We start from the raw sequence: 57,711 nt of genomic DNA, 5'->3' as shown, positions 1-57,711 counted from the left end.
AGGGCACAAGGAGTGCAGTCCCAGCAGGTTAAATTTAATGTCAGTCTGCATGAAAGTGTCAGAAAAAGGCCACATGAATTAGGATAAATTACAAAATCATGGTTTAAACCAGGATACGGGTGTTGGCATAGATGGGAGTTAAACTGACCTTGGAAAGGTCATTAGCATGTTTTTCAAGGACCAGAGTAACACAGAGCAGGGTTTGTCTACCTTATGGACAGGGATAGAACTGAACAGAAAAATAAAAACCCACCATCAGTGTATATAGTTTGACCTGGAGTTTCCTTTCTGTAAAAGAACCTTGAGGAAAACAGATGAAACTCCAAAGAGGTTAATAAATGAAAGAAACCTGAGGCAAAGATGGTATGTCTGAGACATATTAATCCTCCAGAGGAGTGTTGAGGGAAGAGGCAAGCTCGGAGCTGATCTGGTGAATCTGTTGGAAGATAAATTGCTCTTTTCTTAGTCACTGAGCTACATGGGTAGGTGTATTTGTCATCCCTGTCTGATGCTCCTATATTTAGCTTTCACTCAAGCTCTGGGAGTGTCTGTCTAATCTGCCAGATCTATGACTTAAATCCCTTGGGGTAACAGAGGTGGTTGCTCCTGCTGAGAGCGCTCTTCCGTCCTGGGCAAGGACAGGACCTTCCTAGACATCCCCCTTTCAAGGGAGGGACTCAGCCCCTTCACATCCCCATGAGTGATGGGGAAGTCCTGGCAGATGTTTCTTGGCACAGGGATGAGTTAGTGGATGTTTCTCGATCCCAGGGCAAGGGGGCAGAGAGCTGAGCTTGGGTGCTGGTGCTCAGTGAGGGATGCTGCTGCTCACTGCTGGTTTTGCCATTGGAGTGGTGAGAGGGCAGTGGGTTAAGGTGAGCTGGGCAGGAATGAGCTGCACACACCATGAGCCTTCCTGAGGGGTCATGGCCTTCACTCCTTCACCCCAGCAATTTTCTCCCTCACAGTGAGCCACCCTGGGGAAAGAGAGCAGTGGGGTGCCACTTGGTTCAGGGGAAGGAGGGAGGTGAAATGTGTGGTTGAAATGCTGGCATTCATTTCCTCCTGTGCTGCAAAAAGCGCAGAGGCTGCTTTTTGCTCTGGAAAACTGCAGTCAAAACTTCATCACTCATGGTTAGATGAGTTCACAACTTCTTCATGTCATGCTTATGAAACTTGTCTTCTCTCTGTGCCAGTCAGAGTGATAAGCCCCAGGTGCTCCACAAACACACCACTGTGATGATCACTTTTCCCCTCCTGTATTGGTTTTTCATGCCCTGTGGAGAACTGTGGAGGGGTTTTAAATATTTCACTTCTCTCATTTTGTTTTCTTCCTAAACAGAGCATAAAACACCCAGAGGTACCTTTCTCCCTGGATATGTGTACTTGAAAAAGGAAGGGTACAGCTCTTGGCAGTATTTCAACATTTACAAAGCTCTTTGTTCTCTTTTTGGTCTGTTAGTAGCAAAAATACGGAGTGTATAATCAGGAAATGAACAGCACAGAGGATGCATGTGTATCTCTGGGGTTTTATTGGTCTGTCTTTAATAAGGGCAGAAAGGCCACTATTAAAGGACAGGAAAGTAGATAAGATTTTGTTAAAATTCTTGATACAGACTGTATCTTCCACAGCACGTATTTCAAGAGGTCACAGAACACAGCTGCAGGTGTTAAATGACAGAATAATAAGATCACAGCAAGGGCTCTGGTCTTTTATGTATGCAATTCTGAATTGGGTCAGTGGCTAGTAAAATAGCAATAAATAAAAATAAAATTTGAATTCCAACTAGACACACCCAATATTAAGGGCTGTAGCAAGCACCTTACAGTTGCACTTAAGCATAATTTCTAAAAGCTCAAGGCAGTCTAGAACCCAGCTAGTTTTCAAAGTACAATACTTGAAGGGCTCCTGTGAAAAGCAGGATGGTTCTTTCTAACCCTCAGCAAAATAAGCAATTGTGAACTTCTGCAGAACTCCTGGTTGCACATTTAAGGCTGTACATGATGCTGTGTAAGGCTCTGATGCTGTTGGGATACTGTGAGCAGCTCAGAATCCAGGTTGTGTTAATTGGCACTTGCATGATTTGTGTCTCCCTCACTGAACATTTCAGTAGGTCTCACTCCTCAGAAAGGTAGGAGAGAACCTGGATTTAGCAATTCTGCTTTTATTGCATTTCGTAGGAAGGCTCTTAATCCCCTGGATATAGCAAAGAAGCCACATTTGACAATGCACCCCTTCTGTTTCAGAGAATTTCTGATATACAAGGTTGAAAAATTACGTTGTAAACAAGAAAAGAGATCTTCGAGCAACAAAGCAACTTTGTCTCCCTGCCGACTCCCAGTTTCTAATGACTTCTTGTGATGGCTGTCATATTGTTCTAATAATTGTTATTGTAACTTAAGCTCAGCCAGTACATTGAGTTCTTTAGGCTGGCATTTTGACTGAGTTCGAACAGAATGCAGAATTGGTGAGCTGAGAAACTCGTGAACCAGCATAATGAACACCGCACAGGGAAAAATAAAAACTGTGATTAAGACAGCTATGAATAGAAGAAAAGAAACACTGCCTCCCAGTCTGTTCCTTGGAAGTGATTTCCTCATAGCAGGAAGGAACATCAGCAAAGTGAGATCACTGTGCCCAAGGGCACAGCAGCCAGGCGTTTTTGGGGTTGATGAGTGAAGTATGAGCTAAGCAGGCTGCAGAACCAAGGAAGCAAGTCAGAGGCTACAGCATTTTTATTTTTTTTGGGGGGGGGGGGGGGGGGGGGGGGGGTGGTGGCTAAAACAACCCCAAAAATCATCCAGGCAGGGTCAGCAGAATCGGACCAGCGACGTAGATCTCAGTGGATGAAAACACTCCTGTGGAGAGCAGGATCTTCTCCAAACCACCTCAGTGCAGGTAGGTTTGCCAGTGCAGCTTGGCCAACAGACTGCTATGAAAAATCTAAGAAAGGTATTTCTGACCTGCTATTCCAAATCTATGACAGGTTTCACACATCCAGACCTTCCTCTTGTGCCACAAGTACTCCAGGTGGACTGTTCTACCTCATCAGTCTGCAGGTTTCTGTCCTTCACCTCCTGCTGATAAGCAGGGTCACAGCAATCTCGTATCCTCCATGAGGCTGATCACAGAACGTGCTTTATTAACTCAAACTCCTGGCACTTGTTCCCTTTTCCTACTTGTATGTCAGGATTAGTTTTATAAATTCAGTTTCGTTTCCTAAAGCCTTAAAAAGCATTCGAAGCTTATCTTCCCTGCAGTCTCTGTGAGGCCTGAGGCTCGTGCTGCACTTCAGTGCTCATGTACCTGGCCTGCCTTCTTCCAGTGGTATTTTCCTTCTTGGTGCCAGATCACTTCTCTTACTTTGCCTAAGGCCATTTTCAGCCTGCCCTTGCCAGTGCCTACAGCCTGGTGCCAGACTGCGCTCCTGAGCACCAGGTGCAAGATCTGTTGCCAGCTCTCGCCCCAGAGGTGAAGGAGAGGTAACTGAGGAAATTTCTCCTTACTGAGAAGGAGAAAGCCTCACTTCCCTGCTGCTCTTGGTTTGCCAGGTCTGTGGAGTGGGTGGTTTTTCTGGAGCTACGATTGCAAGGCTGAGACGGGATCATTTCTTGGTCGAATGGTCACCGATCTTCCCAGTGGCTCCCCAGCCAACATAGCCAGCTTTGAGATGCGATTTCCATTGTTCCCAGAATGGTCATCAGTGCTGCACAGAGCCGAACCCTCAGCTTTCTGGCAGAACTAAAAAAAGGCAAGGATTAGCAGTCTAAAGCCTGAAGAAAACCAGGGGTGGCCAGCCTCTCTTGCAAAGTGGTCCACCTCCTAATTCTGCTACCGTCATATCAGGATTTGTCTCAGCATTTGCACTGGTGTTCTAGCAACTGAGTGTTTCTATGAGACTTGACACCTCTGACAGACATACAATTACAGTGGTTTCACCACCCTTTAACATGGAAATAGCTCCATGCCACTGTCAGCTCAGTGAGCCCTCCGCTGGACAGAGAAGTTTTGGTCCCATCCACCCCTCAAAGAAAGGGGAGTTAAACTTGTACAGCCCAGTGTAAAAGTTTAACAGTATCTGCTTCCCATCCTCGTGTCCCTTGTTGCTGTAATCTGTGACTCATGGGGCTGCAGGCTGAGAACTGATGGCACAGCATGAACTCTGACCTGGGTATTCTCTGTCAGCAGATCAAACACAGAAGAACTGAAAAAAACCCCCAAAATTGAAAAAAACCTAAGTACTTTTTTAGCTCACGGTCAACTATTGTGAATGCTGGATGTGCACCATGCCTCTCAGGAAACTCCAATTGTTATTATATTATTGTTAACCACTAATTACTAAACTAATTCATTGAGACTAGATACCTGTCTTCTAGATAACTGAATCTGGTAAGAAGATTAATCTTACCTCTGAGGTATATTAATCGACATGTAACTGCCAAAAAAAAAAAATTACAAATTAGTAATTTAGTTGAGTATTTCAAGTAGAATGTTGCTTGGGTATTTTGCCAGTCCAAAGACCCAATATCTTGATTAGATATTAACACTGCTCTCTCCTCACCACTGAGCCAGTTGCATAGTCAGAGAGGGCTGTCAGGTTGATCAAGTGTGATAAATATGTGGTGACTACTCCTAACTGTCTGTTTGACCTTCATATGTCTGGAAGTAACTTCCAGATCTATTTGCTCCACCACTTTTCCAGGGATTGAGGTGAGGTTGACCAGTCTCTAGTTTCCCATCTCCTCTTCCTTCTCACCATTCTTGAAGTTAGAAGTGACATTTGCTTTCTTCCACTCCCTGAGAACCTTCCCCTGCTTGCCATGACCTTTTAAAGGTTATGGAGTGTCTTCAAATGGCATCAACCACTTCCCTCAGCTCTTGTGAGTGCAGCCCATCAGGTTCCAGGGACTTGTCAGGGTCTGGTTTATTTAAATTTTCCCTAAATTGATCCTTCTCTAGTGGCAGGAAGTCTTCCTTGTCCTGCATCATACAATGGCCTCAAGTGCCTGGGATTCCTAAAGGCAGATACAACCAGTGAAGACTGAGAAAAAGGTGGCATTGTCAGCTTTCCCATGTCCTTTGTCACCAAGTGCCCTGCCAGTCACCAGTGGGCCCACCTTTTCCCTAGTCACCTTTTGGCTGCTTATTTACCATAGAAACCTTCCTTGTTGAACCCTCATATCCCTCTGTAAATTCAATTTCAGGTGGGCCTTGCCTTTCCTAACAACATACCTGCATATTCCGGCAGTATCTCTACATTCCTCCTGGGACACCTTGTCCCTTCTCCCACCTCTTGAACACTTTTTATGCTTAATTCTTACCTGGAATTCCTTGTTCATTCATGCAGGCCTGCTTCTACCTCTGCTTGGTGTCTTCCTTGTTGGAATGGACAGTTCTTGAGATCAGAGAAGGTGATCCTCAAGAATGGGTCAAAAATGTATGGAGATTTCTTAAGAGTGTCATTATTTTTGATGGATGATCTAGCTAGGCAATCACCTCAACTGTTGTGAATTGATATAAATAAAGGTTCATCAGAGGTCCCAGAATGCCTGCAGGAAGACTATTTGCTGGACTTGATTTTGAGACAGCAGTTAGCTGGTGCATACTGAGATCTCAGTATTGGTCACACACAACAGTGTTTTCCTTTCTCAAGATCAAACAAACTCCACAAATCTTGGTTTTAGAGAAGAGGGTTTCACCTTTGGTTAGCAAGCTGCAGCTTTTCTGTAGTCTCTCCAAGACAATTCTGTTTACTTGGCCATCGTCTGTGTGACTCTTAAACAGCCCTTTGTCTCACCCAGTTCTCACTGTGGGCACATCAGAGTTCTGCAGCAGGAGGTGGTCACTGTAATTAAACCTGAGACACCTGACCATGGGTCAAGCAAGGCAGAGCCTGTTGGGACTGCACTTGTCATGACCTGTAAAGTCACCATCCCTTTATTACTCAAATTCCATCCCTGGCATTCCTTTTCCTGGTAACTCAATTTTCTCTTTGCACTGTAAACAAAAGCTCTTGTAAAATCCATGGGCAAGCTTCCAGAATAGGTAGCTCAGGTGCCAAGAGCAGCACAACTGTGCTAGGAAAGGTCAAAGCAATGGACAGGACATACATGCACTCACCTGTACCTCCTAAAAATGCCATCCAGCTAAAAGAGGACAGTCCTGTTTTCTCTGGAAATGGATCATTTCACATTGACATCCACTCTCATCTTGATTTCCCCACTCGCACTCCCTGCAGAGAGCACAGCTGCCATGGTGCAGGTGGCCACAGGCTCAGCAGGACTCAGTTGGGTTCATTCAAACCACCCTAATCCCTACACACAGACTTTGTGGGGAAGGAATGGTGAAATTTCCAACTGTGTTACACACCCTTTTCCATTTTGCTATTCATTGTAACAATGTGATTCTCCTGAAAGAACAGAGCAAGTGCTGTGCAGCACTGTTGCTGTAAAGTAGTTGAGCCTTGTTCCCAGCCAAACCATTTTTAGCTATTTTTACCAGAGCCCTCAGAGTAGGACCAGGCTGGAATTACCCTCACTGGCTTCACCTGGCCGTTCCACCTTCGGCTGCAGCACATCAGCTCCAAGAGGGTTTTTAAGCTCCAGTCTGAAGGTTTGAGAGGAGAGGTGGGATAGGTTTATATTTGTTCTTTGTCTTTTGTTGTCCTGTTGTTTGGATTTTCTGGGCTAACTTGGCTGCTGATCACTGGATGGGTTTTGTTGCTGTCATCATTTTGATGCTGCTTGCCTGGATCTGAAGCCCCACCTATTAGAGCCCTTAGGAACTCATCAAGGACTGAAAGGTAAACTGTGCTAAATTGGAAAAGAATTGGGAAAGAAGAAGCTGAAAAACTAAATACCAAGATAGCAAGGAATAGATAAAAAAGGACTGTGCTGCACTAGACTAAAACCAATCATATTATCAGAAAAGTGTGTGTGGAGCTCATGGACAAAACAGAGAGACCAATCAAGCAATGTGTGATCTCATGCACAGCAGTTGCAAAATGTATATGTACTGTGTTATGGATAAGCTGTAAAATGTGTAAGTAGAGTAGTATGTAAAAGTAGGTAAAATGTATAAGTAGTGTATTAGGTAAAAGGTGGAAGTAAGATGTATAAGTAGTGTGATATGTGGAAGTTAAAAGTTATAAAATGTATAAGTGAACTGTGTAAGTATGTATAAGTAAGCAAAGTATATAAGTAAGGTATTATGTCAAAGTTGTGAGATGAGTGAGTGGAGTGTATTTTAAACAATAAGAAGCTTCTATGTAATCATTGATTCGTTGATCAAAAGGCACGAGTTCCCACATACTGTCAAGAATCAGTCAAGGAACCAGGGGTGACTTTCCCCTCATCTTTTGGCAACCTCTGTGCCCTGGGGGTATCAGCTGGCCCAGCTCACAGACGAAGGGTGTAGGTCACTGGCACTTTGAAAAGAAGGAAAGACGGAGGCTGAATTTTGGAAGGAGTCTGGGCACTCCAGGCACCAGCTGCCTTGGAACAGTCTTTCTCTCCTGAGACCCACAGCACATTCATTTCTGTTCCCCAGCTCCTCTTTCAGCCTCATCCCACGTGCTTCATGGGTGGCCCTTAAAGATGCAGAAGGCCCTAAGAAGAACCTTGAAGCTTTGCTACGTGGTCAGTCTCTGCCCAATCCTGATCTTCCTCTGCCCTTCACCTGTTTCAAGTACTAGCTCAGGAACAAAGTGGTACTTTTGTGCTGCTTGCTTTATTTTTCATCATTTTCTGTGTCTTCAACACTCCTCTGTGTTCAGACGTTACCTTCTGCCACCATCTATCTACTGCACAACCAAAACCATTCCAGCTCCCAAAACCCCTCCCAGGCAGATGAGATTCTCTCCCATCTTGATATGCATGCATGATTTATCTTGCTTAAAGCAGAATTATTCTACCTGCAGTAGGCAGAGGAAAAGAGGGAACATGTTTTCTTCTGGCTTGCTGCTTTCTTCTTCTGCTGTTCTAGACAATGACACTCTGAATTGTTTAAAGTAGGCCTAAGCTCAACCAGCAGATTTGGAGAGTCCATTGCCTTCATGAATATCAGTTAAATACATCAGAATTTTAAGAGCAGAAAAGGTTTTTCTGATAGTATTGGGTGAACTGGAATACCTTAAATAAGAGAATGCATTGACAGTCTGAAACACACATCACAGGTGTGGGACCAGAGTTCCCTTCTGCATTATGGACAAACCCCCACAAATTTACATGAAATAAATTCAGAAGCATGGCTTGAGATCTGTTGGACCACTAAGTCACGCCAGTGCTTGACATGCTCTTAGCTTCTGGAGACATCAGCCCTTCTCATTTTTAAAATCCAATTTCCCTCATTAAAGGCACACATCACTCAGGTAAGAGGTGGCTTAATCCTTGTCTGTACATGCTTTTGGACAAGCCTCTCTGTTCCAGCTAATTGGTAAAGTCTTCCCCCCCCCCCCTTTTTTTTTTTATAACAGCATTCTGCATTGTTCAGATGTTGGGACACAGAACTCTGAATGACATCCCTGGATTAGAGAAATGATCTCAAGTAAGTTGCACAGATATCTAGGAGGGATTCATTGCTCAAACAGAAGTGTGGAGGGTAGAGAATAAAGTGGTACAATTTCCAGAGAAGCCATCAACAGAATTCACAAGAAATAAGAGATGTCTTAAAAGAGATTTTCTAGACATGGCTGAGAAGCAAAGTGGCATTCAATAGCAGAAAGTGGTTATTTAATGTTCTGTATCTAATAGCATCCCATATGTTAGAAGGAATACAATGGCACTCACTAGTTGCAAGCAGTTTCTGCCATCACAGCAATTACTTCTTAATCTGTCCATCAATACCTATGAAATCATACTTTTAAGTGTTGTGAAGAGTAACTATGTCTCTTTGATAATGTTTGACTGACACCACCCATTTAATTTATCTAAGCCTGTGAGCAGCCAAGATATATTAATTACTTTTAGTTACCGTTTCGAAGCTGACAAAGTAGAAAGGTCTGTCTTCATATTATCCTTATCCTGACCTATTCTGACTCCTAAGACCTTAGCTGGTGTTCTGGTCCTGCTTTTCCTTAATTGATAAAGTGTGTTATAGGTGGGAAAGCTGAAATGTCAAGACTAAGATGATAGAACTCATTACATTTTGTAAAGGACATTTAAAGCTAGTCAAGTATGGAGCAACAGCTCAGGCCAAAGGCAGATGTGGTGCTACCCCACTGTGGAATGCAATCCAGCTAACTTCTAAAAAAGAAAAATGTAGGGTCGTTTTGTTTATTTTTCCTTTTACAAGATGCATTAAATCTTTTACACACATTAGATCTTGGGAGTTTGCATAAATAAATTTTGAGTGTAAACCAGAAAAAAAAGCACCTTGTAAGGTGCATAGAACAAGGAAAATAACCTTACAATTTTTTTTTTTTTTTTTTTTTTTTTGCCAGAAACATTTTCAAAAGGTGATTATTCTGTGAAAGAAAGTGTTGGATTTCTGACCAACTCTAGTAATCCTGCTCAAATGGAACTTCTGTTTTGTTCTTTCTGGAGAGAGTCCCACAGAATCTAAAATGACCTTTCTATAGAGTTTGAAACTCTTCATCACATTCTTTTCATGTGATCTTGATTACATTTTTTTACTCTTGAGTAGCACAGGGAAAAGAGTACACGATTAAAGATGCTTCGAGATCTGTGCTAGAAATATATGAAGGAAGTGGAATTGTTTTTTTGATACATAACAAGAATTAGATGCAATTTTTTCTTTCTTTTGAAAAAAGTGTTTCCCTGCAGCAGACACAAAATATTTGTTTATTTAAAAAATTTTGTTGTGGACCTGTCAATACACACAGTGTACTCCAGCAGCTGGAGTTACTACACAGTTTTTTTCTGCCTTCTGACACTGCTGGGTTTTGTTCAATAGCCTACAGTATAGATAAAAAAAATCTAAGTAGCAGCTGTGCAAAAAGGGCTTGGGGGTCCTACGGACAAGTCATGTATGAGGCAGCAAAGGGCCCTTGCAGCGATGAAAGCGAAGGCTAGGCTGCACTAGCAGGACAGCTACAGCCAGCAGACACAGGGGAATGATTACTGCCCTCTACTTAGCACTTGTGAGACCACATCTGGAATTCTGTGCCACGTTTTGGGCCACTAAGAGAGAGATTGACAACTTAGGGGGAGAATATAAAATTTATTTGTTAGAGTACTAAGTCGTAGAAATTGGAAGTAAAAGAAATTGCTTGGACTATCCCACAACCCCTATTTGTACTTTGAAATTGAGTTACAGTTCATTTAGAAGGTGCAGTGCAGGGTACAAATTCAGTTCATATGACTGGGAGCCAAAAAAATCCCTACCACTTTCCTACAGGAAGCATGTTCTTCCTTTGACGTACTGAGTAAATCAGGCACTTAAGTGACACTTAAGTTTAGCCTCAAGGTATTTGTGCAGCAGCTACTTCTCAGCTCATGTGGATTGTGCTTCTCAGCAGTTACTGTTCCCAGTAACTGCTCATTGGGTTTTAGCCAGTTGCTTTGCTGATTTTGCTTTATAGTTGGCCAGTAGTAACAAATCTCATGACAACAGACCTAAAGATTTATCAGATTTCCTTGAAAACAACTTCAGCCTCCTCACACTGGATCTCCCGCCCAATCCTCAACAGAAACTACCATATACTTTTCAAACACAATACTTAGAAGTAAAACCAGTAGCTGAACTCGACAATACAGGGTTTAATACAGTTTGTTTTATATGAGAGCTTAATCTTCCCCCCTTCCCACAATCTCTTCAAGTACACATTTCTATCTTTTTCTGTAAAATACCTGTAACGTTACTTTTTTTTATTGTGCCTCCTCACTTCCTTTACCTGCAAAACTGCTAACCCAGATGTATCTGCTGTTCCTACCTAAATGTGAAACCCTAAATTTGTGTTTAGTTCTGAAGTTTAATGTTTCTATTTTGAAGTATTTGAGTTGAAGACAGCCTTGTACATCTCAAAGCTTAGGATGACTGTTACAGGGAGACAGAGGAAGATCTGAGAAATACCTGGCACATTGTTGGTAACAGACAGGTGAATGTATGAACTGGAGCTCAGTTACACCTATAGTCAATTTCAGTATCATGATATTCAGCTCCTGGTGATAGCCAGCTTTTTGCAGATAAGGCAAATGACAGCAGAGATGATCATCAGGATAAAACAGACAAATATTCAGAGCTTCTGAGGTTGGTGTAGTAAGCTTCCCCCTCCTCTTTTCTCTTATTTCGTTTTCAGAGGTCTCAGCAATATGGATAGAGATGGTATCATCCCACACACACCTGTGCATCTCTGCCTGTTTCACCCTGAGCACTTTTGGCAAGACTGTTGAGAAACAGGAGTTACCTTTCACAATGCCATGTTAGATCTGGCATCTATCTTTGAGGGTGAATGTCCTTCAAGGGATGGAAGAGCTCAAACAATGGAGTTTGTGAGCTGACCAACATGATCTGATGGTCATCTCTGCCCAGGGCAGAGCCATTGAAGCCATAGGTGATCTTTAAGGTCCCTTCCACCCCAGTCATTCTATCATCCTATGGTAATATTGCCAAACTACAGGAGAGGACTGATTAAGTAAGAGATCAGTCTGAATAGATTGTGGGTTTGCAGGCTGCAAAAAACCCCAACCCTCATCTTTGCTCAGGAGATCTTTCCTGCCCAACCCTTGTGTTCCGTGTTACAGCTGTACACACATCAGGCACTGTGGTACCTGGCTTGTCCTCCTTTGGCACAGGGCTGGATGTGCAGCCTGAGGTTGAAGATTTCCCTTCTTGTGAGAGAATCTAGATGGAAGTCGAGGGTGCAGATTAGGAAGCTGGAATGGAGGGGCAGGGGTGCTGCCCATGCCACGCCTCCTGTTTTGGGAGACGCTGGATATACAGGAGTCACCTCTGAGGCCAGGTAAGCAGGGGCAGTTCCCACCTTCTTCCTCATGAAGGAAAACGAGGACGAAGCAGGTGCTGTCGCCGGGCTGACCCTGAGCCCTGTGTCTCCCCTCTCCTCCCCGGGTCCACAACGCGCCGCTGCACTTGGCTTCTCCTTCAAGCATGAAGGGCTTTGACGTCTCCCCGCGCTGGCGCTGCCCCGCGGAGCAAAGTGCAGGGGGCGGTGCCGGGGCTGCCCCGCCGCGGCCCCGCTGCCCCTCACGGCCGCTCCCCGCGGGCGGGCACGGCGGCTCTCCCCGCCCCCGGGGCAGCGGGAAGGGGCGGCCCCAACACCTCCCTCCCGCCCCTAGAGCGCCCGTTCTCCGCACGGCCGGGAGGTAGCGGGTCGTGCGGCGCGGGATGGAGGCGGCGGCGGCGGCGGGACAGCCGCGCTCTCTGCTCAGAGCCCTGGGCAGGGCCCGGCCCCAGGAGCGCCCCAGCTGCTCCCCGGCCCCCTCCGCTAAAGCCGAGGCGCGGGTGCTGGTCATCAACACGGGCGGCACAATCGGCATGGTGCAGGACGTCAAGGGTGAGGGGCCGGCGGCGGGGGGGTGCCGGGGTGGCTGCGGGGAGCGGGGCTGGCCGTGACCATGGGGCCGGGGCTGCCTTGGCACGGCGCGACCGCGGGGACCCGGCGCGGTCTGCGGTGCGGCATCGCTGGTGTGAGAGGCTCCCTCTAATCCCCGGTTCCCGTCAGCTGGGTCACTCGGTAGCTCAGCTGATGGGCATCCTTGTGAGCGTCACAGCGAGCAGCAGCGGCTTTTGGCAGAGGACAACGTGTTTCCTGCAGCGTGAGTCCTTTCTGCCCTACCTCGCGCGCTGAAAATGAAACTAATGTAGTCGCACTAGTCATGCAGGCTCTTTTTAGCTCTAAATGAGCCACTGTCACCGGCCCCCCAGAGAGCGTGTGCCTGGCATTCCTGCCGGGAAGAGCGTGGGCCGCTGGAGCTGTTGGCCGTGACAAGGATTTTCCAGTGGTGACCTGGCAGGCGCAGCGGATGCAAGTGTGGCAGCTGCCAGGTGTCAGGGTGAGCGAGATCAGATGCAGTGACCGTGTTCACCTGCCTTGGGACAGGTTTCTGCTGCTCTCCCACTAGCCTGTGCCTTCCTTCATGAAATCACTGAAGAGTTCTGTCTTACCTAACCAAGAGAGGGGGAGACTTTGATGAAAAGGCTAGATATGCTGAGCTCTCTCCCAGCAGCTGGAAAATGTTTACATCCAAAACTGAACACTGGGATGTGGCGGTATAATGCCTGCATTTTATCTGAAGGCTTCTTAGGTACCTACAGGTATATGCTGTGTATTTTTAGATGCCCTTAAATGTCAGTAGAAGGGTGCCCAAACTCACCTGACGCCTCCACAGGCCCCCAGTCCAGCAGGTGGTTGGAGTGGCACCTAAGCACCCCTTGATCATCATTCAACAGGCACAGATCCAAAGAGATACCAGAAACATCAACCCATTAATGTGTCCAGGGAAAAGAACGGATTTCAGTCAGGTCTGACTTGCTGTAGGGCTGTGTTGGGTTAAAGGGAAACAGGGTAACATAAGAGTGGGAGTGAGAGGGAAACAGTCCAGTTTTGATCAGTATCCATTTAGTTTCTTTCCTCGTTTACTTGGACGGCAGTGGAGCATGCCAGGGCTTCCACAGCTTATGTCTGTCTTGATTCAGAAGCATGGGTACTTGTGATCCCTATTAGAGTTTCACGCCCCTGCTGGAAATACTGTCTCTGCTTTCATTTGTAGGATTAAAACACTTGGGGCTTCACCTTGGAGCTGCCTAGACTTGATTTTTTTAAAATACATGTCCTTTCGTCTCAGAAGATGGTGATTGGCTGATCCTTATTATTGTAGTAAAGATGCTGTAAGGTGTTTTTTGTTTTTTATGGCTGTCATCTTTGTTTTTAATCTGTCAAAGATGTAAAAAAAAAAAAAAGTCCATCTTTCAATGACATGTGGTGACTTGCCTTTCTCAGTTTGCATTGTTTATACTAAAACAATTTCCTACTTTTGTTGCCTCAGCTTTCTAAATACCTCTTTTAAGTAAATAAATTATAATGACGTATCTCATTCTTTTATGAATGAACTTTATAACCTCTTCTCATCTTGTATTTTTTTTTCTTTTGCTTAACACATGTCAATCATTAAAGCATGTGCAAACAATCTAACAGCTATGATCTAATGATGCTGACTTGCTGCATCCTGGTGAGGGTTTTGACCTGCTTTTCATACCCACATCTAGCTGCAGAGCAGCCAGAGTACCTCTTTCAGAATATTTGGCAGTCTTTAGTGTTCAGGCAGAAAGGGCATGGGAAAGGCAGCATGCTTCAAGGGAAGATACAATAGATGCTCATTTCTTCTATTAATCAGTGGATGGAAAGTGCCTGTTTTCAGCCCTTCCTAAAACTACAAGTGTTTTACTTCAAGCACAGTGAGCAGAAGTAGCTCATCTGGCACCTCCAGCACGTCTTGGACCTGTTGGAATTTCTGCACACCTACATGTTATCTGTGCAGGAGTCATTTTCAGAGGCTGAATAGTCTATTTCAATTTGTGTGAGTTGGATGACAACCAGATTCAGGTGCAGACTCAGTATACATGTTTTTGTTGTCAAGCCACTTCAGTGCGTTTTTAAAGTTTCTTACTCCTACTTATTTCCTCCTACATCAGTTTATTTTGGCTTAGCAGTAGCTCATTTCAGAAAGAGAACCTTACTGCACTCCAAAGTGAGGTTACTGTGATAGTGATCTTTCCATCAAGTTTGTGCTGGTGCCTTCAGGAAGATCTTTTCCTTGGGCATGTGGGCTAGGTCTCTTTCCTAGCTTTTACCTGTAAAAAGGAAAAAAATCCTCAACAAATCCAAGTAGAGCTAAGCTAAATACCCCTAGAAATATTGCTTATCTTGGAATAGTCTGCTTAGGTGACTTAGTTATTTATGTGTCTTTTTTAGACATACTAGATTGTCAAAGGACTGGCTGCTGTGGTCCAAACCTTTTTCTTTTTGCAATCTATGTGCCTCACTTCTGAAAGCTCCAAGTACTGTAGCTGCTGAAATTGATATTTTTGTTCCCTGTTCTCTGCAGCAGCACAGGTTGTAGGATACCTTGTTTGGCAGGTAGCTATAACTGTATTATCTATAGCACCAGAGTGAAAAGCAGAGTCCCGGACTGTAGGTGAGACAGAACTATGATTGTTCTCCTCGGTCACAGGTGCCTGTTTGCTGTTCTGCCTTTGTCCACCCGCTCTGTGATGCCAGGGCTGGCCAGCTAACAAGGGTAAGGACAGAAGTTGATGAGAGCTATTTGGACAAGTCACACAGTCTGCCTCTTCTCTGCAGGGGTGAAGTTGCTTCAAATACTTGGTCAACAAGCTTGGCTCACAAAAGCTGTTTTCCATGCATAATAAAGCAGAAGTGTTCTTAAAACTGTTGCACTTGAGTTCCCCTGTGTTTGCTTCTTGAAGCTGTAAAGCAGAAATCACTGCTAGATGTGGATGTATGTGGGGGGCTGCATAGGTTGTAAGTGGGTCATCTTGGATACATCTGCAGAATGCCTTGAAAAAAAGGTTTACATTCACTGCAAGCAATTAGAGAAAAATCCTGACAGATTTGTGATTAAGAGATGAGGAACTGCCGTTTATAGAGAAGGGATTAAAGAATATTAACTTACATCAGCTCTCCAGTTCCTGTGGCAAATACAAAAAATAAACAGTCTAATCCATTGTCGATATTCAGAGCAAGATGAACACTGGGCAAACAGAAGAATAATCAGGAAACACCCAGGAAGCACTTGAAACTGGGCTGCATTTCTGAGCCAAAATGACTCAATGCCCGAGTGCAGCAGAAGTGGCCATTTGTGACTAAGCTAGGAACATCCTTAACAGGAAAAGCAGGGATTGTAGCTGAATGAATGAAACATCCAAGGCTTGAAAGTGTTTTAAGTATATTTTGTAAAACTAAGTATTCTGGCAGTAATCCAAACAAATCCACTAAAATGCTGTTGCTGTCCTGTGAGGAAGTTGGCTATGAAGAGGCCTTCTTCTTCATTTAAGGCAAGCCAGGAGGGAGATTAAGGAGTTCTTAAGGATTTTTCCGTCAGCTCGGAAAGTAAATGGAAAAAGATAGAAGTACTATTGAAAATATTCTCTGTGTTTTGAGTATTTTTAAAAAAACCTTGCTGTTTGAAGGTGAACCAAAAATAATTAGATGCTAACTTGGATGAGAATAATGTTTAAATAAACAGAACTAGGAAGTAGGAGAGAATTCCCTGGCCTCAAATTAGAAATAACTTGAACTAACAGAAGTAAAATAATGAGGTTTAATAGTTTATTTTCCTTGTGAACAGATGATATGAAACAGTGATATTAAACTGAACTTGACAGTAGAATCTTGAAGTCCAGAAGGAAGTACCTTGGAAGGTCCTTGAAAGAAAATTATCTCAAGAAGTCAGACTTCAGAAAAACAGGGTAGTTTCTGATTCTGGATGGCAGAGCTGTCGCTGTCGTTCCTGAAACAGGGAATTGGGAGATGAGTTGCAGCTTAGGTTCACAGGTGAACTCAGTTCTGTGATGCTGAGGACTGTAACATCAAAATATTAGGTGCCTTTCTGGCTAACAGAGAATGGCATGCAGATTCTGTATGGAATACCTGGTTGCAACCAGGACACCTGCAGGTCCACCAAACAGTAAATGTGTTCTTAGGGTAGTTTAAACCTCCAAACAGGTTTGGACCTGTTTTAGGGTCCCTGCCACAGACAGACCCCATCACGGGCAGGGAGAGGGAGAGCAGAGTTTGAGAAGCATCCACGCTTTTAACTTTTTCTGTTCAGTGGTTTATGCACCTTTTTAGCTTTTGTCAGTTCAGATGTTCAGTCCTAAACCTGCTAGTGGAAAGTACCTAGTATACATCACAACTTGATAGTACAGAATGATGCTGAGTGATTTTGAAGTCTTCTGCTGCTCAGTAGTAGTAGTATCTATGGCAAATGTGAAAGAGAATGGTAGGTTTCTGCTACAGTTGCAAAACTTGGCTCCCTGTCCCTGCTTCTGATCAGTATTTGCAGGCAAGCAACAATGAAAAATGGGTAAAGGCATAAATGTTCGATGTGGAGATTTGAAACATTATTTCTCTTAAATAAAGGATTTATTTATATCAAGTCAAAAGAATAACTGCATGAATATTTTCATGGTTTTAAACTGGCAATAGACTGTTTAATTCGGAAGGATGGGCAAACTGCTGTGTAGCTTGACTACTTCCCTCCTTACTGTGCCACTCGCTCCCTTTCCATCCCTGCTCCTTTATTTACTTCCTTTATTCTTTGTTTTTAAGGGCTTGCCCCTGAGGCCAATAAATTAGTAAACAGCTTGAAAACCATGCCGATGCTGCACGATGGGGCGTATGCCAGGGAAACAAAACTGAACAACTCCCATGAATTCCCAGAGAACACATTGGTGCTCCCGTAAGTACAACTTCCTTGGGGCGAGGAAGAGTTAGCAAGTGTCTTATTGTTTTTCAGGTAATTACATCTCTAGACATTTGACGTGAAGAATCCATAATGAGGTTAGCAAAAATGCTTCTGTTAGTTCAAAAGAAAAAGGTGCACCATGTTTGATGTGATAGAAAATATGTGTTTGGATATATTTGCAATGAAGTGCCTTAGAACTGCCTGAGAAATAACTTTTAAGTTAGGCTACAAGTAACCATTCTGGGCAGTCCATTCATGGATTTTTTTTTTTTTTTTTTTAATATTAATTTGCTGCTGTGCAAACATACAAGTATTCTACAGAAACTAAGAAAACTGTATATACAGCTCCATGGGAATTATCTTCAGCATATATCTGAAAAAGTAGTGTGGAATTAATGCATCTGTGAATATGCCTCATGCTTTGATTCTGCAGGCCTTCTGGTTTTGAAAGCCCTAAAAGCTGATTGTTTTTCCCAAATTTATGCAACATTATGATAATAAGTGATGGGCTTATAATTAATCTGCATTGCTTCTTAACTGTTGGGCAATGATTAATAAGCTTATAGATTTTATTTAGAGGGCAGTATGCTAATTTGAAATATTCCCTAGCTGTGATGAATGACTGTACCCCTGTAAATGTGCTAACTTTGCACAAAGAATGATTTTACATAGTTGCTCAAAAATAAATGGGACCGTAGCTGGTGTGCTGTAAAAGTAAAAATGGATATTCAGTAATCTTTAAAGAGAAAACCAGGATATTCAAAGAAAATATAAGGTTTGTTAAGTTTTTCTACTTTGTATTGAAGTCTCTATATAAAGCTTTAAAAGGTAACCACTTAAAAAGCAGATAGCAGGAAAAGGAGTGAATGAAAAACTAATGGACTCCTGGTGCAGTAGTATTTATATGAATATACAGTTTGTGTTAAATATGATGCTTACACTAAGACAAATGGAGCTCTATTATGATGCTGTGCTTGAATAACTTTTGAATACTTAAGGGATTAGAAACAGAACTACACTATACACAAAACAAAACCCCTGTGAGTCCTCAATATGCTTCTCCTGGCACATCTTTTCTATGAAAACCAGAAAAGCTTAAAACAGTCATTCACTTCAAAAAACCTGAGGTTTAAAAACGAATCTTGTCTTGTTTTTCTGGCACTGCTGAGTGCTGTTTCTGGAGGTTACTTATGGCAATTTGCCATCTTGTCTTTTGTGCTAGCCAAATGATATTTTAACTAGGTGGTTGAGAAATATTGTGAGTTCCTGAGGGGAGAAGATTTTCTGAACTTTGTATATCTGCATGTAACATCAATATAAGAGGAATTACATGATCTCTTTTTAGAGAGAGGCATCAGAAGTTGAAGACAACTGGTTTCAGGTATCAGGATGTCATGTTTTATTTAAACAGCACATCCTCAGGAGAGCTTTCTTGTCACAGGTTTTCAGCTGACTTCCAAAGTTACTCTTAGCATGTGTAAATGTAATATCCAGCAAGGCAGTTTTTCATGTGAAGCCTGACTTCTTAGGTACAGTATGTGAGTTTAAACACATTGTTTAAATGCTCTCTCTGCAGTATGCAACAGTCTTAAGGCTTCATGAGGGGAGCAGGTCTGCAGATTTTATTAGAAGTCTCAGGTGTCTCGAAAATGGGAAATATTGTACCCAACTTTAAAAAGAATAGAAAGGAAGATAATGGGACCTGCTGACCTGTCAGCCTCCCCTCTGTGCATGGGAAGGTCATGAAACAGATCCTTCTAGAAGCTCTGCTAAGGCACATGGAGGACAGGAAGGTGATTTCAGCTAGCACAGCTTTACCTGGACTTCTGTAAAACTTTTGATGTGGTCCCCTACAACATCCTTCTCTCTCCATTGGAGAGAGATGGATTTGATGGATGGACTGTTAAGTGGATGAGGAAGTGGTTGGATGGTTACAGCCAGAGAGTAGTGGTCAATGGCTCAGAGTCATGATGGACATCAGTGACAAGTGGTATCTCTCAGGGGTCTATACTGGGACCAGTGTTATTTAATATCTTCATTAATGACATGGATGGAGGGATTGAGTGCAGCCTCAGCAAATTTGTAGATGACACCAAGCTGAATGGTGGTGTTGACACACTTGAAGGATGAGATGCCATCCAGAAGGACCTGGGTGAGCTGGATAAGTGGGACCATGGGAATCTCACGTGGTTTAACAAGACCAAGTGCTGGTTCTGCACCTGGGTCAGGACAATCCCTGGTATCCATCCAGGCTGGGGATGAACAGATCAGAGCAGCCCTGCCCAGAAGGACTTGGGGATGCTGGTAGATGAGAAGCTGGACAAGACCCAGCAATGTGCACTCACAGCCCAGAAACCACCGATGTCCCAAGTTGTATTTATTATTTAATTAAATTTAGGTATTTATGCTTTAAACCACATCAAGCCATGAACTTCTAAACTTGTAATTTAATTTCCAGATTCAAGGTATTTTTCACCTAGATTTGGGGGATGGAGAGGAAAAGTGTGAAAACTACTGATTTAAAGAGAAAATCAGAAGTGATGAGATGATATTAACACTACGAATTTTTTTTTACAATTCTCTTTCTTCATAGTATCTCCAAGCAAAACAAGAGAATTTTTTACACAATCCTTGAGCTCTCGCCACTGCTTGATTCCTCCAACATGACACCAGATGACTGGGCCAGAATTGCAAAGAAACTTGAGGTACAGTGATGTGGGATAAGAATTCATTTTTCACTTAAACAAAACCAGCAGTATATCTAGTACGCTCAGCAAGACAAAACAATTCAGTAGCCCTGTAGATATATATTTGTTTCTTTAAATGTAAAGTACCTTAATTAGTTACTTGCAAAGTAACAAATCCTGTGCTTGCAAAGTTTGCAGAATTTTTTTTTATTTGAAAATGTTGTAAACTCCTTAAAGTTACATCATTCTTCCAAGGATAAGCCATGCCATGATTCCATACAATAAAATAAATGGAAAAATTGCAGCTATGATTGAATAAGGTATGTAACATGGAGGTTGATGTGTCCTAAAATATTGGCTTGGATTCACTGTCCAAAAATGTTTAATAAAATCCTTAGGTGTGAGTAGCTTAACTGAAGGTTGCTTAGTTACACATCATTTGAGTGTTCAAATAGCTTAATAGTTGGCTATTGACATAGAAAATAATTTAATGTCTTTATGCCTTTCTTACTCTGGGCATACATGGACTGGACTAGCTTTGGCTTTGCAACCAGTAGAAAAAACTACTACTAGAGTTAGGTTTCCCGCAGTGGAAAATGTTTAAAGCCCTAGATATTTCTGCATATATAGATAAATTCATTACATCCTTCTCTAGAATAAAAAATATAGCATTTCTGTGCTCCTGTCCCTTGCCTGAACTTAGCTATGTGCTTTTAAAAAAAGCAAAACTGCAAAACACTTCAAATGCCTCACAGCAGGAATTCATACACAGCTGACAGAAATAAATAACTGTGGGGTTAGGAAGATAGTGCTCTTCCACTCCATGATAGTGGGCTTTATAGTGTAAATTCCCTCCTTCCACCTCGCTGTAGCAATTCATGAACAGTTCAATAATGCAGGGAATGATGCTGAAGATTCAGGTAACAGTCTTTCACCTTTAGGCTCTCTAATTCTGAAACCACCAAACTTGTGAGGTTGGTTCTCCTCTTAAATGCATGTTGCCCAGGCAAAGAAGAGATGGAGGTGCTGTGTACATGGAAAGTCTCTGGGATGGAGCAAGGGTGCAGTTGGGCAAAGCCCAGGGCCAAGAGAAGGCAGGAATCCCATGCTGAACAGGAGAGAATTTACCCTTTTCCTTATTGGCATATTAGTTTTTATTACAGAAAAAAGTGGTTTTTTCTTGTACACAGAATGCAGGTTCTCTGTGTGTCCAGTATTGTAATCCAAATGAAGTGTGCAGAGAGGCAAACAAAGGAACCTTTTCAACTCTCCAGCTTGTGTACAGACACTGCCACTTTGTGTTCATCTTGGACATGTGCCTGGCACTGCTGTAACATGCTGATGATTTTCCAGTCTAAAACTTCCAAGATGTTTCTGTGGGATATCTCCTTAACTTATCTCCTGATCTTTCACAGTATGAAGCTTAAACCAAAGTATGTTCTTTTGCATCTAATAAGGCTTATAAGGCTGAAAACACTTGTGAGTGTACTGATTCAGAGAGGACAGTTGGCTATTTCTGTGATCTTGGCCCTTCTTGAAACCTCCTTACCTCGTTGCTGCCTTGGTGAACGGCTCCAGCATGGTTTTTGCATCACATTATAGGTTGGCCTTCAGAAAGACCTTGCAACACTGGCAGATGTGTTGGCTCAGTTGTTAGATAAGCTATCCCCTGAAGCTTCCAGTAGGTAGGAACAGGTAGACAGACATGAGTATCAGTGAAGAAATGGCAAAAGGACAAGTAGGAACCTACAGATGAGTTTGGAGGTGACCTTAGTATCAGGAAGTGCCAAGCATGTGTGCTTAGCGTTCACGTAAGGAGTGTGATTAAAAAGAAATTTTGTTTAAACCTCCTTTTTCCTCCTCATGCTGACACTTCATATATCTGCTTAGAGTTCTATGTAATCCTTTCCATGTTACCAAGTTACATCAGAGACATCAGTGTCTCTCCCTACAGTGTTTGCTATGTCCATCATTCTTAAAGTAGCTGAACCAATTCCTTTTTCTTCCAAAAGCCAGAAGATAACTTTATTCTAACAGGATGAGCAGTGTGATTCATGACTTTGCATTAAAAAAAAACCCCACCTCTTGTGTGGAATTGTATGCAAATTAAAATTATAATAAAATTCATTTTGATATTGCATGTGCCTGATAGTGTAAGGGCCTTCTCAAAAACCATCAGGCGAATGCCCGTTAATGAACAAGAAGCCTCTTCCCGAGTTTCTGCTATGGAAAGAATGGCTTTCCATCAGAAGAGGGCACTCTGACACTGGTAGTTTGCTTGTCTGCCACACGGATTAAACGGACTGTTTTCCCCCCTATATTATGACAGCCCTGGTTTGCCTAATCTGTTCCTGTAAATGGTGTAATCCCTACAGTAAAAGCGGCAACAAGAAATCAGACTATACGACTAATTTGCATATGTTAACATTCATGTTTAAAGCCATTGCTAAGCTTTTCTTAATTAGCAGTCTTCTGGTTTAAAAATGCTGCATTAATATGTATACATAGAAGAATCTCTTTGACTGTTCTGTAATTAGAATTACTGGCTCTAGTGCTTAGTGTCCAATTAACCTTAATTGTATTTAAACTGGGAGCAGGATAACTTTAGGAGGAATTGTGTGTGCAGTACCCTATAAAGCATTGTGCTGTTGCCTGCATCAGTGGAAGTAATGCACTGTGTACCTCACCTGCTGGTGCCAGGGCATTGCTTTAACAGTGTGAAAACTGTCTCTTCCCCTCCAGGAGCACTACGAGAAGTACGATGGCTTTGTGATCCTGCACGGTACTGATACTATGGCATACACAGCTTCAGCCCTGTCCTTCATGTGTGAGAACCTGGGCAAAACTGTTGTTCTCACAGGATCTCAGGTAATAGAATTAATTTGAAGTTGAAGCAGGAATTCTCATTTTTGGTTTTTATATGCAGAACCTGGTTGTATCCTGATTATCACTGTACAGCTTAGCAGTGCTGGCCAGGCCCCTGGCCAGGGTGAATCGTCCCAGTGCTGACAGAAACGAGTGAGAAATGTCAGGCTCACCAGCTGAGGATCTGCCCCATAATTTTATCATTAATGACTTCACAACTCTGTACCAAATCAGACAAGGAGTTCATTATGGCTGGGGCCAGATGCTTCAGAGAAAGACATAAGATCCTGTCATTGGCCATTGTGTATTAATTGGTTTATATGAGAAGCATTTTTCCAGCCTCAGGTGGCCACTGGTTGTCAGCTGTCTTTTTTTCTTTAAAAGCCCTGAAGCTTAGTATTTTTTACTTCATCAGTTGTTATCTCAACTTATGTTAGTCGTTGTTGCATTCTTTATAATTTTAAAAATAAACTTAAAGCATTAGATGCATTTTTGATAATTTCTGTTCCACAAAGCATCTAATATGGTCTGTTTCCTTTCCTCTAAAGACTGCATTTATTAATTTTCATTTTCTTTGCTGGAGATCAGCCCTTTGCATATTGTCTGAGGGGAATGGGTTGTCTTACTAGAATAGCTTGCTTGAGTGTAAAATACAGCTCTAATCACAAAGGAGAGATGAAACATCACATTGTAAAATTCCCCTCCCCAATCTCATAACTTCCCTTTCACATGTGGTCTATTTGAAGTCAAAATACGAAAGTCTAGGAAGGAGTAGGCTCCCACTTGCTGTCTTGACGTGGAGCAGTGTAGTCATGATACATCGGTCAAGGTTTTGCTTTCTTTTTGGTTTTACTGCTTGGAGATCTATCTGACATATGATCCAGCAAGGGAGCATGTGATTTCTTTTTTAATAGTTGATGAAAGAAGCACTCTCTTTTAATAAAGAGGCAGTCTGAAAAGGCATGGAAATCATCACTCAGCAGACCATTTCTGTTTTTAATCTTGCCCTTTTCTGTCAGTAATAACCTGCTGGCTCAGTTTTACTATGCTATGAGGAAAGATGGTGCAAGAGAGCTGTTGTGAAGCCTATCGTGACAGTTCTGTATGTTCAGGGGTGTTGCTTTTCCTCTCTATCATCACTTCTCCTATGCTCAGTCACTTTCAACTATGCCTACTTGCTAGTTTTTGTATTTTTCCTGAACTAGTGTTAATATCCTTAATGACATTAGAAAAATCTCTCTTAGTTTTTAAGCACTTAAATTATAAAATTATGTTAAGCAGAGAGAGAAATCTTGCCATCTGCTGCAGTTTAAAATAGTTTGGGTGAAGAAGGAAAACTTTTTTTGTCATAAATCATTGTTACATAAATTATTCATGTATTTGTATTGCATAAGTTGGACTCATTTTTTTCTGCTGTGTAGGCTTTATATAAGGGCTCAGGTGTAATTCCAGTCTCTGTTCTTCAGGTGCCCATTTATGAGCTGCAGAATGATGGCCGAGACAACCTTCTGGGGGCACTGCTGATGGCTGGGCAATTCGTGATTCCTGAGGTCTGTTTGCTTGGGAAGACCATCTAAGAAGCTGCATTTCTCTCTCTAGCCAGGACACAAACTTAAATACTCACTAAATATCCAGTAGGCAGTAAGGAATTGTACTTAAGCAGGAAGATGAATGGATTCCACTGGGGTTAACAGTGCTTGCTTGGCAAAGCATGTGCTGTTCTCACATTGGTCATATCCCATTTGCCCATACACAATCTAGAAAGACTCTCAAATCTGAAATATATGCTGCAGCAGGCTTGAAACTGGAGGTTCTCTTGCAAGTGTGTGGGATCTGAAACACCTGTAAGTCGGTTTTTTAACTGAATGTTACTTTGAAGTTCTCCAGTCACTATAGAACTGTGTGTGTGTCTAGGAGTGTCTTCTAGCTCTGTTCCTAAGGATTGAAGTGTCGAGAGTGACACACCTAATGAACATGGAGGTGCCTCCATAGTCTCAGCACCCTGCTGTTCGTGCTGTGCAGCCCAAAACTCTGAGAGAAAATGGGTCAGGTTGCACCTCATTTTACTTCTGCCATGCTCCCAAAGCCTGTTCTTGTAAAACAACAGCAACAGCTGACTGGCCAAGATCTTAATAACTGATAACAGCTTTGAGGTATCTCTTTTCCTTCAAGTTGACAACCTTTTAACAGACTTGAGAAGGAATGTAATTATTTATGTATGGTAACTTTTTTGGAAGTTATCCTCATTTTCACCAGGCCTTTCGTTATGTTTTGGACTCTGAATTTATACATAACTGAAGAATTTATTAAAAAGTTCACACTGTTTCTTTCCTCCATCTCTGAAGAGGACTCAGGCAAATTTGCTGTCTCCTAGACTAAGCCTCATGAGAGGATTATGAAACTAGTTAGCTCTTAACTTGTTTTGTTCTTAAATTCTTAAACCAATGTGTGACAGATGTGCCAGCTCTTTTTGAAAGGGTTAGACTTGTAAACATCTACTAGCCTCTGAGTTGCTTTAAAGATTTAGAAAACACTTTATAAAGGACGGACTACAGTATTTATCTACTGCATCTTTTAATTACTGGCTTATTCATAGACCTGTTTCTTTACTTGTCTTGCAGGTGTGCCTGTATTTTTATAATAAACTGTACAGGGGAAATAGGGTGACTAAGGTGGATGCTGGGAGTTTCAATGCCTTTTCCTCACCTAACCTGCCTCCACTTGCAAATGCTGAGGTTGATATTACAAGTAAGCAACATCATCTCTTAAGCCATGTAATTTATGCCGCTTGCAATAGAACTGTAGCTGAAAAGAACCTGTGCTTATGTAGTTGAAATGTCGTTTTTAAAGTAAAATATCTTTGAAGGTCCTGTAGCTTGACTTCACTTCATCTGCTCTGAATCTGTTTAAATATTAGTAAGGCTGAGACTTTGTGACTCAACTGCATTTATCTATTGAATATAGATGTGAGCTAGACTGACTTTGACTAGACATCCAGACTAACCAGAGGGAATGTTGCCCCTGTGTCAGGAAAACCTTGCTCCAAAGATAAAATGAGGGAGTCAGGACTGAAAGAACAAAGAGTTTCATCTCATTAATGGCCATGCTGGGCTCTGAAATTGGGAAAAAAGTCATTGCAGAGTACTTGCAGCTTCAACAGTCTAACTCTGTTGCATGTCATTGTGTAAGATGTTTTACTGGATATTTAGGACCTGTCTGAAGTGCAAACACACAACAGCAGACCTAAAATATGTGAAGGTTTTTTTCCCCAAACTTATTCAGGCTCCCCGTAATTTTTATGTGTCTGTTTCTTAAGGAGGGGAAAGACTACATGAAGGTTTTAGTACCCACTTGCAAAGTCATTAGATGAGTGTTCTTGGACAAATGGCACCCTTTCTTTGGAGAGGGGAGAAGAGAGACACATTTGGAATCTAGCCAAATGGAGCTGCCAGAAAACATACTAAAGGACAGTTCTAAAAAATCTGAGCCACTTTTGGATAGACTAGGTATTAAAAAGGAGTAGGACTTGGTGACAGTCCCCATTGTTACAAAAAAAAAAAAAAGAACAGGAGGGTGTTCCTGAAATCTTCTGATAAGTGCCATTAGTGGCAGTAGGAGACCTAGCCCTGTGCCATGCAATGTGCCATTCTGAATGGATTCTACTGCTAGAGAAAGACATTCCACAAAAAAATAAACTTCTCCCTTCCACCTAAGGAGTGGAAGTCACTTAACAAAGTTTCAGGATCAAGGTGCTGTGTTTGTAGCGGCCAGATACAAACTGAGGAAGCCCGTGAAATCCTGTTAGTTGTCTGTAAGACATATCTCAGGTAGAGTGTGCTACTGTTGTGCTGTGCCAAATAGGTTGTCTCTGAAATCAGTGGAAGTGCTGTCAGTTGATTGTTGCACTAAATTGGGGAGAATCTTCTTTCTTGGGTTTGTATGAACTGCATCAAACAGGGTATGAATAAATTCCGTTTACCGACCGATCAATAATGAAATCAAGCTGCAAATTGCATGCTATTCCTCTCTTGGATTTGAATGAACTGTTTTGTGATTCCTTGTCTAGAGTAGAAAAATGAGAAAGTTATTAAGCACTTCCCTTGGCCCATATTGGGTCCCATTATCTTTTCAGTAAATGCCTCATTGGGATCAGTGGGGATTTCTGATTTAAAAACTGATGGTGTGATAGGCTCTATTTTTATTTGCTTCAGTTGATTACCCAGTTAGGGTAGCATCATTTATCCAAGATGACGGTGTCACTAGTGAAGGATTGTTTCATTTTGAAAGAACATAGTTTATAGTAAGGGCAATCTACTAGTGCTGCTTTATTTTGTCCAAAGTAATTGTTTGAAACATTGCTGTCTCCCTTGAGTTTGCTTGTATGGTCCTTGTATGAAGCTTTCATGGAGACAAGGAACCACTTGGGCTTTTAAAAACAAACCAAACAAATCTAGCATCTTTTAACTTTTTTTTTTGTCCAAATGACTTTATATAATATGTCTTAATCCTCTTGTAGACAGGGCTGACTCTGGCTGATTCAGCATTATGGAGAGCAGCCTGAGGATGCCAGGAGGAGTAGGCCATGTGCAGAAGCTCTTCCTCAGGCTCCCTGGTTCTAACAAAGCTGGGAATGAAAATTCCAGGGAAGCAGAAGGGGAGAGGTAGCAGGATGGAGGAAGTGGGGAGCATAGTGGGATCATGGGTTGGTGCGCAGGAATGGGAAGACATGCTGTTCACGGCTCAGCAGAGCATATAAAATCTACTTCAGAGCTAGAAAGAAGAGGGAGAAGCTTAGTCTTCTTCCCTCCCTTACCCTTCCAGCTTTTTCATTTATGATATCCATTTTTTATCCTGTTCCCTTTTCAGATGAGTCTCCCAGGGGATTTCTAATCCCATAACTGGCTGTGTTCTCAGCCAGATCCTTAGCTGTGTTAGCAATGCCTAGGAGTTGTGTTACCCAGTTCCAGATGAGCAAGTGTGTCAACTTCCTTAGGACTTCCAACTTAGCACAAGAAACTCCTGTAAGAAATGAAAAATTCTAGCCCACTCCTGAGCTGAGTAAGAAACCCAGTGCTGATGGAAAATACTTTTGCAGCAGAATCAGAAATCTCTGTATGAAATGGACAGTATAGAAATAATAAAAAATATTTCTAAAATCTCAAAGCTTACCAAATAAAAGACCTTACCTTATTTCTCCCATATTTTTAAAGCAGGCAAGACAAGGAAGACTATTTCTGTTGAAATCTGTAAAGATTTTCAGTATATTTTGTAATTACTTTCCTTTATTCTTGATTGTCCTAATGAAGCACACACGAAACCTGCTTTGTTACTGTGGCTGGACTTTTCTTCATCACACATGCATCTTCTGGGAGTGGTGCACATGTACAGGACCATATTATGAGAGACAACCTGTGCAGGGGATAGAGCCTGTGTGACTGTGTGTGCAGATGTGGCACAGCAGCAGCAGGTTAGAAAGCCCTTTTGGGCTTGTTTACCCACAAATCTCGTTAGAAAGAAGCTATTAGTCACTGGCCAAGTCTGCATCTTGGTTGGTTGTTTATATAGAAAGCCCAGGTCATTCATGTATGAAGGCAAATGCCAGCTCTCTTCACTGGAGTGCTTTTGATCCCCATCTCCGCTCCCTTCTGTGTAGGCACCTTGGTTGTTGCAAGGACACCAGTCAATTTAAATATTCATTCCCAAAGATGTATGTTGATTGTTTTATAACAAACTGCCAAAAACGGGGGTCTGTGCTTGTTTGCCTCCTGCAGGAGTTTGCAGCCATAGGTTGGCCTGTGCTCCCCACCCCTCGGCTGCTGCCGTGAATCGCAGTGAGCGCTGGGGCAGCTTATGTAATGGTAGGGCTTGCCTGTAGCCCTGCAAAGGATGAGAAGAGGGCACTGCTGTTTGCATGGAGCTCTGCAATCAAGAAAAGCTGTATTTCTTGTTTGATTTCATAACTCGGAGTTCAGTCACCACTCCTAAGGGAGGTGTCGCTCTCAGTGGCTGCTCTCCTGTTATAAGCTGAAATCTGCACTGTGGCATAGGCTCTGTTTAACGTTGGGGAGGGGGATTTGCTGCTTTCTGATCTGTGTAGAGTTACTTTTATTTTAAGTCATGTTGATTTTTTTTGGTGCTTACCCAATCACCATGTTTTGTGTATGTGTGTGAATAAAGCTGCATAAGATAAAGATGTAATTTTTTGGCAGTAATTTTAGAGGCTATAGTGTTTGGTATGGAGGAGGAGATTGGAAATATCTGACTATTGTTTATGTCATGGTTTGGTTTGGAAGAGTAAACAGAAGGCCTCAGTATCTTGAATGCAGTCTCCTTTAATAGAACGATCTACCCCAAGCCATTGTGAGTATAGTATGTAAATAGCCATTACTTCTTTATTTTATGTACACTGCTTTAGAAACGTTCTTTCTGCTGTGCCACACTAGTAGCTAGCTTCTGTTTGTTCCTCACTTTTGCTTCCACATTTACGTGATTCATTGTGCTGTATCAGTTAAACTCTTCACAAGCACAGGCCGCCCAAGTCAGAGCAGGTTACTGTTTTCTGTGCTGTGCCAAAACTGAGTATCCCTGATTATTCACTCTTATCCATAAGATAAAAAAGTGTTGTGAACACCAATAGATGCAGCTTTTTGTACTTCACTTGCTTGTATATGAGTTTCTTACTTAGGAACTGTTAGTGATTCTTATGTTCTTGGGGCTTTTTAACTTAACAAAAAAAGAAGATTGCTCTGTGGTATGATACAGCAAGACAGCTGGTTTACTCGGTACAATGAAGATGCTTGAACTTATCTATGTGACATAAATATTGTTCCTGTTTGGGGATGTAAACTTTGAGATGGAGGATGCAAAGGGTGTGTTCTAATTTTTTTTTTCTCTTGCGTGGTGTCCTGCCTCATTTCCAACAGTTCTGAGTAAATCTGAGATGAAGTTGGGCTTTTATGTGTATTTGTTTCTCTTTGGCTCTTGCATCACATTTGCCTTTTGTTCTGCCTTTTAGACTTGTTTGGCAAATGGAAAACTGACATCTGTGGAGTCTGCAGCACCAAACACGTTATGTAGGCTGACGAGGTTCATGACCAAGCGAATGTTAACTCAGGGGCAGGGCAATCTTTATCTTCTTTTTAATATAACTTGGAATTACATCACTATACTATGTCTGCATGCATTAAATTTATCTTGGAGATGTTATTTGGTAGAGTGTACTCCAAGAGTACAGGTATAGGCCTGGTGTAGGTCTGACTTCTGAACCGGTCCTCTGATCTCTTTCCTTGGTCTTCTGCTTTTGGCAGTGTCTTAGTGCTCCATGCCAAGGCAGGTTTCCTCAGTTCATTCTTCAAGTTGGTTACAGGCATCAGGGATGCTCACAGTTGCCAAACGTAGTAGAATGCATTTGTGAAGTTTTGGCAGGGACTCCTACTTTATGGAGGATAAAAGAAAAGCAAGCTGTGATACAATTTTATTGCCATCCCTTCTTATAGAGGAGGCTGCTTTTAAAGAGTTAACCTGTTTTTTAGAAGGCTGAGAGGAACGGATTTATTGCTAAACACTTCTGCTTCTTAAAGCACAGTGCACATGTTGAATGTGGTTAGCCAGGCCTGTGAACCTCATGCAGAACCTGTGCAGAACAAATGCACAGGCTCTGCACTTACCTGAGTTCCTCCTGCAGGTCTCTAAATGGCTCTGGAAAGCTCCCAGAGGCCTTTGAGAGCTACTTGGATAACAAGTCCAGCCAGGTGCTTTCAGAGTCATGCTGGACAGCTTCTCAGAAAGAAAGAAGCTGCAGAAATGGTCTGTACTTCTATTCTCCCAGTGCCAGGGCAGTAGGAATCCATGTGCTGAAGTGTGACTGGTTGGACAAAAAAGTGCTGAGCCTACTGCTTTGTGACCTGTTTAATGGTGAATGGCGTTTTTTAGAAAGAACAGAGGCTCTAGTTGGTGACAGGGAAGGAAAGTTCATAGAGTCTTATAGGAGACAGCTATTTTTTGTCCCAACTTAATGGATTATGTAGTTTTTAGTATCTCTGGTAATGTGGCAATTGAGCAGGCTTCAATGGAGGCTTTTACATTTGCTCTTGATTTTTTTTTTTTTTTTTTTTGTAAGTGGCTGTCTGCTGATAACAAGAAGTTGCAACAGTAATTGGTGTGAGTAACTCTCTGCATGGCTGAGAGCAAGTCAGTATTATGCACGTAGATCTTTTATCTGTCTTGCTGTTTGGGAGTTTCTCCAAAATCTCAAAAGCTTAACTCATGAAGGGGAAGCAGGCAGCTTTACAGCATGGTCTATTTTCATGGAGGCACAATGCTCTGAGCTGTTGGCTGCTATTTGTTAAACCCCTTCCACTGCCTTGTAGGAGCCATCAGTGCTACCAATGCTGCACTCCTACACTGAAGTAGTAAAATTTTGAAATCAATAATGCATGACTTGGCTTCTAATAATGGAACACAAACAAACTATTAAACAGCTGGCTTCTGGCTCTAAATGTATAATCGGAGTTAATTGAATCCTTGCTATTTTATTTAATCGTTAATAACTACCTAATAAACTCTGGAGGTGATTAGCAGCAACAGTAACTGCATTTGTCATCTCTTACGTCTCAGAAGATCCAGGTCTGTTTTCCAAACATGAATCCAGCTTGTATCAGGCCAGCTACATAACAGTGAAGTTCAGGTCAGTGTATGACAAGTAAATATCTCACCTATGCCAGACCAGCTGCCAGTTCTTCTGTCTTAAATGGGCCTTCATTTCCTCTTTAAAAAATACATTGTCTTTCATGAATCCCCTGCCTAAGAGAGTTGTAAGCATGAAGTACTACAAGTGTACTTAATAGTATGTCTTAAATTAAAAAGGCTATTTCTTTAAATAGTAAACTGGGAAACGGTTTGGAGAGCCAATACCAAAAAGAAATTTCGAGTTCACACCAATATGAACAGGAATGTTGGACTTCTGCGGATCTTCCCAGGAATCACTGCTGCTGCTGTAAGTGTCACCGCTTCATTTTGGAAATGAGTGAAATGATGCTCAAATAGATATAGGAAAGCTGCATTGTTTGGAGCAGTGGTTGGGGTTTTGGAGGGAAGGGAAAGGATCTGTCTTCCAATAAACATTTTTTTAAATATCAGGATATTCAAAGACTATTTTCATATGCCATAAACGATTGATAAAAGCTTTTCAAATATCTTTTGTATGAATTGCCTGGGCTCTGGAACTTAAAATTAATTTCTTATCAGGGTTTATAAATAGGTCAAGTGTGGTTTTCTAGACAGGTGCAAGCTACAGTGACGAGGGAGATATTCTCCTGCTGCATACTGAGGCATATTAATAGGTATCTTGTCAAAAAATAGACAGTATGGTGGGTGGAGTGTGATTATTTCTACAACTCATGCTTCTTTTTTAAGGTTCATTTTGTCTCACACTGATGGTTAACATGACCCTCAGCATTCATACAGAGCTGAAAATGAAAAGTGGGATTTTGCTGCTGAAAATGAGAAGTGGGATTTTTTTGCCTTTAGAAATTATTTTGCAGACTGTGATTTTAGGTAAATTAGTCTTTAAATTTTGTCTAATATTAGTTCCATTAAATTGACAGGTCTTTTGTGGCTCTTGCTGTCTTAAATTGAATCCAGTAGTTTAAGCAGCACTCCCCAATTATATCACCATTCTTTTTAGGTGAATATGAACAGATGGAAATACAGAGGGGTGGTATATTTGCAATAAAACTCCAGCTGCATAGTTAGCCTCATGGGGGTTTACATTGCATAGGGGGGTTTGCATTTAGCATATGTGATCAGTAAGGAAACGTCTAGATTGTTGAAAACACATCTTTCTAGGAAGAGAACTCTGCTAGGCATTCTCTTACAGTGAGGCACAATATCTACTTCAATATCAACTGGCTCAAAATATATTAGTGCCTCTGAGTTAAATCAATTCGGTTTTGGGTTAAAAAACTTCATGCTTCATTAGAATGTTCTTTCCTGAAAGATGAAACACTCTGCCTCTTGGGCGGACGTTGGTTAGCAAAACTCTTTGCTAAAGCAGAAAAATCTGGGCAGGGGTGTGGAGTTCTAATCTCAGTTAATAATTCAACATTTATTTCATAAGTGTAAATGTACCTTTTTGTTGCACCAAGGAATGGTGCAACAGTACAGCCTGTTAATCGCACTTAAACAATAGCATCCTTTTTCACATCAGGTAATGACTGTACAAAACAGTTTATTTTAAAATCTAACCCTCTAGAAATTTTGAAGGAAGCCAGAGAGGGAAAGTCTCATGTTTTTAAAGCTTATTCTACAGTCTCAGTTATTGCAAAAGGGAAGCACAGAAGGGTGTGAGAAGACTATAAGGCATGAGAGCCTGTAAAACCATAGCAGGAATAGATCATTTTTAAAAATGCTGTGCCATATGTGGAAAATTTAAGGATGACTTAAACATACCTTTTGTCTCTCTTCCCTGTCTTGTTTTTAAACAGGTAAAAGCATTTCTTCAGCCTCCAATTGAGGGCATAGTACTGGAAACTTATGGAAGTGGCAATGCCCCAGACAAAAGAGAAGATTTGCTGGAAGAACTGAGGAGAGCAGCTGAACGCAAAGTGGTCATTCTGAACTGCACCCAGTGCTTACGTGGGGCTGTTAAAACTGTCTATGCAACAGGGCAGGTGAGGGGTGTGCAACTTCATTCTCCACTGCTGTGTAAAAGAAACATCCCACTCATACAACTTGATTGTAAACTTCCAGTAGTCCCAGCGTATAAATCCAGGTTTATTAACTGTAAAGTTGTTGCTCATAAAGTAACTACATCTGAAAAATCTTAAACTGGAAGCACTTAAACACATATCTACAAAGAAGATCTTGTTACTCCTGGTCTGAATGGTCAAAACAGTCAGCTCAAATCCCAAATTAGCAACTGCTCACTCCTGTCATGTGCAGCACTCCAGGATACTTTGCATTAGATCCGTAGTATCTCTCTCAGAGGGATTCCATTGAGCTAAAAGCTAGCTTAGTGGTCAGATGATCAAATAAAGTAGTATTTGATAGGATAACAGTTGCTTAGCTACAATGTAGGAGCATGAAGAAAGCCTGTAGATGCAAGCAATATCCAAATCCCTGTTCTTTATTTGACTGGAAGTACAACTGAATTCAGGGCGAGATTGGAGAACAGTATCTAAGGAATTGTCTGTGTTGAAGAATGGAAATCAGTTTAGTTTAACCCATGAGGGTTGGCTTAAAGCAGGTTTTGTGTACATACTGTTACTATTCAGGGCATTTTATAGTGTGTTTCTCAGTTGTGTACCAAAACACGGCATCACTGGGACTAATAAGAGCACAAAGCCATATAAGAATATGTGCTGCATGTGAGGGAAGCTGGTTTAACTGGCCTTTAGAAAAGGACCAGCCATTAAATACCCAAGAAGCCCTACCAGAGGGTGACTCATCCCTCTGCATTGGACACCTGGTTTTGCTGGGAGCAACCACCTGTCTGGCAGAGCCAGCCTCTTTTTTGACAGCATGGCAAACCTAAATACCCTGGTCTGGTGCTGAAACCTGCCTCTTTTAGCTTTGGTTTTGACACAGCTTTATATAATACTTGCACAAATTCTGTTTTGAGGAGAAAGAAAAGGAGATTGTAAGATTTTCTTTATATCTCCTTAGTATCCAAACTTCGTATTTTCTGATACAGGCAATTATTTGGATGTTGGTAAAACTGTTGCATAACTTAATGGAAATATTTTGAGAATTAGTGACTTTTGCAAAGATCCCATGCTCTGTAGCAAATACTGTAGGAATATGTGGATTATATAGAACAGCTCACTCAGAAAGAAGAAAGCAGTTAAGTCAACAAAAGACACCAAATTTATGTTTGAAAAACAACATGAAAACGAAGCCTAGGTTTTATGTGATCTTCTGCTTGAAATGAACTGCTAAAATGTGTGGAAATAAGAAAAAAAACCCTTTTTCTATGCTCTGGTTAAAAGATTCTCCAAGTAGGCACCTAAAATGGATTTTTGCACTCTGATCCAGGCTGTTGATACGCTGAATTGAAAGATTCCACTCAGGTCTTAGTGAACCACTTTAAGGCTGCGTGGAAACGTGTTCCCTTCTGGCTTCCATTTTTTATATGGGGTTTGTACTATGTTGCTTCAGCATCAGTGGTTGGAGGCTGTTTTCTTGGCATCTTTTGAGGAGAATGGTGAACAAGCCAAGTCCTATGGAATTACTTCATGCTTGTTCTTTTACTGCCTTCTCCTTTTCATAAGGAACTGCTCAGTGGAGGAGGTATCATAAGTGAATGCTGTGAAGTTGCTGTAATGTTAATTTTACTTTGATTTTTCTTTAAATGAAATATTTCAAAGGTCTTTGCACATGGCTGGGCCAGTTTTTACTCATTCGAGCTAGTCACATAGGTCACCTGAGTCCTTGGCTTCCCTTGAAGTGTTTGTTTTAATTAACTGAATGTCTGGCCTCTGATCCATCTACACAGTAGAAACTTATAATTGAGGGGACTTTAGGTATAGGAAGGAAGCTGGGAAATCCCTTCCTCCTCGTCTTTCACAAACCCACTGAAAAAGCCCTAACTGTTCTTTGGTTAGCTCTGCAGTACAGAAACTTTCTCACCTTTTCTGTACATGTTTTCCCATGGGACTTTAAAAAATGTTACTCTGAGTCTCTCGGAGGTGGTTAATGAGCTAATTAAGGCTCTGTATCTTGCTGAAAATATTAGTTAAGCCAGAGTAAGTTTTGAAGCTGAAGTTTGTATACAAGGTATTTAAAAGTAAAATGCAGTGTAAAGAACCTAGTTCAAGCTGCTTTACTGTGAGGCAACACGTTATGGCAAAGAAGGCGATCTGTGATTTGCCCAGATACAGTTTAGTGACAAGAGATCTGAAATCTCCTTTGTCTTTGTTATCTTGTACACTTACAAGGCTTGCTGATCATAGCAAAGATGCTGCTTCTTTTTGCTTTTGTTCAGACAGTTTATTTTTTTTAACTACCATAAAGATAAGTTAAAAAGGTCATCTTTTTCAGTTGTTCTTGTCAGAACTGTGTAAATTACGTATTTTAGTTGTATCTTCTAAATCATACGCTGCTAGTGCAGCCTGAAAGAATCTGAAAGCACTCCTGCTGTGAGCACGCTGTAGTGCTGGAATTCATCCAAAGCAATGCCCCATAAAAGAATGGTAAATATGTCTGTGTGAGAACAGCCTACTTGGCAGTGTTCAAAATGCCACTAGGTTAAAACAGAGTAACTGCAGCTTTTCAATAAAGGGAATCTGACAACTCTGCAGATAGCTGATACGGACCTGTAACCTTTCCCTTTTAGCATAGTAAGCGACCGTGGCAAGCATTTGGTGGAATTCTTCTGTGTTATTGCATGAAAAGGAATTTAAAGTAAAAGTCATCTTTATTCAGATTGCTCTAGTATTTGCTTGGTATTTGATAACTGAAAGTACAAAAATTACAGTGGCAGTAGGAGGAGCAAGAGAGTGGAGGCTTGGCTGCACCCTGTATTCTGTGTAGTTACTCTTTCAAACACCTTCTCTGTATGTGCAGGTATTTCTGAATGCTATGCTAATTAGAATCATTATTCCTTTTTATTCAGACTCTTGCTGATGCTGGAGTAATTCCTGGAGGTGATATGACACCAGAGGCAGCCCTAACTAAACTGTCATACACGCTCAGCAAGAGAGACCTTAGCTGGGAGGAGAAGAGGCAGGTAAATATTTCAGTGTGACCTTGAAAGACTTTAAGTTTCTCATCTACTATGCTAACTTCTGTTTAACTTCATGCCTTGAGCTTCTCTCTTGCATTTAAAAGCAGTTGGTTCCAGAGCCATAATGTGAACAGCCCGTGGTTTTTTTTCTTATGGAAAATACTATTAAGCAAACAAATGTATGAAGATTGGGAGAGAAAAGAATTCTCTGCATAAGTCAGGTGAAGACCATCACTGAGCCATAAAAATGCCGTGTTTAAATGGTAGTAGTCTAGCTTGGACACTTCTGTATTGAAAATTCTATGTGGAAATTCTTATGGGAGACAGAATCCCAGCCCTACTGAAGTCAGCAAAGATCTTGTCACTGATCTTAGTGTGGTGAAGATTTCATCCCAGACTCATTCACACAAATTAAATATTTATTCTGAAAATAAATATTGCCTACAGCCTCTTCCTTTATGGCATTACTCATAACAGTATTAGATTCTATTTCTCTAAGAGAGGATACACTTTATAATACATAAAAAGTAGAGGATTATTCTAGAGCCAGTTGTAACTGCTTTTAAAATCAGAGCCCTTTTAGCAATGTTCTGACTGTTCATTGGTTGCTTAATCAAGGCCTTTTTTCCTGCAAGTTACTTAGCTGTTTATCATGTTCCTTTTACACAAGGAGCATACAGCTATGAATTAGGGAACAGCAGTCTGCAGGAATGCATGAATTTCTGTGCCTTATGTAGTGAAATCTTAATCCTGACACTTTGGGAGATGACATCGTGATGAGTCATTCCCCAGACTTAACACTGTAGGCACATGTCTCTCATGATGGTGCTTTGATTTTATTAAAACTATAACAAACCTGACCATTATTTCATGCTCCACATCTTCCAACCAGTAGCAGCTCTTGAGACAAACATATTTGAATACCTGTGATCCTAAGTGTGGTGGCTGGAAGTCCCACTTACCATGCTTAGACACAGTTTCAGCCTGCAAGCTTGCACTTTGCTAAAGCCCTGGCTCTGAGAAATGGGAGGAGGAGCTGTGTGTGTCTTTGGTGAGGATGCCTGGAACATGCTATGTGCAAGGACATGCCTGGCAGGCTACACAGTGCTGTGAGGAGCAGGGGTGTTGGATGTGTTTGTACATTTGCACTTCAGAAACCCCAGCTCAGCACTGATACCCCTTTGGCACACTCACTGACCCTGGAAGCCACCCGCACTTGCTTGTTGTTTTTAATGCAGGCTTTAATCTTCTTGCACAGAGGATTTTTTGACCTGGGACAGGAGAAACCTTCTCAGCTGGCTTCTTGCCTCAGTGTGTGAGTTAAAACTTAATTTGAGATCCAGTTTGCTGAGGTGAGATAGCTGACTTACTCAGGTGAGAATTTGATTATAAGGTGTTACAGGTACCATGTCACAAGATAATTCTGAATTTTCATGTGCTGCCCTTTGGATTGTGCTACACGGTTTTTGTGTGGTGATATGCTGGACCTCCTTTATATGGTTTGAAAAACAAAGTAACTTTTGCAATTTCTTTGAGTTATGCAGTATTGGTTTCCTCATTTGACTCATTGTACTGACCCACAAACAGTTCTGCTGGCACAACTAGGGGAACAGCATACTGCATTGCCTGGGCAGGAATGAGTTATAGAGACCAGGAGAAGAAGAAAGCCTGGAAATATGTTGTCTGTGGCAATATCTTCAGCTAAACATATCACCAAACAATAGTCTCCCAAGAGACAGAAGCTCTCCTGAAGCTGGCGTGGTTATTTTAGGATTCTCTTTCAACATGAAGAGCAAGGAATGTGCCCCCAGTCACATACAAATGTCTGGAGAGCTGGTAGGACTGAATAAGGCACGCAGGGCTTTGCACTGGGTGCATTTAGCACAGGTGCCAATTGCTAAGGTTACCTGTGTAAAGCAATGATCTCAATGTGTCAGATTCTAAAAGTGTGCCAAAGCAGTTGGTATCCTCAGTTGGTATGGGAGTCTTCCAGCAGACAGCTATGGTACTGTCAGCTCTTGGAGGGTGTTTTTTAATAAAGGGCATGCCTAGACATAAGTAAACCTGGGGCATTCCTCCTGCCAACATCACATCTGTTTCTTGCAAACTTTCACAATCCTGCTTTTTAAAATTCTAATTGAAATAACTATGTGCTTTATAGCTGCATCAGCAACCTTTCATGAAAGAGTGCCAGTATGTAAAATTGTCAGAATTGAGGAAACCAGTTGCTTTTTCTTGATGACTGGCTTCTATCTGTGTTCTCCAAGTTTCCCAGAATCTGTTTTTTAGAGTGTTTTCATTTCTTTATTGCCCTATTCAAGTACTTTGTACACATGAATTGGCTGACCTTTTTACATTTTGATTTTGGTTGTTTTTCCAGTTATATTGGAGGCACCCATCCTGCAAACTGTTACATGCCTGTTTGGGTATTGAATGACTGGTACTACTGTAGATTTTCTGCATTCAAAACTTGATCTATGTCCAAATTTCTACAGAATCAGGGCTGATGGAGCTGTTTGAAAACCCATGGAAATACATGACCGTCTACAGGCAGCACTGGGCTTTGTTTTGAGGTTTATGTACACAGTCTGTGTAGGAGTCCTGAGGTTTGTGAATGCTGGCAAAAGGCAGCATTTCAGAATATTCTGGTCTTAAGCCTCACTCTGCTCATTAGTCATTATCTTTGTGTTTTTGAGTAGGCTGCAGCTTACCCCACTAGGGAACTTTTGTCCACATATTCTAAAAATTGGGGTGTTATGTGCTTATTTTGGTTTTTTTTTTTTGCTTTGGAAGAAAGTTTTGTTTGCCTGTCTCTCTCCCTCCTTTGTCTTTTAAAACGTGCAGTCTGCATGGGACAGTTACTGTTTCTTTAATCTTTTGTCTGCATTCAATTAGTTTCCATAATTCCTCCAAACAATTTTCTAACTTGATTCTAAGGTTTTTTTATTAGACTACCACCATATTTTTCCTCTGCTAACAAAGGGTTTGATTGCTTGCTTTTCAGATGCTGAGTGAGAATCTAAGAGGAGAAATGACTGTTGTACCCGCAGGAGCCAAGATCTCTTTGAGAGATAGCAAGTTTATTCAAGTGATTGCCAAATCTCTAAGTATCAGCAGCAAGGAGGTATATACTTAAATATTTAAAATTAATATCATGTAAAGCTGTAAACTAAGTTAAATGAGCCTAGATTAAAGATGAACAGCAAAGCTGAAAGAAAATCGGAATATGGAGTTAGGGAGAAAGAACACAATGACAATCATATAACTAAAATGTTTTTAATTAAAAACTTACTAACTTTTTTTTCCCTCCTTTTTGTAGCCCCATCTTGGGTTTATTTTCTTGGCTGGCTGGTTGCAATAACAAGCCTCAGACAGATGCTGTAATTCAGGGTATCAATGATATGAAGAAGTGCTTTGTATTTTTGTGGTCAAATGTATTGACAGTTTGGAGCAATCCAAATAATAATGGGTAAAACAGCTTAATTGTACATGCAGTCATAGAAGGCTGATACTAAGGAAGCATTAAACAAGTGTAATTTGTGGTGTTTAGTATTAGTCCCTCCCAATTAGAAAATATAATAGAAATATAAATTAGATAATACAGTACTGGTTGTACAGATGTTCCCTTTCCTCTTGAATTTCGTTCAGGGAAGATGGGATTTTTATTAACTAATGAATACTGAATGTATTCTTTAGTTCTTTAGTACACATGAGGAATGGGAGAATATTCAGGGGGCCTACGAGGCTTGTCAGTGTAGGTTTGAAAGTACAGGTTACACAAATATCTGAGGAATCACATTAATAAAACTGATCCAGTCTTGGGGATAATGGACTATATGGTCTTTTCCAACTCCTACCGGTGCTGTTTCTCTTACTGTGCTGCTGTGCAGCTACGGCAGTACAGAGATGGCAATTAGTGTGTGCACCTTAAATGGTTTATAAAGATATCAGGTACTTGTAGTGTTGCCAGGGAGGAATATAAATCTTACGGATGTGAGACTGACAAAGTGTAAAACAAACATGAGACTTCTTTCCTTCCAAGAACTAAATGCTACCATTTCTAAATATCCAAGTGACTAATTTGGAAACTTTACATAAAAGCAAGGGCAGTGTTTTTACGACTTGGGTGTCAATCACATTAGAGGTGAGGCTGATATTAAATGTTTAATTTTATTTGTTTCTCAGGAGTTAGAAGCTGTACGAGATGCATTAATTCCACCTTTGGCTTGTGCTGCAGCGAAACTGGGTGACATAGATGCACTAAGAGCCATAGCAGAAATGGTAATGTAAAATGAACAGTGTGTACAAAACATTAATTTTTAAAAAGAGCTATAATTGATGTTAGGAAGCCATGCTCATGGAAAGTGACAACCTAAGTTTTAGAGTCAAGGTGCTATGACTGTTACAAGTGGTTTCTGGACTTCTTGGTCTTTGTCTTTCAGAACTGGTGTGCTCTTTTTCCTCTCTGGTTTTCAGCTGTTTACATTTTCTTTTGAACTGTGAAAATACGGGTAGATTAAAATGCAAGTTCATATCTGCTAACTTTGGAACATTTTAAAATGATTTGTGCTGCTTTCTCTTCATTTAACTTTCTTTATGCATATTCATAGTATCCACCTTTTGGATGTAAATCTGTCAGGATTAAAAAAAAGAACTTGAAAATTATATTTAAGCAAAACACAGTGCGGTTCTAATTCAGGATTTCTGGCTCTCCTCAAAGCTCTAACTTCGGTTATACCTGAAGAAGCAACAGGCATTTCCCTGTCATATCTTTTTTTTCTTTCACCTCTTTGCCTTGGTTTACCCTACTATTGAGATTTTGGTAATGGGCCTCAAGAAAGGATAAATATATCTTGAAAGTAAGAATTAACTAAGACAAGAAAAATTAGCAGTCTGTGGGCACAAAGCTGCTGTATGGTGTGCTGTAATAAAGAGCATATCCCAGTGGGGAACATGCAGGAGGTGGAATGAATATCTTTATTGGCACTAAAACAATGCTGCAAGATAAACTTTAAGTTTGACAAGCTTAACAATTTGGTGGCAGAATTATACATGCACTGTGTGACGTTTGCAACAACTTAATGTGCAGCCATTATCTTTTCGGCATGTGAAGAATATGTCTTTTTGTAGGGTGGAAACCTGAGCTGTGGCGACTACGATGGCCGAACTCCACTCCACATTGCAGCCTCTGAAGGGCATCTGCCCTTAGTTGAGTATTTGTTGACGTCTGGCGCGACTGTTTATGCCAGAGACAGATATGGATCTACCCCACTGATGAATGCAATCAAGTTCAGGTAACAATTTATGTACTGCTCTATATAAAGTTTATAAACCTTCTATCATTTTGGATTTCAAGCCCATCCATCCTTTGTCCTGGTCTTGTCTTGTCTCAGCAGTCATCTGTAAATTACAGCAGTTAAAATAACACATATCAGCTTATTTCAAAGGATGTGACTAGCCTAAATGAAAAGATTTTTTAAAATAATGTGGAATGAAAGCAAACAACTTGGTATGCATGCAGAATTTTAGCATAAGGTAATTATTGCTGTCCTCCTGCCAAGACTTTGTCCATAATTTCAAGGATCCACTCTTTATTCTGAAGCTTCCTTATAAAACAGAGCCAAACCGATCACTCCTTTTGACTGTCAGAAGTGAGAGTGCAGGACCATGGGCTGTCTGGTTTTTTTCTGCCCTTCCCTTTCTCATCAAGACCAGACTGTTTCAGTTGGCACAAAATATACCGGTAGGTTGACATGTTTTAATCTTCCCCTTCCACCAGTGCTTTCCTGAGTCTCTTGCTGGATGACTGGTTTTTTGATTTTTCCCTTCCACCCACTCATAATTATATGGGATGGTTGCATGGCTCTGCCTGCTTTGTGGATTTCCTCTTCCTGCTGTTATGAATGTCAGCAGTTCTTGAATGGTAGTCATGGACTTGCACTTTACTGGTCTCTTCCATGTTGTATAGTCCTAAGGAATGGCCATAATACAGAATATAAAAGTTATCAGTCATCAGAATTTAATTTTTTAAGATTTAGTTTGTGTAGCCTGGGGATTCATAGAGCCATTGGTCTTCCAGTGTGTTAGAAGCTGCACACCATAATCTCTCATTGTCTTTGATCCACTTTCAGCTCTGTATCTCATATTCAGTCTGTATTGAGAAAAGCCATTTTTTTTCTGTAAAGGAGCTTGGAGCGATTGAATTTTCATGGTCTTCATGGATGAATGTCCCCAAATATTCCTACAGCTTTCTAATGTTGACAGGTTCACCTGGTCTGTCAAGCTGGAGTCAGCTCCCTGGGAGGTCTGACAGTCCTAGATTACCATGAGCTGCAGGAATAACTTGAAGGCTTCTTCTGTCTCAAAGACCAGATGTAGAAAACTCCCCAGGCTCTCTGACTGTGAGACCTGGAGTCCAGCGTGGCCGCGCTGTGTTATTGCCATTCCTCCTGCATGGTCCCGAACGGCTTTGTGGCTGTTGCTTTACCTCATGAATATATAAGCTCTGCAGACTTAAAGCAAAAACAAGCCCAACAGCAAATCAAACAAATAACCTCGGAGATGAATAGAGGTGGCTCTGGTCCAAAGTGAGAAAATGCTAAAGCATTAGATACTATTAGATGTTCCTGCAAATCAGGCACCTACTTTTTTTACCACACCCATCTACCGCCTGAGGAATTTCACATGAGCTTGTTGTTTGGATTCCTTAGAATTGCCACTCCTATATTAGACTCCTACTATGACTCCTAAACTCTTTAAAACTGTACACCCATTTTGATGCAGGGAATTGTAAAAGGAAACTGCACCATAACCATTTTCAGTTTCTCTTTTTGTTTCTACTGTTGGAATGAGAGGAAGAGTTGACTTAGAACTAATCTCATAAATGTGTATTTATGATCTGCTGTGTACTCATACTGCATTTCATACTGGTAAGCATATAAAGGAGAATGCTAAGGAGCAGACATCTGTATATGTGTGCAATTAGATACCCACTAAAAAGATTTCTGCTACACAAGTATTTAAATTCTATTTATTAAACACTTGCAAGCTGAAAGTGAAGAGATTATCCTGATAGAAAGTGGCAGAGAGGAAAGAGGTGGGGGGGAAAACTGATGATAATGAGTAGTCAACGCCTGAAACTGTTTAATATTGTAACTCTCTCAATTTTACTGATCATTGCATCAGCTTAATCCCATTTTCTGAGAATTAATATTTGTTTAATTGGCATTTAACTGCAATACAGTATCCACTCATCTTAAAAATAGCTTTCTTCAGTCTTTTTATGTTACATTTCTCAGTGGCTTGCCTTTTAACCAGCATGCAAACCTATATAATGATGACTGATTTCTCTCTTCCATTTAATAATTTGTAAAGATGATCAGGAGTTATGTCTCTTCATAAAAGCTTCTTAACATAGCACTGTCAAGTGATAGATCAGTGACTTGATTTATGTCAATAATAGTCTCTTAAATTTTTTGACTTGAAGTGACTCTTTCTTTGTTTCTTTCTAAACAAGAAATAAACTACTGCATTTCCGCTTTTTCATTTGTAACTCTGCAATTTGCCTGTAGTCTCACTCACTTTATGCATGAAGCTAAACAGACCACTGTTAATTTAGGCCAGTTGCTTGACATATCAAAATAAGTAGCATTCCTTTAATTTCTTACAGCACCCTCAAGGGATAATTCATTTTCAAAACAATAGAATAATATTCTTTTAATAATAGAAACGCTCTAAGTAGGAAAATGTCTTGAATAAAAATTGTGTATATTTTAAGTAGTAAAAGTGCTTCCATTTACTTGTAGAGCAGTGGTAAAAGGTTGAAAATGGGGAGTTGCTCATACAGTGCTGTGAGAACATCAGATTAGAGGTAGTAAAATTACCTCCCACGTAAATGTGAATTTAAATACTTGATATTTTGCAAGGTTACATTTACATTACTTCAGGAAATCTAAGGCAGAGAGAAAATCTAACCACCACTGACTCCAAAAAGCACACTGAAGCCTGTCTTACAGTGTTTGAGCATGAAATTCCCACTGATACCATGCAGAAAACCGAACAAGTGAAACTAAGCTGATCCTGCCATAACCATTCTGGTTGCTAGGGGAGCAAGCATGAAAAAGAATGAAGCAAGTCAAGTTTGGATATACATTACACCTGCATTTCTTTAAAGAGAGTTGGTGGAAGGTGTGCACCCTAAGGCCCCAATCCTGCAAACTCTTACATGTGTGTTAATTTCACATGTATGATTCATCCCTTTTGAAGTTGATTCACTTTTAATAAGTGTCTGCCAGGTGAGGGCCTGGGATGATAGGTACTGTACAGAATCTGGATTCCTGTGAATCCAGAGCCCTCATGAACTGGTAAGAGTGTGGATGTCTTTACCTGGAACTCAGACTTTGCTCATAGTGCTGAACATTGAAGACTGCACCATTTCAGATGTTCTGCTATTAATATATTAAAACATTAGTATATACTCAAGTTTTAATGTCCAGTGCTATCAACAATGGAACTTAGCAGGTAGGAGACACTAGAAACACCTTTTGTCTATTTGTTTTTTCCTTCAGAGAGGAATGAATAACTGATACTATCAAAAGGCTATCTCAAGTAACATATGCAGAATAATATTATTTCTACAGCCTGTGTCTGACCAAGAGCCACAGTTTGGTGACAGAACACACTAGGAAAAGGGAGGGTCAGGAACAGCTCACAGGTGACAATGCTTATCAGGTGGGGCTAGACTGGGCACAGAGCTGTGCAAGCCAGGGCTGACATGGGGATGTTGCCATCCCTCTGCACCTTGAGCTTTGACTGTCCAGCAGTTCCTCTGCTCTTGTTTTGTGCTGTCACCTTAGAACAGGAGTTGCGTTTGAGCCATTCCCAAGAAGTTTGTGGCTCATGACATCACCTGAACTTCAGATCAGCTCAGCTGTAACCCTTATGAGGATTTTGTAAAGCCACAGGAGAGCAGCACTTCAAGAAACAATTTCTAAAGACAAATACCTCTCATGTGCCTAAGACATAACAGTATCAGAAAATTCACAGCCAGCCTCTTGAGATACGAATATTGCCCTTGTGGTAGGTACAAGACAGCAGAAGTGGTGCTCTGGAGAGGGCTTAAGTTTGTTCAGAATGTAGATGGCGTTTGGGTGCAAGTAGGAACAAGCTGCAGTGCGACTTGCCTCCCACATAGTTTCCATGTTGAGTGGTGGGAATGTCAGAGGTGGTCTGTTTGCTTTCTTGGACTGATCTGCACTTCATAGCCACAGCACTAAATCTGACACTTTTAAACTTTGCATTACTCTTTGTCCCTACTTTTCCTCTCCCTTGCCCTGTCTTTAACAAGCTGTAGTGCACAGCACTTCTTCCCACTGTACCAAGAAATGTGACTTTGAATGGCTCATCAGGACATTGTACTTCTGTTTAGAAATGCTTTATTGTAAGCATTTATTGTAAACACTATCAGTTTCAAGCCACTTTTTTTTTTCCCTTGTTTAAATTTGCTGTATTAATTGAGTTGGGTAAATAATCCCGAATCTGTCTATACCAAAGATTTACAGAGTCCCACTCAGAGCAGTAATAGCTGTGTGGTGTGAGTGGGGTGTGAAGGGCATTCTGGAGAGAATCTTCCTACCAGTATGGAGTAAATAGTTACAACAGGAAGAGAAAACCTGGCTTTTTGCTGGTATCCAGAGATACAGACCTCATAGGGGGTCACATTGAGGGAAGATACCATACAACATTAAATGCTTTGCAGCCTTTTATCTTTTAGTGCTGTCCCATAGCAAAGCTTTTATTTTTAAAAAGTGCTCATTTCATGCTGTGATTTCCCATATAAGGTGGGAAATGAGGAATACTCCAGGGCAGTCCTTGGACAGTAAACAGACACTCCCCATGTTATGTTCAGTACCCAGTGAGAGTGAACAGACATGTTCTACATTAATCTATTTCAGGTCAAATTTCATTTCAGCTAATTACTGTTTCGCTTAAGACTAAGAATTAAAAAATTCATACATGTAGAATTCATCCTTCACCACAGATTGAAAAGTAGGAAACCATGCCATTATTTGCTGGCTCAAGGAGATGCTTGTGGATGATGAGCCACGTCATAAGGGACCCACCTGAGAAAATATTTTAGATAACTGAACAAACTTGAGGCTGTTCCAGCAGTGCTTTGCTATGAAGCAAAGTAAGAATATATATATTTTTTTGGCTGTCAATTGGAACAAAGTATAATTAAAAAAAAAAAAAAAATCTGTCTCCTAGGGTCAATAACCTGTGTTTGGAAAAGCAAGGTGATTACCACAGTATGTGTACAGTTCTTTAGTTAGTTGAGAAACTTAAGATCTTATATGAAACATACAAGCTTACAGAGGCTTTATATGGAAAACTGTAAAGTAACTTCTGATTGAAGACGGCGTTTCCTAAAAAGAAGCAGAGGGATTAGATAAGTAGTTTAGTCCAATTCAAAAAGGGAAAGGCCCATGGCTACCAACAACTGATTAAGCAGAAAGTGTATGGGAGCTTATATTTTTATTTTTAATTACTACAGATGATCTTTTAGGTAATGGGTTGGAAAAGCTCATATGTTTCCTGTTAAATTATAAGCCTACCTCTTTATTTTGAAGTGTTATAGTGTAGCAACTTAAAATAGGAATTATGAAACTATTCCTGATCTACTGGGTCATCATGCTTCTTCTGGAGCTTGATTTGTAAACGGTATCAGTTGTTTAGCAGAGGAGCACTCTGTTGCCTCCTTTTCAAACCTAGTTCTAAACCTTCCACTAGGTTAGTTATGAAAAATGTATTTTGCAGATTTTTTACTTGTCATGTTATTTTCTACCCACAGCAGTACCTTTAGAGAGCAGCCTTTCCATAGAGTTTCTTGAGCATCTAACTAAGGTGTAGGTGTTGCCTGGTAGTGCTATTTGTCCCTTTATCTCAAAGGATAAAGGACAAGGAAAGACCTCCTAAAGTCTCCAGGTAGAAACAAATAATAAAGGTGTTGGGAGGAGGAAGTTAGGAAAAGATGTACATTTGACAGAGGTTCATAAGAATTCTTACCATCATTTTGAAGCCCTAAAAATCCGATGAGCTTCTCCGTTAACATAAAGATTAATTGCTTATCTGCAAGACATAATGTTTTATTTAATTCTGATATATATGGGCATTGTATTCTCTAAAATATAGGAATGATGCTATGTAATAAATATTCTCCCTGTTTGCATGTATTTCAGTTACTAATATTTCTAGTGTTAAATTAACCTAGCACTAAGGTAAACATACTAAGAATTCTTGGAAGAGAAGGGTATGCATCCCTTTCATTTTTAGAGCTGAACTTAACACTTCCTTGGGCTTAGTGTGTGAATGAGTTTTTGAGAGGGAGGGAAGCTCTGTTTACTGCATCTGTCACCTTGGAAAAGATTCATTGATTCTGTGATTGTGGAAAATAGAATGTAAGAACTTTCACTGACTGTTTGTGTATATGACAATGCTGGATTCAGGGGGGGGGAAGCCCCTCCAGGTCAAGTCACTTTCTCTTTTTTTTTCTATTCTTTTCATAAAGGCACATACCAGTGATTAACTTGTTACGAGAAACAGGAGCGCACCTTTCAAGCCATGACTTGGAGGACGTTGGAACAATACTCTGCAGGTAAATGTGATATATGGTGAGGTGGCCCTAAAATGGTGTGGAGAGGCATGGTTTTTCAGAGGAGACTCAAAAATGGAGAGCTTTCAATAAACAGTTGGGTCCCTGGCACATGAGGTGGCTCTTTCTGTGCTAGATGAATAGTAAGGCAACAAGTGAAGTGATGAAATTAAGAATCAACTCTGTTTCAAAGCACCAATAACTCAAGAGAGTTCCAAAGTAGAGAGAATTGTGGGGATAAGTGAGCTGGAAGCAAATATATACCCCATTTTTTCCCAAAGTCTTTTACTGAGGAGTGGTGAAAAGAAGATGTTCAAGGTATGATTTTGTAACATCTCTCTTAAAAATAAAGCTGCACAAAATGCATCATTTTTATTGTTATAAAGTCCACTTTTCACTTATATTGGAATGGCTTCTACTGTAACTAGTGTATAGTATTGTTCTTAAAAATAACTAAATCAAATAGACAGATTTGATTTAGTTGTGAACAGCTGCTCACCATCACTATATTTAATTTTAAGAGGATATAATTCTCTTAGAGCTGGTTTGAATAAACTTGCTTTCAATATATAATGATGTGGATATGTATTATAAAAAGAAATAGATGTTAGATTTCATTTTTTCCAGTACTGGTCCTGAATTACAAATTACTCTGAAAATTGTGAGAAGATTCATGTATATCTGAAAATTACTTGTAGTTTTTGCTTCATTTCCTCTTCTCTCTTTTGAAAAACAAACAAAAAACCCCTGAGTACTGACCTTTATATCAGGACTTGGCAGGAAACCATGAGACTTGCAGGGACCAGCCAGTGCTGTATAATGTCTACAAAACAAGGTCAAGGTAAAGTTTATGTGTGTTCTGTGTAGAGACTGGACTCTGTCCTTTGAATAATTCTGGAATTAAGGAACACTAGCTGGAGTGTTTCCATTGTCATAACATGCTCAGAGGAGACTGGGTAATAAGGCTTTTACCATGGAGTCAAAATGTGCACTTCCCAGGGCACTGTAAGTGATAGGACAGAGCTAAACCCTTGGTTTGTGCAGTTTCCCTCTGCCAAAAGGCAAGAGGAGTGGTTTAGGGAATAACATTCTTCTACAAATAAATTGGCCCCTTGCTTAGTCCTGGTGGCACATGCAGAACCAGTTTGGCTAGCTGACCTGGCAGTAATATGTCCAAAAAAAGAAGAAAAAATCAGGAAGAGAAAAAGGGTACTTCAAACAAAATAACAAAATGTGGTTCTCATGCAGTTTGTTACAGCTTTGTAGGGATCATTGTGCACCTGGATCTGCTTGAGGGGAGGATGCATAGCCTGTACCAGGAGCAGAACCAGGCAGAGATCAGGCTTTGAGACAGTGCTGAAGTGGCTGTTCCTACCCTGCTCCTGCAGAGCTGAAGCTCTTCCTCTGCTCTGCTGTTTTAGAGGGCCTGGCATAGTCATTGCTAACAAAGTGGACTTACTCCACAGAGCATTATTCAGATACCTAAAAGTTACTAAATCTGAGGTGCTGGTGTTTGTCCTCTTGCCAAAATGTCTCTGATGCTTCTCCAGCGTCCTCAGATGACCTTACTGATACACTCATTTTTCCAGCATGTTCTGGCTCATGTCTCTGTCCTCTCTCTTAACTCCTTATTTTAAGCTCTCTCTACAGGCACTGGCACCTGCATGGCAGTAAACATGTCCACATGGTCAGGCTGCTTGTAGAACCAGCTGTTTATAACATCTCCCCTCTGTCTAACTGGAGCTATTTTCCTGCATTTCTTCTATCTTTTAATGTGCCTTAAGCTGCAATTTCTACCAGTCCAAATTTGTCACCAAGGCAATTTGTCAAGCTCTTGTGGTTTAGAAGGATAAAGCTGCTTGCTTTCTGATAAGCTCTGTGTTCCTGCACTTAGCTAACTTAACTTTTCCTCCCATGCAATTCTCTCTGAATTAAATTATAAGTATGTTTTCCCTCTTTGCTACCGACCAATCCTCAAACAGACTGTTACGAAAGAACATAAATAGTGATTTTTGTGTTCTAATAGTCTCCTCAGCCTCCTTCTGTTTAGACTCATGATTTTAGAATAGAATAGAATAGTTCAGTTGGAAGATTATGGAGATAAAATGAAAATAAATGTGTTCCTTTGGCATTGGTGATGTTTGAGAGGGAAAGGAGTACCAGCCAGAACTGAGGGTTGGACTGTATCAGTGGGAACTCTTGTGTAGGAAGTGGAGATGCACATAGTTATTAAATCTTTCATGGTTTCATTTGCTGGTGTCTTTTTTTAAGTGAGAGGTGTTAGTCTGGTTTCAGAATCACTTTGTTGATGTTTGGTATCTGGTACATGGCTTTGTTTCAAAATGAGATCTCAGTGTTAGTAATCTGTTAAAAATGTCAGAATATCTTCTTGTATTGCAGTAGTATTGTCATCTGTCTGAAAAACCAAACCACGATGAGATAAATTGGGACACTCAGACTTACTCTGAAAGCTTCTGGAGTTAGTAAACAGTTGATTTGTGGAGTTTTTTTTTAAAGGAAAAAAGCTTGTATAGAGGTACTTCAAGTCTGTACTTCACAGAATTAAACAGGGGCATAAAGCCAAAACAGCTTACTTTTTCATATACTTATAAAATGATATGATATGGTATGATATGATATAGAGGGATGCAGCCTTTCAAAATCACCACCTTTCAGAATAAGATGCCTCTTCAACTTAACATAAACAGGGGGTAAGGCTGGGGAAGGAAGAATAAATATGCCTCTGCAGGAATTAGGACCAAGCTTCTACTGCCTGCTGTCTTTCAAAGAAGTCTGTCTGTCTCAGCTGAGAGAGATGCGGAGATACAAGCTAAGAACTCCCAAATGTGTTCAGGACAGAGCAAACCATGCCTTGTGCTGGACTTCTTCTTTTTTCTTTTTTTTAGGATCTTCATCTTAAAACAAAAAGAAGAAAAAAAATTTTCTCTTCTGTCCAGGTGATGACACACCTGAAAAAAAGAAAGTCTCTCCTGATTACTTCATATAGACACTGAAAAGGGAGAATTGCTGATAAAGCACAGCTTTGTGTCCCTGGGAAAGATGAAATCCTAGTACATGAGGAGGCAGGAGGGAGCTCCAATGTGTCATTTCACTTTACTTTTTACTTCCCAAATATACAACTGCATTGGCCCTTGTCCTTATAAACCTTCTGAGACCTGACAAGCTTTGCTCCTGGTCCCCTGAGAGTAACAGAGCACCCCTTAAATTGCAGCTTGATGTTGGTGTGGTGGGAGACACAGAGAGCACTGTCACTATTATTGGTATCTTAGCTCTGTCATCATCATGGCTACATTAGCTCTGCTGAAACTGTGAACTGGATACATAATATTTTTTTCTGAATGCAAAAGTACTGATAGGCAGGATGCCTGGGATTTTCTGCTGTCAAAGGTATCAGGGTTTACTAAAATGAGTTAGATAGTTCTTTATCAACAAAGCAGGTTTTCAACATTCTGTTAAGTGTATACTGAAGCTATCTTTATTCCATTTCATTATATAAAAGTGATGGACTCACTGCTTAGAGGTTGCACTTGTAGTAGGAATTGGTGGCATAAGTACATTTGAGACAAATACAGAGCAATGGTCCCAATAGTGTAAATTGAGAGGTCCCTGTATATATTTGAGTATATCAAGTACAGTTACTGTGTGTAAAGGAAATACAAATGTGTACAGCTTGACTAGGGGAATCTGGAATTGTAGAAAATGTTTTGTGGTGCTCTTGATGATAATCAATCTAGTAAATAGTAGGTATCTTCTATTTAGAGTGGTATCTAAATTTTCTCAGAAGCTACATCACCTTTTGTTCTCTGGGAACACTACCCATAGAATAAAGTTCTCACTTGATTGGTAAATGGCTGCTGCAAAATTGAAGATACTTCTGTGTATTTGGACTGCTCTAATGTCACGGAAGGAGACCACTTCGCAGTTTTGACCTCTGCAGTGAGGGTTAAATTGCTCTTTCTGAATAGGTGCTGTTAGGCAGTTAATTTTCAAGTAAGTGCAGCAGTCCTTGTTTGTTGCTTACAGAGATGTAGCTGAGGTGCCCTGGGTGTGTGTAGGTTGGTAATATTTCTGAAAATCTTTGACCAAAGTGGTTTCTGCTTTGCACATGGCTGAACGTTGAGATTCTGTTTGGCAAATACAGTGCTCTCCTGTCCAGTGCTGGTGATGCTCATAACTCTCTAGGTAGGCTTTTTGTTTGTTGCTTAGCCTGTGACCTTACAGTGTTAACAGCAAGAGACTAGCCTTTGTAAACAAAGATAATTCATATGTTCCAGAAGTGGCTGCTAAGCGATTTCTTTGCTTTACTAATGCTTACACTTTTTCTTTACTAATGCTCATTCCTTTCCTGCAGTTTCCTTACCAACCTCCCACTGAGCTTCCTGTTGGACCTCCTCTGCCTTCCTCTGTTTCCTTATTGCTTCTGAGGGGCCTTTTTTCTTTGTGATGGCAGTTTTCATTCATGATTTATTGATCCTTTCCTTCATGATGCCAGACTGAAGCGCCGTTAAACCTCTTAGTACCCCACTACCACTTCCCTGTCCCCCAAAGGCCTCAGCTGTAGGTCACCTGGGGGTTGTACGGAGGAACACAGACAGAGACAATCTGCTTTCCCTTTTTGTGCCCAGCCTCTGGGACTGCTGCAATTAAAGGCTTCCACTCCCCTGAAAACATATTTTCAGATACTTAAGCGATTTAATCAACAACAGAAGTGATTTCCACCTAGCAGAGAAGTGAATGTTGCAGCCCTGCTGTCATGGTTTCTTCCATGAGTTTACCTGACTACCCCTTGTATCTTTGAGCCTTCTCCACTCTTCACCAGGTCTGCATGGCTTGGTCATCACCCCCAGGAGCTCATCACCATCTCCATCCCTGCTGCCAGCACAGTGCCTGTCACCCACAGCAAGCTCTCGTTAAGGCAGCAAACTCTGAACTTAATAATGTTGGGGAGAGTTCCCCCTCTCTTAATGAGATTCAACCTCACTTGAAGATTATCAGCAGGGTTCTGCTGAAACAATCTGCAAGCTCACGGCAAGCTCAGGTCTGAAGCTTCACAGATGCTGCTATCCTGAGAAGACTGAAGGTCATCCTCCCAACCTTCCCATCAGTTCAGCCTGTCTTCAGGCTTGGTACAGACTGGCATGATTTTGCATATATACAGGCTCTTAGCTCTTTTGCCAAAATGAGAGTTAAAAATAAACCTTAAGTATTGTGGATGGGACTACCAGAAAATGTGCAAAAAAATAATCTGGTGTGCATTCCTCTGGAAACTTTAACTCACTTGTTTGTATAGGACTCATTCAGATCCTCCCTGTTGCTTGTTACATGTGGCAGAGAGAGGTCATCTTTAAAAAGCTTTTTTTCTTTTTTTGCTTACTGCCCATTTAAATCCTACAAATTGTTTTATAAAACAAATATAGCTGTGTTACTGTCCAAATAATATCACATAAATATACTTAATGTCATAACTACTGATAGCAAACCCAGTTATGCAAACTTGTGAAGGGGGTTTCTTTGTGGTTTTAAGTAAGTCCCATGGGTTGCTGGTACATCTGCTTGTGCTCTCACTCAGCTGCATCTTGATTTAGCCATTGCCCTCCCCCCAACTCATTTCATGAGATAAATATTGTGTTGTGAAATATGAAACTGCGTGACTTTTTTTTCCCCTTTGGTCATAGTCACACCCACTATGTGAAACTAGCCTGTTGTAAGTACTTATAGCACAGCCCTATTAATTTAAGGAACTCATTCATCAAGCTGTGTTGCTTGCTCAGCTATTCAAAGCTGTTGTAATAGTGTTCCTTACCTCTCTACGCTGGCAGCCATGTTGAGCCTGGTTCAGCTTTTGCCTGCTGAGCTCATTGACAGGATCCAGGAACTCCCTGAAATTAACTGAAAGATTTAGAACCAATATTAATTATTCTTTTCCCAGCCTTACAGCTAGAGGCGATATGGATGGGCTGTACGCTTGGTACCTGGCTGGTGCAGACCTGGAGCAAACTGGTTATGATGGCAGGAATCCCCTACAAGTAGTAAGTGTCCATACAGCTGTGCTCCCTTGGTGTGCTAGCTGAGTAATAACACATGCTCTTGGATAATATTAATTTCGGAAAAATACATGTTGCATCGTGGACTCTAAACTGGATTAGAATTTGTTACAAACGCAAATCTGGTGCTGTTGTGAAGTAATAAATAGTTGGAGTGAGAATTTTCTCATCTACGTTAGAGGAATTAAAATTTAAATTGGATTTTAATTATTTTGTGGTAACATAGTCTTAATTCCCACAAGTGAGCATTTGCATGTCCTGGTGCACAGGATGGCAGGATTTATTCATGTTTCTACTTACAGGCAGAGGCTACAGGACAGAAGGAGGTTCTTGACTTCCTTAGACAAAAGCAGTAAGAAAGGTAAGATTTCGTTTTCAAATGCTGGAGTGCTGAAATGTATGATCAGCACAGGTATGAATAGAGATCCTGTATTTAAGCCCTGGTTCACCCTGGGACATCTGGCTTCAACTGCTGTCCCCGTCTTGGTTTCTGATTTGACTCTGAATACTTTAATCCTTCTTTGTAGAGTGGGGCTAATGTTGATTACTGTTTCTGCCTGGACCTGGAAGTGCTTTTTTGTGCGTTCCACAGTGTAGTTCTGAACTTGGGAGTGTAAGAGCTACTAAAAGAAAACCACCAAGGGCCACAATGTGATGTTCCATTGGCCTCTTGCAATAAATTGCTCCTCTGTCTTGCCTGCATTGGAGAGGAAATGCCTTTTATCAGGCACGTTGGCCAGGCCTGGCTCTCAGGGTGCCGTGCCCCCAGCACAGGAGCATTCCCTTCCCCAGGACAGCTGCGTAGTCACCACAGCCATTCAGGAGGGGCCACTGTGCCACCTGCAGCATTTCCACCTGCCCTCTCCTTCTGGCTTTCAATGAAGCACCCTACACCAGAAATCTCCTGGTGTAATACAGTCAGCCACCATGGGAGACGTGTGGCTGATTCGTCACAGACCGGAGTTAGTTGTACTCCACACATGGACTGCAGAAACCTCTGTGACAGAGAGCTCTGCCCAGGGGCTGCTTCAGCTCTGGGCACAGGACAGGGCAGTGTCATGGCCTCCCTCTTCCTCAGGCCACAGAGGCAGCTGCCTGGGTGTCCCTGACATGAATCCCTTCTGTGCTGCCATCGTCCAAGGTGTGTTTCCCTGGCCCTGTGCGTGTGAGGCACGTGTGCGCCTCATGTTCAGAGCATTGGATCTGACAAGTTTCTCTACAGGGAACTTGTTTGGGCATTTGACCTTCTCCAGTGCTGTGCTGTAACTGGAAGCATTTGAAACACTTGCCTTTCATTTCTCAGAGCTCCTTTCTGATGCAACACAATATATTGGCAAGTCCAATCCCAATTTAAATATTGGGAGGAGATGATCTCCTTTATTTATTAAAACTAGCACAAAATGTAGTTAAAGGTTTTGCTGCATCCATGGTTATCTGGCCACTTGTGTTTCCCATTTGAGAGATGTTAGTGGGGACTGCAGTTGGATTGATTCACTCTAGACTGGTTTAAATGAACGAAGGACACAATCAGGCAGATTTTTTTGCTTTCCTTCAAAGTTTTGGGGTTTTCTTTGATTTTACCTGATATAGAAGGATTAGATACAATCACAGTCTTGAGCATTTAAATGGAATTTTTCCAGTGGTCAGGATGGCAATGCTAAAATACCTTTAGAATGTAAGTTATGCTGCAAAGGGATTTCCATTTTTATTGAAATAGGTCTGCAAAAATTGCTTTTCTTTTTTAAGTGGGGAGTGAGTGTGTTAAATCCTCAAGTTGTCCATGGATCACCTCATAATTCCTTTGGACTGAGCCATCAATAGTGTAGGCGGTCTGAAGGAAGTCTTCAGCACCGCGTGAGAAGTGGCTTGGCAGGCTACAGGGTAATCTGTTCTCAGGAAGGTTTTGGATACTGCCTAGTTCTAAACATCATTTTCTCTTTCTCCAGAGGCTGTAGAAGATGGTCACTCCTCATCAGGAATACCAGCTTGAAACATTCATGGTGTTAAGCCATTATGGCTTAACAGGAACAATGGTAGTGCTGCTTGGGGCATACAGGAAAGCTACAGCTTAGAAAGATTCTTTATTTAAGATCACATTGATTATCTAAAAATTATTGGCTGCCTTTATTTTTTAATCACTTTTTGGAAAGAAATGCTTCTAAACAAGTGAGGCTGTTCTGTTACAAGTTCTGATTTTAAAGAGGCCTTTTGAATGTTCTTGCATTAAACCACTGCGGACAGTATTGCAGGCATAGCAAATGGAAATGCTGTGGTGAATTCATACCAAGGAAAAACAGTGGATTGTGCATTTCTGGGTTTCAACTAATAAAATCTCTGAGGAACAATGTTGATTTCACTTGGTCTGTTTTTTTGCAATGACTTTTATCACTCCAGTTGCAATTAGAGCAATTGTGAGTGTCAGTGCAAACAATTGAATCAGTCATGGGCATCTGCCTGCAGTTGTGTACTAATCTTCACCAATGTGTCACTATAAACCCTCACTTGAAATGAGTAGGAGGCAGATGCCATAAAGCATGTTTGTGGGACTGCCTGAGTGAATTGATTGTTTTGTTTCTAATAGCATCTTTCCCACATCCTGACTGGAATATAATCAAGATTGCTACATGCTAGACACGTAATTCTTTGGACTGTAAATGGGATCTCAGTATTAACAGACCCCAAGTTTAAAGTACCAACACTTTCAGACTAAAGAAAGAAGGCAATATGTATCTTTACAGCTGTGTCTGCCCTAGAATATGTAAATGGAGGGAATACTTCAGGCAAATGCATACATTGGAGATGGCAACTTTTAATTTCACCTACAGCTTCTGCAGTACTCTGTGGATTTTCTATCTGCTGCATCTGAAGGGAATCTTTGAAATGCAGATAGTTTTTTCTTTTTCCTCTTTATACTACTCAAACTTCCCACAGCTATTCTTATCATGGAGAAAAGCTGCAAGGACTACTTGCTGAGCCTGCTAGTATTAAAAGATTCCCAAGGTATACTGCAAATCAGATCACACTAAAACAAGGGAACTGTGCACGTAGTCTGAGAAAATGCTGTATACACTGCAGTTCAAAACAAAACCATAAAAATGCCTGATTAATGTGAACAGTTGTGCACGTCTTCACTATGGTCACAAAAATTACAACTATGCTGTCTCATTATTAAATTATTGATATTACATAGCAATGAACATGCTTTAGATTGAGTAAAGTGAATACAGAATTAAGTAAATGAGATCTACCATCAAAAATCAGGCATCAAATTTGTCATGTTTTTTGGTGTCTTATCTGTAAATACTTGATGATGTATGTAGC

General features: G+C 41.0%; 1 protein-coding gene across 1 annotated transcript; it reads left to right on the top strand.

The window, feature by feature from the left end:
• The first annotated feature begins 12,238 nt into the window (after window positions 1–12,238).
• On the top strand, window positions 12,239–56,741 carry ASPG (asparaginase). The gene is made up of 16 exons (XM_032112570.1): window positions 12,239–12,470; window positions 17,265–17,394; window positions 19,994–20,105; window positions 22,830–22,955; window positions 24,419–24,502; window positions 25,574–25,700; window positions 31,835–31,947; window positions 33,437–33,622; window positions 36,565–36,678; window positions 39,680–39,799; window positions 40,861–40,956; window positions 41,806–41,969; window positions 48,242–48,328; window positions 54,276–54,375; window positions 54,693–54,751; window positions 56,337–56,741. The coding sequence occupies exons 1-15, from the start codon at window positions 12,302–12,304 to the stop codon at window positions 54,744–54,746; spliced, it is 1,782 nt and encodes a 593-aa protein (XP_031968461.1). The 5' UTR covers window positions 12,239–12,301; the 3' UTR covers window positions 54,747–54,751; window positions 56,337–56,741.
• Window positions 56,742–57,711: the final 970 nt, after the last annotated feature.

Source organism: Corvus moneduloides, chromosome 6 (assembly GCF_009650955.1).
Source record: "Corvus moneduloides isolate bCorMon1 chromosome 6, bCorMon1.pri, whole genome shotgun sequence".
NCBI lineage: Eukaryota > Metazoa > Chordata > Aves > Passeriformes > Corvidae > Corvus > Corvus moneduloides.
Note: the sequence above shows the minus strand (reverse complement) of the source record. Positions and strands in the feature narration are given on the sequence as shown.

Bases quoted from the DNA above. Each gene is read 5' to 3' on its own strand.
- ASPG (XM_032112570.1), top strand. From the start codon at position 12,302: ATGGAGGCGGCGGCGGCGGCGGGACAGCCGCGCTCTCTGCTCAGAGCC. The intron at 31,948-33,436 runs GTAAGTGTCACC...GTTTTTAAACAG, and splicing joins CAGGAATCACTGCTGCTGCT to GTAAAAGCATTTCTTCAGCC. The intron at 33,623-36,564 runs GTGAGGGGTGTG...CTTTTTATTCAG, and splicing joins CTGTCTATGCAACAGGGCAG to ACTCTTGCTGATGCTGGAGT.